The 60948-nt window shown below is 42.1% G+C and overlaps 1 protein-coding gene across 2 annotated transcripts; it reads right to left on the reverse strand.

Moving 5' to 3' along the window:
• Window positions 1-30294: 30294 nt before the first annotated feature.
• SPOCD1 (SPOC domain containing 1) lies at window positions 30295-60236 on the reverse strand. 2 transcript variants are annotated; one of them, XM_070764451.1, is made up of 15 exons: window positions 59528-60236; window positions 57958-58487; window positions 56256-56309; window positions 52475-52579; window positions 51036-51120; window positions 47794-47917; window positions 46170-46329; window positions 43931-44044; window positions 42506-42631; window positions 42048-42096; window positions 40080-40206; window positions 39619-39772; window positions 37545-37634; window positions 34834-35020; window positions 30295-32035 (listed from the first exon to the last, which is right to left on the reverse strand). In XM_070764451.1, exons 1-15 carry the CDS (start codon window positions 60108-60110, stop codon window positions 31083-31085), a joined length of 3441 nt encoding a protein of 1146 aa, XP_070620552.1. In that variant the 5' UTR covers window positions 60111-60236; the 3' UTR covers window positions 30295-31082. The 2 variants fall into 2 exon arrangements, with proteins under 2 accessions (XP_070620552.1, XP_070620551.1); XM_070764450.1 differs by lacking the exon at window positions 56256-56309.
• Window positions 60237-60948: the final 712 nt, after the last annotated feature.

Genomic DNA, 60948 nt, shown 5'->3' on the forward strand with positions numbered 1-60948 from the left:
TGTTCTTGGACAAAAATGGTAAGTGCTTGAAAATACAAGTGCAAGTTAGGTCAACTTCTGGTAATTGGATGAACATTTAAGAACATTTCAATTATCTCCTCAATTCTCCTCCATGTATTTTATCTCTTGTCAGCTCCTTTTTTCAACTTGTCTTAACTTTGTGAAGCATAGTTAGTTTTCCTACTCCATCATCTGCTCATATCAATGCCCAAAGTCTGTGAATATGCTTTCCGGTCATCACTTCAAGACATTATTAAGAGTATTCTTAGGGTTTCCATTACTCCTCCACTATTGGATCGAACAGTTCTCCAGCCATTCTTGAATTGGCAGAAAACTATACCACCATGTGTTCGTAATGCCAATACCTCTGCTTGATTGTCATTCCAGATCATTCCATTCTCCTGCTACTGGTAGTTAATGAATAGTAGGTTTTAAAAACCCTCAGAATTGTTTAGGAAGAAATGTATGGCGTGGATTTAATGGATGGTCTTTGACTGCTGTGTAAGGAGTTGTTTTGTTCCATATTTATTTTTATTTTTATTTTTATTTTGTCCAATACACAATGAGGGTTTTAGTGGGTATATATATATACATAATAAAATATATGATGAAGGTTATAGAGGAGATACTCATAGTAAAATATATCTAAGAAATAATAGAAAAGAAGATAAAGTAATAGAACATATCACTGAAAGAATAGAAGAAGAGATATAGGAATAGAAGAAAGGTATAGGAGATATAGGAGAGCAATAGGACAGGGGACGGAAGGCACTCTAGTGCACTTGTACTCGCCCCTTACTGACCTCTTAGGAATCTGGATAGGTCAACCATAGATAATCTAAGGGTAAAGTGTTGGGGGTTTGGGGATGACACTATGGAGTCCGGTAATGAGTTCCACACTTTGACTACTTGGATATTTTACAGTCATGTTTGGAGCGGTTAATATTAAGTTTAAATCTGTTGTGTGCTCTTGTGTTGTTGTGGTTGAAGCTGAAGTAGTCGCCGACAGGCAAGACATTGCAGCATATGATCTTGTGGGCAATACTTAGATCTTGTTTAAGGCGTCTTAGTTAGACTTGTAGGTGGTGAAGGAGGGAAGGAAGGAAGGAAAGAAAAAGCCTATAATTTTAGATGCCCTTGAACAAAGTTGGAATAAGGAGTGAAATATTATTTTAGCTATCTCACTCATGTTTTGGGGTCTAGATGGAGGCAATTTCATTGAGATTCATAGGAAAAAGATATTGTCACCGCATGTTTCTTTCATAGTTCATTGTTAGTGGAGAAATGAAGTTAATCATTATCTCTGGGTCCATCATTCAATGTGTCCATCTTCTCTCTAACATTCTTTCTCAATGTCCAACTTCCACAACCATCCCCTTCCACTGGGGAATGCATTAATATTAGTTGTCATAGAAATAGTCTTATCTTTTAGGCGTGTCTCATAAGTTTGTCACTGTCTTCCTCCATGGGATTAATCTTCTCTTTCTTTCTCCAGAACACTTATCATTTTTATCTATCCTTGAGCTCAGAACATGAAACTGTCAAACGTGTCACTTCTTCACTGTCAGCAGAGAGTTTGCCAAACACGATGATTAACTTTACCCTTGTCTTATTCACCTACGCATACATATGCACATACACAGTGTAGTAGTAGTGAAGGCACCAGGAAAAACCAGGAAACTGTGAGTTCTAGTCCTACTTTAGGCACAAACCCAGCAGGATGATCTTAGCCAGTCACTTGTTTTCAGCCCTAGGAATTAACCAATGGTGGGTCATTTCTGAAAAACCTTGACAAAAAAATTGCAGAGACTTGTCCGAATAGCCACGAAGAGTCAGACCAAATTTAGTGGTTGAACAACAAGAAGAACAAAAAGAACATTTTCCCCCCCAAATGCCATCACTCTGCTAAACAAATAATTCCCTCAACACTTTCAGACTTTTTACTAAATCTGCACATCTATTTCTACTAGTTTTTCCTCATCATTCCTCTCACCCATTTCCTCCCACTCAGGACTGTATGACTGTAGCTTGTTGCTTGTATGCTAAGATTTTTATTAATATTGATTGTTTCTTCATTGCTTATTTGACCCCTGTGACAATCATTAAGTGTTGTGCCACCTGATTCTTGACAAATTATCTTTTTCTTTTATGTACGCTGAGAGCATCTGCACCAAGACAAATTCCTTGTGTGTCCAATCACACTCGGCCAATAAGGAATTCTATTCTATTCTATTCTATTCTAGTCTATTCTAGTCTAGTCTAGTCTAGTCTAGTCTAGTCTAGTCCAGTCCAGTCCAGTCCAGTCCATTCTATTCTATTCTAAAAAACGGTGAACAAATAATGAAATCCAAATCACGGTATCAAGATACAAAACCCATGATCAGACATTCGGACTTAAGTTCATAAGGGCCAAATTTGCTTCATGGCTTTGCTGCACCTGGGTTTTGTGTTGAGGCCGTCCTGGACACCCAGGCCCCTCCCTCATCCTGGCCAGTCAAACACAGAAGCCAATCAAACATAGAATGACCAGACTGTTGAATGGTAGATGGAGGTCTCGTTAATGACAACCACACCATGTTGCCATCTTCCAAATTATTCTTGCTGCAAGACAGCGTATCCAGCCGGAGAAAACTGGCAGTCAGTTGGCTGGGGAGGGGGCATCAATCTCTCCTCCCCTCCCCATCATAGCCAGGTCTCCGTAAAACGTGCCAGGTTACCCCATCCATCCAGGATTAAAGGGAGAGAGGCCAGCTTTATTTAAATGTAACCCAGATATATTTTGCTTTGCATTTTCATTCTCCTAATGAGCTCTTCGACTTCAGTTTACCCACTCGTGTCATCTACAAAGCTCAAATTGTTTGTGTTTTGATTTCCCGTTTTCATTCCAGCTGTCATCTTTTTCAGTTCGGACATAATTATAATATATTTTCTGTATAAGTGAAACAGATTTGTGGATAATACGCCTGCTTTCTCTATTCAGACCAACACTGTTTCTCCGAATTCAGTTCCTTTAATCACTTCTTGTTCTTTGTAAAGATTCCATAGAATAATAATTAGGATGTTCTGGCGTATCTATTAGCCTTAATGTATTCCAAATCTCAGCCTGACATGCAATTAAAACATTGGTGTAGTCATCTAAGAATAAGCGACCCTCTTCCTTAAATCCTCATACTCTCCCCAACTCTCTTCCTGCACATCTCTGATCATATAAATGTCTGAGCTTTCTGGAAACTGCCTTCTTATTTGTCCTCCAGTCTCTCACCATGAATAGTTCTATTCAGTAATGGGCAGCCAAAATATTTATTGCCACACTGTGGGTGTGGCTTTTTTGTGGGTGTGGCTTAATGTCATTTGACTGGGTAGGAGTGGCTTGCGGCCATGACACTATGGAGTCCGGTACTGAGTTCCACGCTTCGACAACTCAATTACTAAAGTCGTATTTTTTACAGTCAAGTTTGGCGCAGTTAATATTTATTTGTTTGGTTTGATTTGATTTGATTTGATTTGATTTGATTTGATTTGATTTGATTTGATTTGATTTGATTTGATTTGATTTGATTTGATTTGATTTGATTTGATTTGATTTGATTTGATTTGATTTGATTTGAATGCCGCCCCTCTCCGCAGACTTGGGGCGGCTTACAATAATAACAAAAAACAATGTATCACAAATGTAATATTAAAAAGTCTCTAAAAACCCCTTATTTTAAAAAAAACACACACACACACAAACATACCATTCATAAATTATATAGGCCAGGGGAAGATGTCTCAGTTCCCCCATGCCTGACGGCAGAGGTGGGATTTAAGTCTTCGGAGAGGGGCGGCATACAAATCTAAATAATAAATAATAAAAAATAAATATAAGAACTTTGCGAAAGGCAAGGAGGGTGGGGGCAATCCTAATCTCTGGGGTGAGCTGGTTCCAGAGGGTCGGGGCTGCCACAGAGAAGGCTCTTCCCCTGGGTCCCGCCAGACAACATTGTTTAGTCAACGGGACCTGGAGAAGGCCAACTCTGTGGGACCTAACTGGTCACTGGGATTCGTGCGGCAGAATTAAGCTTGAATCTGTTGCGTGCTCTAGTGGTGTTGTGGTTGAAGCTGAAGTAGTCGTTGACAGGCAGGACGTTGCAGCATATGATCTTGTGGGCAATACTTAGATCATGTTTAAGGCATCGTAGTTCTAAGCTTTCTAGACCCAGGATTGTAAGTCTAGTTTCATAGAGTGGAGAAGGGCTTTTCTGGTGAAGTATCTTTGGACATTTTTGAGGGTGTTAATGTCCGAGATGCGGTATGGGTTCCAAACAGATGAGCTGTATTCGAGGATGGGTCTGGTGAAGGTTTCGTAAGCTCTGGTTGCACCTTTTCCAGTTCCATTATATCCTTCTTGAGGTGCGGTGACCAGAACTGTACACAGGACTCCAAGTGTGGTCTCACCATCGATTTGTACAGAGGCAATACCACACTTACTGACTTATTTTCAATTCCCTTCCTAATCATGCCTACGTATTCTGTTGGCCTTTCTTTTGCTACCAGTATATACAGTATAACCAACCATATATATTTTCAAATCTTTAGACCTAGAGTCTTTTTCCATGGTCTCTTGAGCTGCTGGCCTCCTGCCACCAAGACCGGTCTTCTTCTCCTGCGCCTTTAACAGGTCAGTGGACAGTTTATTGCTGTCTCTTTCCTCTTTGACAAGTCTCCTATCTCACTTATTAGTTTCCAAGTACATTCTCTTCCCATAAATGTTTCCACTCTTCTACTACAGTACTTTTTCTAAAAAGTTTTGGCATCTCATTTCCTTGCTACCTGATTTAGCCATCTGACATCTTTTCCATGATTACTCTGGTGTAATGCTACCTTAAGCAAAAAAAAACCCAAAATCCTGTGGTTTCTCTGATATTCTAAAGATTTATTTTTGTTCTTTGCCTCTGCCTTTTCATATCTTCGCCTGTCCTTCCTTGATTGACGTTGAAAATCTGTGCTCAGTCATTGTAGCATTTGTGGTTGGCTAGGGAGTTTGTTCTGGGTTTTTCTCTGAGTATTGTTGTGGTTCAGCCTGAGGCTGCTCAGGGACCGGCTGTGTCTCTGCTGGCTCCATGCCTGTAGGAGGATGACAGTGCAGAGGAGGGGGCTGAACAGTCGGACGGGGGAGAGGAAAATCAGAAATGGGATGAAGGAGAACAGCATGAGAGCCCCGGGGGGGTGCTCTCTCCAGCCAGTAGTTTGGAGTCATTAGGTGATGACGCTCAAGCCGTCATTGACATGCGACAGAGATGGTCAGATCAAAGAAAGGAGCAATTAAAGAAGTATTATCAGCACTGAATTAGGAACAGCTGGGCTTGGGTGTGGTCCTCCTTAGCAGGGTTTAAAAGGCAGGCAAGCCCTTGAAGCCATGTGGAGTGTTATCAGTTTGGAGTTGCGTTATCCTGTCTTGTTTCTCGGCGTCTCTGTTCCTGGCTTGTGGCCCAGCAGCTTTGGAAGACCCGTGGGAGGTGTAGGGCTGCTATCTACAGCCTCAGCTTGGCAGCAAGAATTCTGTATTGCTGCATGGACTTTTGCCTTCGTGGATATATCTGAAGATACAGCATTTTCCAGTTTGTAAGGACATTTTCTGTTACCTGTGTTTTTCTTGAATTTTATAAAACTGCCTTTGCCTTTTACCAGTGTGTCTGGCTTCTCTTTTTGGGTTGGTCTTGGCTTCTGGAGTGACCCAGACAGAACAGGTTGGCTAGGGAGTTTGTTCTGGGTTTTTCTCCGAGTATTGGGATTGTTTATTGTGAAAGACACTTGGATCGTTTCTATTTTGAAATTTAATCTTTTCCCCCCCCCTGTTTCGGTTCTCACAAAGGCTTTCCATAACTTCTCTTTCGCATATGGAATTGGCTTCTTATGCTGATCTTATTTACCAATCGTACGTCTTCTCAGTCAATTATTTCTGGCATACAATCTTTCTTTCATTTTGAAGTTTAACCCATATACTTGACATCAATAACTTGTGGACCGTTCCTTAATTTGCACCTGGAATATCTTAGTTGACTTGATCGCACTGTGCAGTCTTTGGTTCCCTCTGATATAGTCATTCTGATTCCAATACAGTCCATCTGTTAATGTCCAGGTGTAGATTCTGTATTAATGTAGCCGGTAGCAGGTGTTGCAGTAAACAAAGAATTCTCTTTGCAAAACTCTATTAACCTATCTTTTACATTGCTTCTATCCAATCTTCTTATCATTCCAGGTGCCTCCACTCCAACGGCATTTGCATTCCAGTCACTTATTAGTTGTACTAAATCCTTTTTAAATGCTGCATTTAGCAGTTCTTTCATTTTGCTATAGAATGCTTAAATGTCTCCCGCCATCACACGTAGAGAAGGGACACATACTTGTGTAACATTTGTGTTCATTGGGTAGTCGCTCATTCAAATAATTTTGGATCTGTCATTTGCTGGGTTAGAACTGAGCACGTTCTTGGCAATATCCTCAACCTTTTAACTAGAGAGCCTGAACAAGGAAGCCCAGCTTTTCTTTTAATGAGCTGCAATGACAAGATTTGGGGATTCAAGTACAGAATTCTGAGAACCCTCCAGATCTCTTTTATTGAAGAATTCATTAAGTATCTTTGAAATGTTTGGTTTTCTTCTTCCCAGAATCTTTGCGTGATGCACTCCGTGTGCAGCCATATCAGAAATGTTCTCAGGAAGAGTTGTGATTATAGCCCAATGATTCAATGATACTGATGCTTAAAGTTGTAAGTTGCGATAGCAATGGCACTTAGACTCTCTTTCTTCCTTCTTTTTTCTCTCTTTCTTTCTTTTCCTTTCTTTCTTACCCTTTCTCTCTCTTTCTTCTTTCTTTCTCTCACTCTCTTTCTTCTTTCTTCTTTCTCTCTCTCTCTTCTTTCTTTCTTTCTTGCTTTTTCTTTCTTTCTTTCTTACCCTTTCTCTCTCTCTCTCTCTGTCTCTTTCTTCTTTCTTTCTCTCTTTCTTTTTCTTTATTTCTTACCCTTTCTCTCTCTTTCTTCTTTCTTTCTTTCTCTCTCTCTCTTTCTTCTCTCTCTCTTTCTCTCTCTTCTTTCTTTCTTTCTTGCTTTTTCTTTCTTTCTTTCTTTCTTTCTTACCCTTTCTCTCTTTCTCTCTCTTTCTCCTTTCTTTCTTTCTCTCTCTTTCTTTTCCTTTATTTCTTACCCTTTCTCTCTCTTTCTTCTTTCTTTCTCTCTCTTTCTTCTCTCTCTCTCTCTCTCTTCTTTCTTTCTTTCTTGCTTTTTCTTTCTTTCTTTCTTACCCTTTCTCTCTTTCTTTCTCTCTCTTTCTTTTCCTTTCTTTCTTACCCATTCTCTCTCTCTCTCTGTCTCTTTCTTCTTTCTTTCTTTCTTTCTCTCTTTCTTTTTCTTTATTTCTTACCCTTTCTCTCTCTCTCTTTCTTCTTTCTTTCTCTCTCTCTTTCTTCTCTCTCTCTCTCTTCTTTCTTTCTTTCTTGCTTTTTCTTTCTTTCTTTCTTTCTTTCTTACACTTTCTCTCTTTCTCTCTCTTTCTCCTTTCTTTCTTTCTCTCTCTTTCTTCTTTCTTTCTCTCTCTTTCTTCTTTCTTCTTTCTTTCTCTCTCTTTCTTCTTTCTTCTTTCTTTCTCTCTCTCTCTTTCTTTCTTGCTTTTTCTTTCTTTCTTTCTTACCCTTTCTCTCTTTCTTTCTTTCTTTCTCTCTCTTTCTCCTTTCTTTCTTTCTTTCTTTCTTTCTCTCTCTTTCTTTTCCTTTCTTTCTTACCCTTTCTCTCACTTCTTTCTTCTTTCTTTCTTTCTCTCTCTCTTTCTTTCTTTTTTTCTTTCTTTCTCCATGCCCCGCCAAAACAAAACTGAGACAGAAATGTTCAGCCCCCAAATTTTCTCCCCCATCCAAAAAGGACGATTCAATTATCAATATTCAACTCCCGTTTGCCCGCAGAATTCTTCAGTAAACATCTGTGTGTGTCTTTTGGCATAATTAATCATAATTGCTGAAAGCAAGACACGTCACACTTGTAACTTTGGTCCTTTAATTAGGGTGGTGTAATTGAATACAGCACTCCCTGTAAGTCCAATTAGTCAAGATTAAAACAGCCAGAGCAGCCACGTTTTGACAACACGGGACAGGAGCTGGCAGCAGGCTGGACATAGAACACACTCAAGGCAAGGGCCACTCGTTAGGACCTGGACAGCAACATTCACCTGAATCCAGGTGTGAAAGGATTGTCTCCTTAAATCCCATTGGACAGAGTGAAGGAATCTTGGTTCAACCCCCACCCCCACTACGCTGAATATAATAATTATAATAATAATAATAATAATAATAATAATAATAATAATAATAATATATTAGATTTGTATGCCGCCCCTCTCCGAAGACATGGGGTGGCTCACAACAATAATAATAACAGTGTGACAATGTAAACAAATCTAATATTAAAAAACATCTAAAAAAACCCATCATTTAAAAACCATGCAACACATGCATGCCATACATAAAACTATAGAAGACTGGGGGAGATGTCTCAATTCCCCCATGCCTGGCGATACAGGTGGGTCTTAAGCAATTTGCAAAAGACAAGGAGGGTGGGGGCAGTTCTGATCTCTGGGGGGAGTTGATTCCATAGGATGGGGGCCGCCACAGAGAAGGCTCTTCCCCTGGGTCCCGCCAAATGACATTTTTTAGTCGACGGGACCTGGAGAAGGCCAACTCTGTGGGACCTTATCGGCCGCTGGGATTTGTGCGGCAGAAGATGGTTGCAGAGGTATATATATAACAGGCCCCAACAAGACAGTGTTGTAGTTGGCTCTGGTCCAGCTCCTGCCCCCAGCAGTGTGGGTGAATCCTCCCAGTGTCAAAGGCCAGTTTTACTGCCGACTGCTTCTGACAGTGAAGCGTCTGTAGCAGATATTGAAAGTGAAGTGGGATCCTCAGAGGAGGTAATTGCAGGCAGCCCATTCGATAGTCGCCCCGTGAGTGATTCATCATCGTTATCATCACTGGATTTGGAAGAGGAGACATTCATTGATGTGAGCAGATGCAGGGCATTGTCTAGGAAAGAGCAACTGCATAAATATTGCAGGAAATAAGGGAGATCACCTGTGGCGGGGGGTAATTAGGCTAATGGGGTTGTTGTTAAATTGACAGTGTTCTGGCCTCTGGGCGTGGAGGTTTATCCATTCGGTGAAGGAGAGACTTTGTGTACTTTGCATCAGAATTCTACAAGGACTCTTTGAACTGTTTCCAGGACTTTTGAACTCAATCATAGTTAAGTTTGTGGCTTGCTTTATGGATTGATTTGATTTGATTTGATTTGATTTGATTTGATTTGATTTGATTTGATTTGATTTGAATGCCGCCCCCTCTGGAGACTCGGGGCGGCTAACAGCGACAATAAAACAGTGTACAATACTAATCTGATATTAGAAATGATTTAAAATCCATTAATATAAAAACCAGACATACATACATACATACATACAAAGGCCTAGGGGGAAAGAGGATCTCAATTACCCCATGCCTGGCGGCCGAGGTGGGTTTTAAGTTGCTTACAAAAGGCAAGGAGGGTGGGGGCAGTTCTAATCTCTGGGGGGAGTTGGTTCCAGAGGGCCGGGGCCGCCATAGAGAAGGCTCTTCCTCTGGGTCCCGCCAGGCGACATTGCTCAGTTGACGGGACCCGGAGAAGGCCAACTCTGTGGGACCTAACTGGCCGCTGGGATTCGTGCTGCAGAAGGCGGTCCCTGAGGTAATCTGGTCCGGTGCCATGAAGGGCTTTATAGGTCATAACCAACACTTTGAATTGTGACCGGAAACTGATCGGCAACCAATGCAGACTGCGGAGTGTTGGAGTAACATGGGCATGCCTTGGGAAGCCCATGATTGCTCTCGCAGCTGCATTCTGCACGATCTGAAGTTTCCGAACATTTTTCAAAGGTCGCCCCATGTAGAGAGCGTTGCAGTAATCAAGCCTCAAGGTGATGAGGGCATGAGTGACCATGAGCAGTGACTCCCGGTCCAAGTAGGGTCGCAACTGGTGCACAATTATGTATTTATTTGCTAAACATCTGGTCCATATTTCATTCAGGAGTTCCTTCCATCTATTTTTCCCCAGACAAACAATGGGCGTGGCAAGTTAGGGCCTTGAGTTGCAGGTTGAATCAACAGCTGTGTTCGAGACAGTCGAATATTCCTTGCATCCCTCTTAAGGCTATAAAAATTAAACTGCAAGTGGCTGTGTTTTTTTCCTCCCTGTCCATTACTCCTTTTTTTTAAAATGCATTTACTTTTTTAAAAAAAAAATTCTGAAGATAAAAAGGCATAATTGCTCTAAATGAATGCCAGCCCATTTGGAGTGCATTATATGACAGTTTGGACTATAAAGTCCTTCTCTTTCTATAATTTGTTGGCCACACATCCAACAGCCCCGGGTGGGATGGAGGAAGAGTTTGCATTTATTTAATGCATCCTTAATGCACAACATCCGGAGGGTTTATTTTTCCTCGTTCTAAATTACTGTCCCCTAATTGAAAGAGTACCAGGAAAAAGAGGAACGGATGCCAACCTCTGTCAAGTGCCAACTTTTAAAGGAGCAGCAATTAAATATCTCCTCCAAGGCTTCTCATTTAGAAAACGTCTTATATCTTCCCAATCCTGAAAACCTGCAGAGTGAAAACTCCCACATTCAAGCTCTTTGGATATTAGCTAACGAAAGGACCTGCATCGCTCTTAGCATCGCTGCCATTCACTTCCATCCCAGCTTCATTTAAATTGCTCTGAAGCCATTATCTCTTCATTGAGACGCTTGAACTGCCAATCAGCTTGGCAGTTCAAGACAAGGCCAATTCCTACTACATCGGTTTCACCAGACTTTTGTGCTAGGTCAAGCCCAGTCAATTAGTGGTGCTCCTTCGCAAGCTGGGGGAGTTTCGCCAAAGGAACTGCAGGTAGCTCTGTCAAAATCAGTAACTGGTGCACCAGTTGTGGCCCTATCTGGACCGGGAGTCACTGCTCACAGTCACTCATGCCCTCATCACCTCCAGGCTCGACTACTGTAACGCTCTCTACATGGGGCTACCTTTGAAAAGTGTTCGGAAACTTCAGATCGTGCAGAATGTAGCTGCAAGAGCAATCATGGACTTCCCCAAATATGCCCATGTCACACCAACACACCGCAGTCTGCATTGGTTGCCGATCAGTTTCCGGTCACAATTCAAAATGTTGGTTATGACCTATAAAGCCCTTCATGGCACCAGGCCAGATTATCTCAGGGACCGCCTTCTGCCACACGAATCCCAGCGACCAGTTAGGTCCCACAGAGTGGGTCTTCTCCGGGTCCCGTCAACTAAAGAATGCTGCTTGGCAGGACCCAGGGGAAGAGCCTTCTCTGTGGTGGCCCCGGCCCTCTGGAACCAACTCCCCCCCAGAGATTAGAATTGCCCCCACCCTCCTTGCCTTTCGTAAGCTACTTAAAACCCACCTCTGCCGCCAGGCATGGGGGAATTGAGATTCCTTTTCCCCCCTAGGCCTTTACAATTTTATGCATGGTATGTTTGTATGTATGTCTCATTTTTTTATATTAAGGGGTTTTTAATTTGCTTTTAGCATTGGATTATTATTGTACACTGTTTATGATTGCTGTTAGCCGCCCCGAGTTTTCGGAGAGGGGTGGCATATAAATCCAATAAATAAATACATAAATAAATAAATAAATCTCAAAGGCAAAAGCCAAGTGTCAAGGCACAAAATGCATTGGTGGTGCGGTTTGAAGGGCTGTAGAAATCCCTCTTGTGAATGTGTCAAATTTGTGTTCGTTCCATTGGAGGCAGGGTAGCTATTTCTGCATATATTTTTTTTTAAAAAAAGGCAAATCAAACTGGATCTTAGTATGGCTATTATTGATGCCATCTTTGGCACAAGAGTCCAGGCTTTCTTGCAAAGTCTTGAGCTTTGCTTGCCAACTTCTTCTGCTGTCCTCAAAGCTCTCCAGCTGAGATTCACAATGTTAATTCTTGCATGGGAAAATATATACTATACACACACACACACACAAATGCATATGTGTGTGTAGTGTATGTATACATATCCGTAAAATATTGAATTCAGCAGCTATTCTAAAAGATGATTAGCTGATTGAGGCACAACTTTGTAAAGGAATATAGCAAAAGGAAATTAGGTCGATATATAATAAGATAATAATGACTCCCTGATGTGCTTGTTTTCTTGCAGAAGTTTCACTAATAAGTAGTGATGGGCGAACTGAACCCACACAATTCGGGTCCATACTGAATTTTGCGGTGTTCGGTATGCCGAACACAAACCCGAAATTTTTTGACACTTCGGGCAAAGTTTGGTTTCGCGTTCGGCGTTTGGAGCTTTGATGTCACTGGCAGGTTGCTAAGGACGCCCAGGTGATCACTTCCTGGATTCCATGTTTATGTTTACGTGAAAGGACCGCCCCTTGCTTGCAGCGCTGCTGCGGCATCCTTTTTTGTAAAAATAACAATGTTTGTTGAACATTGAAGGAGCTGGGGAATCCCTCCCACAAAGAGATTCCGGGGGCAGAGCTTTGACGTCACTGGCAGGTTGCTAAGGATGTCAAGATGAACACTTCCTGGATTCCATGGAATCCAGGAAGTGATCACCTTGGCGTCCTTAGCAACCTGCCGCTATACGTGATGTCAAAGCTCAGCCCCTGGAATCTCTTGGTGGGATTCCCCATTCAGGTACGGGTTCGGGTTCAGTTCGGGTTCAGCCGAATTTTGTGTAAAGTTCGTCCGAACTTGCTGAACCCGAACACCGTTGGGTTCGCCCATCACTACTAATAAGGATTGTTCTCCATTTTAATTCATTTGTGTTCCTTTGTGGACTGGTTGATTGTCTCTTTTGCATAGTCTATAGATGTTGTCAATATCTATGTGCCTATTTATGGCTGAATTGTCGGAGTACTAGACTTCTAGAAATTCGCTGGTGTTTGTGAACTTGACTTGGTTTAGGATGGTCACATTTTTCCAATTAGAAACTATGGTTAAATCTGTCTACATGTTGCAAAATTAGAGAATTTTCATCACGCCTTCTGGCGGCTGGTTGCTAATAAAATAATAAAGTTTAAAAAGTTTAAAGAGCAAGAAAGTAAGAATGAGCCATATGAAAAGAAGAAAAGTTGGAAACGTCAGAGGAAGCTAAAAATGACAAGTTGACTGCCGAAAACTAGATTAGATCCAAGGTCAATAAACAAGGAGGGGAGAAAAAAAAACTATTTTGAATTTCCCTTATCTGAAAGGTAAACAAACTTTGATGCTTGCTATAGAAAAACATATTTTCAGGAGCTGCCTCGCTTAGATCATGTAGATTTGATTGGTGCTTTTCATGCGCCCTCGGGGGATAACTCTTTCTCGGATTCCCAATCCAGAAAATTGTTGAATTTTGGAGAGGTCTGATTAGGATAAAATATTATAAGCCGCCAGAAATGAAACAGTACTGAAATATGAGGCAGGGAGGAAATATCTCCAGAGCTGAAATAACTTCATCTGGCAGAATTTATCTCATGAAATAATACAAACAAATACAAGAAAAGAAGAAGAGAGGGGAAAAACATAATATATCATTTGAGCAGTAAATAGTCACAACTCTCTATATAGTTATCTAATACAATTGTCCTTTTTTATCATGACTTTAAAAGCAGTAAATGAATAAATATTTCTGAGAAATCAGAACATGATCACGCAGTGAGAGAAGGAGAAATGGAGACAGACAGACAAAGGCTGGGAGAGAGCAAGGCTTTCACTCAGAACTTCTATGGGATGCCCTTCATGGCACCGGACCAGACTATCTCAGGGACCGCCTTCTGCTGCACGAATCCCAGCGACCAGTTAGGTCCCACAGAGTGGATCTTCTCCAGGTCCTGTCAACCAAACAATGTCGCTTGGCGAGACCCAGAGGAAGAGCCTTCTCTGTGGCAGCCCCGACCCTCTGGAACCAACTCCCCCCAGAGATTAGAATTGCCCCCACCCTCCTTGCCTTTCATAAACTGCTTAAAACCCACCTCTGCTGCCAGGCATCGGGGAACTAAGATACACTTTCCCCCTAGGCCTTTACAATTTTATGTATGGTATGTTTGTATGTATCATTGGTTTTTATATAATGGGTTTTTAACTGTTTTTTAGTATTGGATTTTGTTGTACTGTTTTACTGCTGTTGTTAGCTGCCCCGAGTCTGCGGAGAGGGGCGGCATACAAATCCAATAAATAAATAAATAAATGTAAAGAGCTGGTGCCTCAACAAAACCAGGATTGCATGTCGCTTATAACACACATGTCTAGTTGCCCCAAAGATGCTTTTTTCAAAGGCAACTAAACTTCTGCATGCGCGGAAGCAAAAAACCACACTAGAACATAGGCGCACCTCCGTCTTCATGCACGATTTTGCTACCTGCACTGACACAGAAACATAATAACTCCCACTCAGTAAAAGACCTCAGAATACTAATATCAAATGACTTAAGTGCCAAAGCCCACTGCAACAACATTGCCCAAAAGGCTTCAAGAGTTGTTAACCTAATCCTACGTAGCTTCTGCTCCGGCAATCTCACACTACTCACCAGAGCTTGCAAAACTTTCACCATATCCATCCTTGAACACAGCTCATCTGCTTGGAGCCCATATCGCATCTTGGACATCAACATCCTTGAAAAATGTCCAGAGATACTTCACCAGAAGAGCCCTTCACTCCTCCACGCGAAACAGAATACCCTACGAAACTAGACTTACAATCCTGGGTCTTGAAAGCTTGGAACTAAGACGCCTTAAACTTGATCTAAGTATTGCCCACAAGATCATATGCTGCAATGTCCTACCTGTCAACGACTACTCCAGCTTCAACCACAACAACACATGAGCACCCTACAGATTCAAACTTAATATTAACCGCTCAAAACTTGACTGTAAAAAATACGACTTTAGTAATCGAGTTGTCGAAGCGTGGAACTCATTACCGGACTCCGTAGTGTCATCCCCTAACCCCCAACATTTTACCCTTAGACTATCCACGGTTGACCTCTCCAGATTCCTAAGAGGTCAGTAAGGGGCGTGCATAAGTGCACCAGCGTGCCTTCCGTCCCCTGTTCAATTGTCTCTCCTATACTTCTTCATATATCTTTTATTCCTTTCCTATATCTTTTCTCCTATTCTTTCATTGATATATTTTACTACGAGTATATCCTCTGTAACCTTCATTGAGTTTTGAACAAAATAAATAAATAAAATAAAAATAATAAAATTCGGCTCGAGCTCACGGTACCACCAGAGCCGCGGAGGGGAGCCCAATTAGGTGTTCTGGTTAGCAGCCCACCACTGGTGGACAGTCACTTTCCTTCAGCCCTAGGAAAGAGGCAATGGCAAACCATTTCTGAACCACCTTGGCACGAAAACTGCCATGGCTTGTTCAGGCCTTCTGCGAGAATCAGTCATAGTTGAATGGAAGGGGGAGAAAAAATATTAGGAAGCACTATTGATTTAATAGCAGTTATTACCACTAGGAACTGATTTGATGTTTTCATTAAACAAAATTTTAATGCCGGCTCATTTGAGATTAGCTCACTGGAGGATGCAGGGCAGCAGGAGATCACTTTTCCGCTTTCTGGTTGAAGTGTGATTTATTGGGACTGGTTCAAAAGTGGTGCAGCTGACTGCTGGTGTGAGCCAAAAGCTAATATTTTATCTATTTAAAAATATAATAAACGGAATTGGTTTTACTTTGGTTCTGAAATGTCCGTATGTTCATCCAGCAACCTTCAAGTCTAAGGTGAAGGAAGAGGTCATTCGGAAGGAACAGAGAATATAAAAAAGGAGAGAAAAATAGAACCTAAGAAGAGCCCTGCTGAATCAGGCCAAAGCCCATCGAGTCCAGCATTCTGTGTCCCACAGTGGACCACCAATTGTCCATGGGGATCTTGAGCAGAAAGAGAAGGCAAGACCCTCCCTTTCCCCTGACCCCCAACAAATGGGACCCAAGGGAACCCTGCCTGCCTCAACCAACATAGAGGCGGCACTTGGACATCCGTTTCAATCACCACCTATGATACACTTGGCATCCATGAATCTGTCTAATCCTGCCTTGGAGCTATCCAGGCTGATAGCTGTCACGACCTCTTCTGGAAGTGAATTCCATCAACCAAGGACCCTCTGGGGGAAGAAATATTTCCCTTGATTTGTCATCACTTTCTTACCTATGAGCTTTAGGGAGGGGCCCCTTGTCCTAGTATTGTGTCCCATGCATGATTTTATGCACTTCGATCAATTCACCCCTTCAACGCCATCTTTCAAGGCTGAAGAGACCAAGGCGTTGCAACCTGGTTTCATAAGGGAGGGGCTCCATTTCCTGGATCATTCTTTTTGCCCCTTTTTTGCACCTTTTCCAGTTCCATTCTATCCTTCTTGAGGTTCGGTGACCAGAACTGTACACAGAATAGAAATATTCAGAAAAGATTAGCAATTGGTTGTCCTGAATGTGACCCCGATAAAAGTACAAGGAAAATCTTGGTGAGTTGCTTTAGAGACAGATTAAAGTGGTTTGTGATGGTCTTTTTCCAGGATTTTCTTTCTACATTTTTAAAACATCACACGCAAGTCTCCAAATTGGGTTTTCCTTGTGTCTCCCATGCAAATGATACAAGCATGAGCCTTCTCTGCTTTTTAAAAAAATAGAGACAGTCTCAATTTATGACCATAAGTGGAACCAAAATGTCCATTGCTAAGCTGTTAAGTGAGTTTTGCCCTATTTTACAACCTTTCTTATCAGAGTTGTTAAGTGAATCATTGCAGTTGGTTGTTTTTAAAAAAATATTTTCACATTAAAACATAATTTCACTAATACATCTTGGCATAATTTATCAAATCTGGGTTCATCCAGACCATCAATTTGAGCTGTGTGGGTGTGAGGAAAAAAAATATTGTCTTTTTGCAGAGTATAATTGTCTCCATCATCTCTTAAGTTCAATTCTTACACCATTTCATAAAATGTATTTGGTAGATTTCATCTTTCCTTCTTTTTCTTTTTAGTGCTTCTATGATCCTTTTTGTTATCTACCACTGTTTTAGAATCATCTTTCTTGGATGGTTTAGTGAATTCTGTTCTGGTACAAGCTCAACTTTTCCCAGTCAGATAACTCAGCACAAAGAGATATCACAGATCATTTTATTACAGGCATTCTCACAATAACTCACAGTTCTGATGCGATTCTTCTGCAGTATAATCTTTCCCATTGTGCAGGTAAAAAGAGGTTGAATTGACCCAGGTTTTAGGTGTGGCATCTACATGCTGGGTGCTTAGTGAGTGAAGACAAAGACCCTCTGGAATGTTCTCTCCAATTACCCCTCATCCCGAGTCAGAGCCAATAGGAATACACAAATGTGGTCACATCTAGAACTACATTACCCAGAGTGCAATTTCACTACATTTCCCCTAATGCAATATCTTAAAGAGACTTGCCTAAATACAGTCCAATTATCTCTGTCTCTGGGGACAGCACAAATCCTGCATTGAGCAGGGGGTTGGACCTAATGGCCCAGGAGGTCCCTTCCAACTCTATGATTCTATGATTCTATACGCTGCCTCATAAACACTGCATTTATTGGTTGGTTGGTTGGTTGGTTGGTTGGTTGGTTGGTTGGTTGGTTGGTGGGTGGGTGGGTGGGTGGGTGGGTGGGTGGGTGGGTGGGTTGGTTGGTTGGTTGGTTGGTTGGTTGATTTTCTATTCTTCGTTACTTTATAAGTAACAAGGACATAAAAAGACATAAATATACCTGATATTATTTCTGCATCCTATTTTCCCTACAACCACCTGTAAGCTGGGGGTTGGGCTGAATAGAGTGACTGGTTTAAGGCGACCCATCAGCTTTTATACCTAAGGAAGGATCCTAAGGACTTTGGACTCCTTTGGCCCAAAATCATGTAGTCTCCTGGTTCCTAGGCCAGCACCTTCATCTCTACACCAATTTCTCCCCAAAATCAATTATTGCAAAGCAAGTTTCCATTGTGAAATGGTAGAGCTGAACTCATGGTGCCTAAGGCTGGTCCAGGTAGCCTCCAAATCCATATACCTTGCCCCCTTTCAACTGACCCCCTAGTTACTCCTCCACCTGCCTCTCCTTCTGGGGTCTTACCTTAGCCTGCTATTCTTTCCCCACGAGATGTATGGAGTCAACAGAGCCTGTGTACCTTCCTGGCAAATTCAAAGCAAGTCTGATTAAAAATGAAATAAATTCTTATGCACCATTTCTATTTAATCAATATTAGGACATGTGACGTGAAAAACAACCCTCACAGATGCCTCCTTTGGGAGAAAGATCAGTCTCGCAAGATATAAATAGAACCAACCTTTATTTGAAAAGACAAGAAGTAAAAGAAAACAAGAGATAAACATTTCTTTTTAATGTTAAGTAGTCACATGCAAGACATTCATCAGGGGAGGAAGTAAAAATATAGACCTACTAAAATTATAGGCAGCAGCTTAAAAGAGAAAAATATAGATGAAAAGACCAGGATCTGATAGATCACAGGATGCTGTTGGCCGCTTCTGCTGAGAGGCGACTCTGATGTTCACATGTTCTGAGCTGCACAGACCACAAAAGCGGAACTGGGTTTATATAAACAATAATTATCCACGATGAGGGATTTAAAGACCCCAAGTCAAAAATATTTTATGGAATACAGTGGTCCCTCGATTTTCGCGGGTTCGAACTTCGCGAAACGGCTATACCACGGTTTTCCAAAAATATTAATTAAAAATACTTTGCTGTTTTTTTCCCTATACCACAGTTTTCCCCGCCCGATGACGTCATACGTCATCGCCAAACTTTCGTCCGCCTTTAATAAATATTTTTTAAAATAAATTTTAATAAATAAACATGGTGAGTAATAACCTAAATGGTTGCTGAGGGAATGAGAAATTGCAGTTTGGGGGTTTAAAGTGTTAAGGGAAGGCTTGTGATACTGTTCATAGCCAAAAATAGTGTACAGTGATCCCCCGTTTATTGCGTCCCCAACCATTGCGAACAGGGTACTTCGCTATTTTTCAACCCGGAAGTCAAAAATACCATCTACGCATGCGTGCCGGGCACGCATGCATAGATGGCAGCGGCTTCCCTGGGTCTTCCCCCTCTTGCTGGCGTCAGCGAGGAGTTTCCCCACCGCCCACGCAAACTCCTCGCTGCCGCCCGCCCTTCGCCCGCCCACGCCGTTCATTCTCGCCGCTTTTGAGCTGAGTCCGGGAGCGAATTCGCTCCCGGACTCAGCTCAAAAGCGCCGATAGCAAGCGGCAAGGAACGGCTTGTCTCGGCGCTTTCGAGCTGAGTCCGGTCAGCTCGAAAGCGCCGAGACAAGCCGTTCCTTGCCGCTTGCTATCGGCGGTTTTGAGCTGAGTCCGGAAGCGAATTCGCTCCCGGACTCAGCTCGAAAGCGCCGAGAGCCAGCGCCCCCCGGACCCCCAACCCGGGTTTGGGGGGCTGCTAGGAAGCCCTCCATGCCGGCGGCAAACAGCCGCCCACCCCCAATCTTCGGCTCCTCGCTAGCGCTGTGGGAGTAAAAACGCCATCTGCACATGCGCAGATGGTGTTTTTACTTCCGCAGCGCTACTTCGCGAAAACCCGCTCGTTGCGGGGGGTCCTGGAATGGAACCCTCGCAACGAGCGGGGGTCTACTGTATTTACTTCCGCATCTCTACTTTGCGGAAATTCGACTTTTGCGGGCGATCTCGGAACGCATCCCCCGCGAAAATTGAGGGAACACTGTATTTGTAACTAAATGTTTTCGCATCTATCTGTTTAAAGACAGCCATTGTTCCTGAAACATCCCATTCCCAAATCCCCAAGGATATGAATCGGATAATTTTGGAGATTGTCCTGTTTCTCTTCTCCGTCTCAGTTTTCCAACTCTTGCTTTTAAAATACAAAGCGTTTTCTCTCTCTATCAAAAAAAGGAAGAGCAAGATTTGAGATCTTGGATTCTACAGTCAAATATAGGCAGAGGTGGGCTGCTAAGGTGGAGCGGTGACGTGTGCTCGCCCCCGTGGCTCTGAGTGCTAGCAGAGTTCAGCGCAATTCTGCTATTGCACCTGGACAGGTGGTGAAACCATACATGTTTCTGCTGTTATGTAAGTGCAGGTAACTTGATCCTTCGTTCCCTGCTTATCTGCCAGTGCAGGGCAACAGCTGTTGTGCTCCAGTGGCTCATCCTTGCCAGTTTGTGCCTCCAGAAAATAGGTTTGCCCAACAAGTCTTTTTCACTCTGTTGACATCTCGCTTCCCGACTTGGTTCTCCTCTAATTATCCCATATTGATTGGAGTTCAGTGACAATAATGGGCTGCCATTGGATGCTGTCCAAGGTGCTGGCAGGAGGCCCAGCCATGGACCAGGAGCGGTGGAAGGCCTGGAAAGGAGGACCAAGGGAGCTTTGTCCACAGCTGGAAATCTAGTAACAAGCCTTTGGTGTGGCAACTGTTATACCTGGCAATTAAGAGTTGTTGAAGATACTAATAATAATAATAATAATAATAATAATAATAATAATAATAATAACAACAACAACAACAACAACAACAACAACAATACCATTTCCCAGTGGCAAAGAACTGGTGGGATCATAAGCCCGAAAAAGTGGTCAGAAATGAGCAAGCAAAATTACTGTAAGACTTCTGACTTCCGAGTGACCGAATTCTGAAGCATAACACACCAGACATCCTGATTGTGGAGAAAAAGAAAGTATGGATCATCGACATTGCAATCCCAGGAGACAGCAGAATTGAGGAGAAGCAGCTAGAGAAATTAGTGAAATACGAAGATCTAAAAATCGAGCTGCATCGACTCCGGCATAAGCCCGTGAAAGTGGTCCCAGTGGTCCTTGGCACGCTGGGCACAGGGCCAAAGGATCTCAGCGGACATTTGAAAACCATTGGAATTGACAAAATCTCCATCTGTCAATTGCAAAAGGCCGCTTTACTGGGATCGGCAAACATAATTCGCCGCTACATCACGCAGTCCTAGGTGCTTGGGAAACGCCCGACTGGGGATGAAATACGAAATCCAGCATAGTGATCTCGTTTGCTGTGTTGTACTGACATAATAATAATAATAATAATAATAATAATAATAATAATAATAATAATAATAATAATAATAATAATAATAATTTGCCAAACCCAAAGACTTTTTTGCATAACAATACAATGACACACAGTTGGAAAAAGTGACCTGCATTAATAGGGGAGGGTTAATTATGTAGGAATTAGCTAGATCTAGTTTTGCCCTCATAGTGCCGGAGTGATGTATATACCTCGTCTTACGAACTGAATTGGTTCCGGGACGAGGTTCGTAAGGTGAAAGGTTTGTAAGATGAAACAAGGTTTCCCATAGGAGTCAATGGAAAGAGATTAATGCGTGCAAGCCCATTAGGAAAATCCAAAACATTAAGGCTTTTTTTTTTCAAGTGGCGGGCAGACGAAGCTGAGGCGAACGGAGTGTGGGGAGGGACAGCGAGAGGTGGCGAGAGGTGGCAGTCCCAACGAAGCAAGCCGAAAAGAGCCTCTCTTGAGCTCCATGGGTCTTTCCCTCCCGTTTTTGTCCACCCACTGTGCTCATTTTCCCCATGCAGTTTGGAAGGGGGGGAGTTTGTCGCAGGGATTCAAAGCAGCGCTGGCAAAAAATAAAGGGAATCCCAGGGAAGGAGCCTCAGGGAAGTCCCAGCAATGCAAGAACGGGGCATTTTGACTGGCAACGGAAGTTTGGAGGCGGGGATTCCCAGGGAAATCCCAGCGCTTTGGGGCATCCCAGCAATTCGTAAGGTGAAAATGGTTCTGAAGAAGAGGCAAAAAAAATCTAAAACACCGGGTTCGTATCACAAAAAGTTCGCATGAAGAGGGGTTCATAAGACAAGGTATCACTGTATTCATTAAAATTTTGTTGTGGTTAGCTCTGGCCCAGCTCCTGCCCCAAGGACTGAGTATGTGGGGGAGACATCCACATGCTGCAGGCCTGTTTTGCCCCCGGTGGAATCTGCTGATGAAGGCTCCTCTGACCAAGAAGACATGAATGACAGGGAGGAGGACAGTGGGGCAGACAGCTCAGAAGGAGATCAATTCTCTAGCTCCTCCTTGGATTCAGAACAAGAGTTAATGATACAGCCATGCATGCAGAGAGCGATGCATAGGCAACAACAACTGAGAGATTATTATCAAAGAAAATGAGGCCACCTGTGGTTGGGTGGGGCTGGGGTCATTAGGGAGGCTGCTATAAATAGCAGCCTGTGGGTTTGGCCATTGTGGAGGATTATCTGATCGTTGTGTTTTGTGCCTGCCTTGCTGACTTCGACCTTTGTGTGCTGATTTTTCCCCGCTTTCAAACTAAACCAGAGCAAAGTGTGTTTCATTTTGTGAAAGAAGGACTGTGAATTGCCTCACAGCTGCAAACTAAGTATCACAGAACTGATAAGGGACTTGTACAAATTACCAGTTTGTTTGGAGACGAGGGCTCTTTGCTATACCAAAAGAGGGCTTGGTTTAAGTGACTTTTCATTATAAAGAATATTGTTTTGAATTTTCAAACGTGTGTGTCTGAAATTTGTAATTGTGAATTTGTGGGAGGAGTCCACCAGAGAGCCCGACAGAACAAAATTTTGCATTCAGAGATTGGATTGCTTGCTTTGGTTGGGTTCACCAGTCAAAACCTTGACAGCAGGAAATGAATCTTTTTGCTGCTGAAAAGCTGGTGTCCTGTCAATTTATTGTGGCCTTTTGTGGTTTCTCTGGCCTTCTCAAGTGGGAAGAGCTGTCGCTCAGGGCAGCTGTGTCAAGCCCATCATGGCAGGAAGGCTCCGGAGATTTAAGAGTGTGATGGACAGAGGAGGGGAGGTCATTGTGTACACCATAGTTTCCTACTCTCAAGAACTTTAAGCCACATGAACGTCAGCTCCCAGAATGCTGGTTGAGGAATTCTGGAATGAAAGTCACACACAGGTTGAAGTCAAGAAACACAGCTGTGGACTGTGGTGTGACCTCTGGCCTGAGATCAGGGACATCATTGTCACTAGCAGAGGATGATGTCATCCATTGTGCACTCTTGAATGTAGCTCCAACAGCTTCTGGTCATGGCTGGCTTAGCAGAAGGCAACGGGTTCTGCATACAGAAAGACCCAGCAGCGTTTCTGTCTTCAGATAACCGACCACGAAAGAAAAGTAGAAGACTTTTTAAATTCTATACCTGTAAGAGGAGGCAGAGTTAGTTTTTCAAGTTTAATAAATAATAATAATAATAATAATTGTTGTGGTTAGCTCTGGCCCAGCTCCTGCCCCAAGGACTGTGGATGTGGGGGAGACATCCACATGCCGCAGGTCTGTTTTGCTCCCAGTGGAATCTGCTGATGAAGGCTCCTCTGACCAAGAAGACATTAATGACAGGGAGGAGGAGAGTGAGGCAGACAGCTCAGAAGGAGATCAATTCTCTAGCTCCTCCTTGGATTCAGAACAAGAGTTCATGATACAGCCACACATGCAGAGAGCGATGCATAGGCAACAACAACTGAGAGATTATTATCAAAGAAAATGAGGCCACCTGTGGTTGGGTGGGGCTGTGGTCATTAGAGAGGCTGCTATAAATAGCAGTCTGTGGGTTTGCCCATTGTGGAGGATTATCTGATCGTTGTGTTTCGTGACTGCTTTACTGACTTTGACTTTTTGTGTGCTGATTTTTCCCCGCTTGGAAACTAAACCAGAGCAAAGTGTGTTTCACTTTGGGAAAGAAGAAGTACTGTGAATTGCCTCACAGCTGTAAGCTAAGTATCTCAGAACTGATAAGGGACTTGTACAAATTACCAGTTTGTTTGGAGACCAGTGCTCTTTGCTATACCAAAAGAGGGCTTAGGTTAAGTGAATTTTCATTATAAAGAACATTGTTTTGAATTTTCAAACGTGTGTGTGTCTGAAATTTGTACCTGTGAATTTTTGGGAGGAGTCTACCAGAGAGCCCGACAGAACAAATAATAATAATAATAATAATAATAATAATAATAATAATAATAATAATAATAATAATATTGCGCTGGACTCCGCTAGCACTCAGAGCTACGGGGGCCAGAACACGTCACCGTCCCACCTGAGCAGCCCCCCTCTGCTCCTCTGCCGCCCCCCCCCCAGCTGATATTCATCAGGATCACTGTTACAAAGCTCAAGGAAGTGATAAGGAACCTGGAAATTTATACTGCTTCCCACCCAATTCCAGAGCTGCTTCTCCAAAAACCTCAACTGCAAATTCTCCAAATGCTACTTTCTCTTCTGGACCAGGAAACCTGCTCCAATTGTGTTAAAGCAGTGTTTCACAACCTTGGCAACTTGAAGATATCTGGACTTCAACTCCCAGAATTCGCTGGCTGGGGAATTCTGGGAGTTGAAGTCCAAATATCTTCAAGTTGCCAAGATTGGGAAACACTGTGTTAAATAAAGTGCAGCAACCAGGCTGTTCGACAGGGCTTTGCTGCCCTCTGCTGGTTTAAACCAGAAGCAAGATTCGTTTTTCTGAGCCAAGCAACTACAGTATTAGAAATTCTTGTTTTTATCACTCCCAGAGTTTTTACAGCTGTTACTTGCGTTTGGCTAGATGATTTCTGGTTATTCCACCAGCAACGCTGGTGGGGAATTCTGGGAGTTGAAGTCCACCCATCTTCAAACTGCCAAGGTTGAGAAACATTGGTGCAGAGGATATCTGCAACCATAGCCTGCAAAATGATCATACTATCAGCAATTAGATTAGTTTATTAGAGTTGGAAGGGACCTTGTAGCTCATCTAGTCCAACCCTCCCTGCTCAAGCAGGAGAGCCTACACCATTTCAGACAAATGGCAGTCCAATCTCCCTTTGAAAGTCTCAAGTGTTGGAGCTCTCACAACCTCTGAGGGCAACTTCTGTTCCACTGGTCGGTCACTCTCACCATTAGAAAGTTCCTCCTTATTTCCAGGCTGAATCTCTCCCTGGTCAGTTTCCATCCATTGTTCCTTGTCTGGCCTTCTGGTGCTTTGGAAAACAGCCTGGCCCCCTCTGTAGCAACTCCTCAAGTATTGGAACACTGCTCTCATGGTCCTTCACCTTACAAATGGTTGTAAGTCAAGGGCTACCTGTATTAGAAGACTGATGGCAGAAAAAGACCTCATGATCCATCTAGTCTGCCCTTATACTATTTTCTGTATTTTATCATAGGATGGATATATGTTTATCCCAGGCATGTTTACATTCAGTTACTGTGGATTTACCTACCACGTCTGCTGGAAGTTTGTTCCAAGCATCTACTACTCTTTCAGTAAAATATTTTCTCATGTTGCTTTTGATCTTTCCCCCAACTAACTTCAGATTGTGTCCTATTTAAATATGTTAAAGGGTTAAATGAAGTTCAGGAGGGAAGTGTTTTTAATAGGAAAGGGAACCCAAGAACAAGGGGACACAATCTGAAGTTATAGTTGATGGGATGTAAGAATGACCCCTTGGTGTTTTCTTCTTGGGAAGAATCAATCGCATTTTCTGGAAAGGAATTCACAAAATCCACCATCTGTCTTTCTTTTCTTTTACTTGTCTGGGCTTCGAAGAATGGAGAAGGATGGAGAAACCATCTCAAAGTCTTGAGAAAGACTCTCTGAAGTGTTGGTGGCTTCTGTATGATCCAAATACAAGCGGGGTCCTTCAGACTGAGCCCCTGGTTAGGAAAATTGTCCCTCTCCGATAGATTTAATCAGCAGTATTTTTCACTTTATGGCAGCTGCCAGCTGTATTAACATAATTAATTATATTAGGGGGCCGGTAGATTAGCCAATTATGAAAGTGCCAATGTTCCGATTTTCCTTTAATTAATTTGTTTTGTTTACAATGCAGCAACATCTGTCAAGGCCCCAATGGACTTAGAGCCGGAATAAGACAGAACATAGATCTCTGGGATACAGAATTCCTCCAGAAAACGACACTGTCTTTTAAAGTCATATTTTATTTCTAGGATGTTGTTTAAATACAGATTTTCAACAACTGGTCGGACTTTGTTCTCCTAACCTAGAACATTTTTTTTTCCATAAACATTAGTCATGTGTTGACACAAAATGTTTTAAATCGCTACGGGTGAAATCCATTGACAGGCCTGAGTTTAAATGCTTTGGTGGCTTTTTTTTAATGACCTATTTCAAAATCATTCAACACTCTGCAGTCTGCATTGGTTGCCGTTCAATTTCCGGTCACAATTCAAAGTGTTGGTTATGACCTATAAAGCTGACCAGAATATCTTAGGGACCGCCTTCTGCTGCACGAATCCCAGCGACCAGTTAGGTCCCACAGAGTGGGCCTTCTCCGGGTCCCATCAACTAAACAATGTCGGTTGGCGGGCCCCAGAGGAAGAGCCTTCTCTGTGGTGGCCCCAGCTCTCTGGAACCAGCTCCCCCCAGAGATTAGAACTGCCCCTACCCTCCTTGCCTTTCGTAGACTCCTCAAAACCCACCTTTGTCGTCAGGCATGGGGGAATTGAGATATCTCCCCCGGGCCTATACAATTTATGTATAGTATGTTTGTAGGTATGTCTGCTTAAAAATGGGGTTTTTAAAATATTTTAAATTGTAAATTATTAGATTTGTTATGAACTGTTTTATTGTGTTGTGAGCCGCCCCAAGTCTACGGAGAGGGGCGGCATACAAATATTATTAATAATAATAATAATAATAATAATAATAATAATAATTTCACTCACTCAATCTGAAGATCTGATTCTCAACTTTTAAAAAAAAGAAAATTGAAGATAGTTTAAACAAAGATAGTTTTCTATAGCTGGTTAAACCAGTGTTGTGACTTTTGCTGTTGTTTCGACCCTTTGCCCACTCTTTCTAAAGAACCCAAGAAGAAATCTTGATGAAAAAAGAGTGAAATCTTTTTAAAATCACTTTGAATGTGGACTCCTCTGGCCGGCATTTTAATGATAGTCGTTAAAGCAATTAATGCTGGCAGAAGAGAAAGCTCTTTTGAAAATTAACTGCTGCTTTAGGTCAAGTCGATGGTTAGATTGATGAAATTAACGTTAAAATTTCTTTTATCAAAAATGAAGGTAGGTGTACCGAGTAGGTGTACTCTTAGTGATTCTCCTTCCAAAAACATTTCGCTCTCCAAGGATGTGTCAAAGAAAATAGGGAGATGTCCAGACAAAACTAATGGCTTTGAAGATATTTGCTGTCAGGCATGGGGGAACTGAAACATCTCCCCCTGGGCATGTTTAATTTATATATGGTATGCTTGTGTGTATGTCTGTTAGTATATGGGGTCTTTCTTAAATCTTTAAATATTTTAAATTGTCAGATTATTTATGATTTGTTTCCACGTGTTGTGAGCCGCCCCGAGTCTTCGGAGAGGGGCGGCATACAAATCTAAGTAATAAATAAATATTTGCATATGTTTGAAAATATTTGACTTAAAACCTGACCTTTATTGAGCATCAAGAAAGTCTGGATTCCTTCAGGAAAGCCATTATTGTCTGCAGCGATGCTACAGCACACACAAACAAAATATCAGAGCTTGCATTTATGGAAACGAACCTGTTTGTGGCTGTTCTGTCGAGCTCTCTGGCAGAATCCTCCCGAAAAGTCAGATACAAATTTCAGACACACAACGTTTGAAAATTCAAAACAATGTTCTTTATAATGAAAATTCACTTAAACTAAGCCCTCTTTTTATATAGCAAAGAGCACTCATCTCCAAACAAACTGGTAATTTGTACAAGTCCCTTATCAGTTCTGTGATACTTAGCTTGCAGCTGTGAGGCAATTCACAGTCCTTCTTCTTTCACAAAGTGAAACACACTTTGCTCTGCTTTAGTTTCAAAGCGGGGAAAAATCAGCACACAAAAGGTCAAAGTCAGTAAAGCAGGCACGAAACACAATGATCAGATAATCCTCCACAATGGCCAAACCCACAGGCTGCTGTTTATAGCAGCCTCACTAATGACCACAGCCCCACCCAACCACAGGTGGCCTCATTTTCTTTAATAATAATCTCTCAGTTGTTGTTGCCTATTCATAGCTCTCCGCATGCGTGGCTGTATCATTAACTCTTGTTCTGAATCCAAGGAGGAGCTAGAGAATTGATCTCCTTCTGAGCTGTCTGCCCCACTCTCCTCCTCCCTGTCACTCATGTCTTCTTGGTCAGAGGAGCCTTCCTCAGCAGATTCCACTGGGAGCAAAACAGGCCTGCGGCATGTGGATGTCTTCCCCGCACCCACAGTCCTTCGGGCAGGAGCTGGGCCAGAGCTAACCACAACAGTGGCCAAGCAGCAAAGCAGTCCAGCCAGCCCACCAACCCAACCAGCCAGCCACAGATCAATAGAAATGGAGTTGAAGTCTTCAAGGAAACACAGCAGTAGGAAGTTGTGGAATAATATATTTACTTCTTTATACTACTATTACTGTCTATACTATACATACAATAAACTAGTCTCTTACTAGTACCTTGCTACAACTATCTTAGTTCAATAACTCACAGGAACCAACTTTCACAGTGTTACAGCTTCTTCAAAGCATACTTCCACGAACAGCAACAGTACACAGCTAACAGCGAACAGACAGAGAGAGAGAGCAAAGAACTCTTCTCTAGTTAAATACTTTTCTCATAATTGCTAGGTTGCTGAAGGCTCAACTGCCTCTGAATGACTCAGCATTCACAATAAACTGCTGAAATGTAAGCCTAAAAACCTCAACTAATCTTAAACATGTTGATTAACTTTATTTTAATTGTTTAATAAAGTTCACCTTTATTAAAAATAAAAAATTAAGAGTTCAACATGCCCCATAGGGTGCACTTGTTCTACTGTAGGAAGTAGGAAGAGTCATGGTGACTCGAACTGGACACAGTTTTCCAAGTGAGATCTCATCAAGGGAATATCTCTCTCTCTCAAATATCTATCAAAAATATTTTGTTCAAGGTTTGTTGGAAGAGTTTGAGGCCAAAACACATTTCATTGTAGTGTTTCCAAATTTGGCCTTGAAATCCAGAAGGCAGTTCTGTACCCCAGTACTATCCCCTAATAAACTAAACTAAACAATGTCGTTTGGCGGGGCCCAGGGGAAGAGCCTTCTCTGTGGCGGCCCCAGCCCTCTGGAACCAACTCCCCCCAGAGATTAGAATTGCCCCCTCCCTCCTCACCTTTCGTAAGCTCCTTAAAACCCACCTCTGCCATCAGGCATGGGGGAACTGAGATACCCTTTCCCCCTAGGCCTTTACAATTTATGCATGGTATGTTTGTAGGTATGTTTGGTTTTATAATAAGGGTTTTTTAGTTGTTTTAGTATTGGATTGTTACATGCTGTTTTTATCATTGTTGTTAGCCGCCCCGAGTCCACGGAGAGGGGCGGCATACAAATCAGATAGATAGATAGATAGATAGATTAGATAGATAGATAGATAGATAGATAGATAGATAGATAGATAGATAGATAGATAGATAGATAGATAGATAGATAGATAGATAGATAGATAGAAAGATAGATAGATAGATAGATAGATAGATAGATAGATAGATAGATAGATAGATAGATAGATAGATAGATAGATAGATAGAGAGAGAGATAGATAGAGAGATAGATAGATAGATAGATTAGATAGATAGATAGATAGATAGATAGATAGATAGATAGATAGATAGATAGATAGATAGATAGATAGATAGATAGATTAGATAGATAGATAGATAGATAGATAGATAGATAGATAGATAGATAGATAGATAGATAGATAGATAGAGAGATAGATAGAGAGATAGAGAGATAGAGAGATAGAGAGATAGAGAGATAGAGAGAGAGATAGATAGATAGATAGATAGATAGATAGATTAGATAGATAGATAGATAGATAGATAGATAGATAGATAGATAGATAGATAGATAGATAGATAGAGAGATAGAGAGATAGAGAGATAGATAGAGAGGGATGGATGGATGGATGGATAGATAGATAGATAGATAGATAGATAGATAGATAGATAGATAGATAAAATAATAGTAATCTTAGTCTCTGCAGTGAGATCTAGCAGACCTACTTATAGTATATTTATCTTGGTACATAAATCTTACATGCCTTCTACAGTGTGTCAGATTCTAGAACGGATGTGCATTGCACTTTTTTCATGATAATGGCCTTTGAGTGGTGCACCTGAGACAGTTGTCCAAAACATAAAAGATGTCAGCAGTGGGGGGGGGGGGAATGCCTGAATTTAAAATCATGTCATTCACATACGACATAATTCAGTTGTGTCACTTTATTATTATTTTTATTTTTATAAAGCACTCGAATGGTTTCTTAACATAAAAATATAAACATTAGGAACAGTTGTCTTCTATTCAGACAATAACTTCAACCCTCAACGCAATTCTCATTTCCCGCATGGAATCTGCCTCTTGCCCAACATACATATTCAAAATTCTCAGCATACAACATAACCCCATAAAACTATCCACCTCTTTTTGCCCTGAAAAATTACCAAAGGCCAATTTCCATTAACTTCATGGAAAATGCTCGTTTTAAGCCCTGAGTTTACAATGGTTTCTACTACTACGCCAACTGGCGACCTATTTGTCACAGCCATAGTATAAGATGGACAGGTTAGGATTCGGGTAATTTACAGCAGTGTTTCCCAACCTTGGCAACTTGAAGATATTTGGACTTCAACTCCCAGAATTCCCCAGCCAGCGAATGCTGGGAGTTGAAGTCCAGATATCTTCAAGTTGCCAAGGTTGGGAAACACTGATTTACAGCATCCAATTCAATTTTCCAGTGTTTTTCAATCTTAGTAACTTTAAGGTGTTTGGAACTTCAACTCCCAGAATTCTCTGCTGCCTGGGGAAGTTACCAAGGCTGAAAGACACTGATCTAAGTCAACTTTTAAACCCCAATCAATGCACAATTGAGATGTACCCATCTTTCGATGTACCCATCTCTTAAAATTCTAAGGAATAAATATGCAAGCATCTTATTCTTCCCCTATTTCTCCAGTGTTTGCTCTGAAAGAGTTGTTGTCCTCCTCTATTTTGCAGCTTTAAGCTGTCCCATCACATTGGTCACCCTCCGAAGCATCACAGCTTGGTCCCATGTAGTATCCACCACCTTGCTGGACTGGAAATGCTGGGATCTGAGACAAGGCCGAGATCATTTCCTGCGTAAGGAGGCTAAATGGCTGAGCTTCCAGGCTTTGAATGCTGGACTGCATCTGTGCCACATATTGGTCGAGAGGTAAGGTTTCCTGCACAGGTGGGTCACCTTCTCCAATCGTGTTGGTGTAGGGAATCTGGGGTGGAAGGTGAGCCTGACATTGTTCAACAGGTGCCACAGCTTCAGCACAAAGGACACTGCGCAAAAGTGGGTTTTCGAAGGGGTTCATCTCTTGGGTTGCATATGGTAATGCCGTAGGAGTTCCATGTTGGTCTGGAAGTGAAACCCCAGAAGACAGAAGAGACCCAAGAAAGCTAAAGATATCAGATGGCTGGGGATTGACGCCAAACTGTATCTCTTGCCCACTCAGGCATGGCTGCGCTCCCAAAATTCCCAGGGTTAAATTGCTCAATTGTTCTCCAGTTAAAGCGGAATCTGCTGTTGAGTGGAAAGTATCCCCCAAAGGAGTTGGATGGACTTCATCTCTTGCATCTTGCTGGCAGGAAGAAGGAGGCACTGTACACAGTACGTCTCTTTTGATCTGTTCTATGAGGCCGAGAAGACTATCTATGGTCAACTCCTCTGGCTTTGGAAGGATGGACAGGCCTTCGTCAGAGGGAAGGCCCTCGGTGCACAGAGGCGGCGGGCTCTGGTCCTGACCAACATCCCCCGGGAAATGTGATGGGGCAGCGAAGGAGCAGTTTTCCGGGCTGACATTAAAAGTGACCCTCTTCTTCTTGGCTTTGGGTGGAAGGTCATGACTGGCCTCCAGAATGTCCAGACGAGGTCTTTTGGGCAGAATCAGCCCTAACAGCAAAGCAGGGTGGCACTGGTCAAGTCCTGTTGAAAGAAACAAAGCCATGGGATTAAAAGCGCAGGCCCAGGGACAACTCCCCAAGAGTCTCATCCATTTTTAAAAGAAGCACTTTCTCTTCGCTGGTTGCCAATACTGAAAGCAAAAGGAAGCTCGTGGGGCAGGAACTTGGGGTTTTTCTAGCCAGACAGAAATATAATACAGTGGTACCTCTACCTACGAACCCCTCTACTTAGGAACTTTTCTAAATAAGAACCAGGTGTTCAAGACTTTTTTGCCTCTTCTCAAGAACCATTTTCCACTTACAAACCTGAGCCTCTGAAACTGTAGCCGGAAAAGGCGGGGAGAAGCCTCCGTGGGGCCTCTCTAGGAATATCCTGGGAGGAAACAGGGCCAGAAAAGGTGGAGAGAAGCCTCCATGGGGCCTCTCTAGGAATCTCCTGGGAGGAACCTGGGCCAGAAAAGGCAGGGAGAAGCTTCTGTGGGGCTTCTCTAGGGATCTCCTGGGAGGAAAAAAGGGCCGGAAAAGGCGGGGAAAAGCCTCCATGGGGCCTCTCTAGGAATCTCCTGGGAGGAAACAGGGCCTCCACCCTCCCTGTGGTTTCCCCAATCGCACGCCTTATTTGCTTTTACATTGATTCCTATGGGAAAAATTGCTTCTTCTTACAAACTTTTCTATTTAAGAACCTGGTCACGGAACAAATTAAGGAAGGCTGTTCCACTGGTTGATCGCTCTCAATGTCAGAAAGTTCTTCCTTATTTCCAGGTTGAATCTCTCCTTGGTCAGTTTCCGTCCATTGCTCCTGGTCTGGCCCTCTGGGGCCCTGGAAAACAGTGTGACCCCCTCCTCTCTGTGGCAATCCCTCAAGTACCTATAGACTGCTATCATGTCCCCCCTGGCCCTCCTTTTACTAGACTATCCATGCCCAGTTCCAGCAACCTCTCTTCGTATGTCTTCATAAGTTTCCAGTCCCTTTATCATGTTAGTTGCTCTTTTCTGTCCTTTCTCTAGAGTTTAGATCTAAAATCTTGGGATTTTAAAACAAGTCTTTAAACATGATGAGCCGGGGTGGCACAGCAGGTAGAGTGCTGTACTGCAGGCCACTGAAGCTGACTTGTAGATCTGAAGGTCAGCGGTTCAAATCTCATCACCGGCTCAAGGTTGACTCAGCCTTCCATCCTTCCGAGGTGGGTCAAATGAGGACCCGGATTGTGGGGGCAATAGCCTAGCTCTGTTGAAAAAGTGCTATTGCTAACATGTTGTAAGCCGCCCTGAGTCTAAGGAGAAGGGCGGCATAAAAATCGAATGAATGAATAGATAGATAGATAGATAGATAGATAGATAGATAGATAGATAGATAGATAGATAGATAGATAGATAGATAGATAGATAGATAGATAGGCAGGCAGGCAGGCAGGCAGGCAGGCAGGCAGGCAGGCAGGCAGGCAGGCAGGCAGGCAGGCAGGCAGGCAGGCAGGCAGGCAGGCAGGCAGGCAGGCAGGCAGACAAATAAATAAACTAACTAACTAACTAAGTAACTAACTAACTAACTAAGTAAATAAGTAACTAACTAATTTAACTAACATTTATACAGGTGTTGCACAACGCTTCACCTTAGTGCCCTACAGATGTTCTAAAGTACAACTCGTAGAATATTTTCCTTAGATCCGAAACCAACCAACAACTGTGAAGGAGGCCAATCTGCTTTATTTAGAAAACGCCGGGATAAATTATTTTGACCAACTGATATGCGCCCCCCTGACTGTTTCTCTTCATCCCTCACCCCGGATCTAAGTAAATAGCACACGTGGTAGCTGCGCATATGATTCTCTGGCATTTCGCAATGCGCAACGAAAGGACGAGGCCAATTCCAAATGTCGATGGAGAAATTTTAATATCCTGTTCCAGTTGCCGCAGGACAATCAAATACCATGTTGTCTCCAAACAGGCGTGCAAAGGTCATCATAACAAATCCAGTGAAAATGACAGCATTGGGTGGGGGGTTGTCAGATGGGGGATGACAGCTGAAGAAAGCAGATGTCCTGAAAGGTCCAGTCATTAAAGATTCTGCAACAGTGCAGAATAGTCTCGGCTCATGTGGAGGTTGATTGCCATCCATCCCATGCGTTGGAGAGTCAATGAAGTTCAATAAAAGTTCCAACATCCCCATGTTTGCAAAAATATAGGACCAAGGGGCCTGGTGTGCATCACACCTAGCAAAAATCAACATTGAACGCATCGACATAACACAAAGTTGCGTCACCTTTTGGGGCTAAATCCATCTTTGCCTTTAGAACTTAATGTGATGGTTTTTATGTTATTTCTCCGCAAGAATTCTCTGTGGTTTCCCTCTGCGGTCACATAATAACAAATAACTGGCAACTTTTACCGTTGTTTTTATGATCTCAAACTAGAGGTTGGTCATCCTTGACGCAGATGATATCCTCCTTGGTGCACATACCAGAGCTAACAATTCTGAGTAGTGTCTCCTTTGCCAACTGTCATTCACTTAAATCAGGGGGTCCCCAAACTTGGCAACTTGAAGACTTGTGGACTTCAACTCCCAGAATTCTCCAACCAGCTGGGAGTTGAAGTCCACAAGTCTTAAAGTTGCCAAGTTTGAAGACCTCTGGCCTAAATGTTGTTGCTGTTGTTGTTGTTATTATTATTATTATTAATTAGATTTGTATGCAGCCCTTCTCTGAAGACTCGGAGAAGTTATGTTATGTTATGTTATATCTTACAAAGAATATTTGTCCTGCTTTTAAACTGTCCAGCTTCCTAAGAGTAAACAACATAAAAGAAACCTGGACTAGTTCCTACCTGGTCCACCTACTGGGTGGAATTGGGGAGGCACCAATTGGTAGGCAGGTAATGGCACCAAGAATACCTCCATCTGGCTGCTTTCCACAATGCCGTATCTCTGTCTGTTGTTCAGGTAGGTATACAATGTGTGGTAAGAGTTGAAATCTCTGGACAAACTGGGGCGGAATCGTATCACCCCCATTTCCTAAATGGAAAGGTAAGAGAAAGGCCATTAGCTAATTGGGAAAAAAATTGAAACGTTTTGTCTATATAATTTATGGGTTTTCTTGCAAGAATTAAAGCAGGGGCTGCCTATACCACCAGTATACTGCAGGAGTGTGTGTGTCTTTGTGTGTGTGTTCGGAGACTTGCTGTATTTCATGTTAAGAGTTCCATTGGCAAATTAAGCCTAACTCAAGAAATACTCCTATACCTTTCTTTTATTCCTATATCTCTTCTTCTATTCTTTTATTGATATGTTCTATTCCTATATCTTCTCTTCTATTATTTCATAGATATATTTTACTATGAGTATCTCCTCTATAACCTTCATCATGTATTTTACTATGTGTATATAGATATATACCCACTAAAACCCTCATTGTGTATTGGACAAAATAAATAAAACAAATAAATAAATAAATAAATAACTGAAGAAGTAGAAACTGCAAAAGCGTTGACCTTGTGACTGTAGAATTTACACCCATAGGGGTGTTCCAGGTTTCAACACAGCCCAGGTGACTTCATAAGCTAAACAGAGAAGATTTCAAGAATGGAAATCCTGAAGGGAAAAATCCTTCAGGAGGCTTGGGAGACTCTGAAAAACAACTTCATTAAAACACAAAGTGCCAGAGAGAAAGAAAAATGAGAGACAGCTGATGAGACCAGCATCATTTCAAAAAGTGCTGTGTTATAAATTGAGGAAAACAAAGGACAACTTTAAAACATAGAACAAAAGGTTGTATAATGAAATTAGAATACAGCCCAAAGATGGGGTGAAAAAGGCTAAAATTGAGAATGGATTGAGGCTAGTGATAGAAACATTAAAAAATTGAGGGCAGAAAAAGACCTCCTGGTCCATCTAGTCTGCCCTTATACTATTTCTTGTATTTTATCTTACAATGGATATATGTTTATCCCAGGCATGTTTAAATTCAGTTACTGTGGATTTATCTACCACGTCTGCTGGAAGTTTGTTCCAAGGATCTACTACTTTTTCAGTAAAATAATATTTTCTCATGTTGCCTTTGATCATTCCCCCAACTAACTTCAGATTGTGTCCCCTTGTTCTTGTGTTCACTTTCCTATTAAAAACACTTCCCTCCTGGACCTTATTTAACCCTTTGACATATTTAAATGTTTCGATCATGTCCCCTCTTTCCCTTCTGTCCTCCAGACTCTACAGATTGAGTTCATGAAGTCTTTCCTGATACGTTTTATGCTTAAGACCTTCCACCATTCTTGTAGCCCGTCTTTGGACCCGTTCAATTTTGTCAATATCTTTTTGTAGGTGAGGTCTCCAGAACTGGACACAGTATTATTCCAAATGTGGTCTCACAATCTCCGTCTTCCTGCTTGTTATACCTCTAGCTATGCAGCCAAGCATCCTACTTGCTTTTCCTACCGCCCGACCACACTGCTCACCCATTTTGAGACTGTCAGAAATCACTACCCCTAAATCCTTCTCTTCTGAAGTTTTTGCTAACACGGAACTGCCAAGCTTACAGCATGTGAGCTTCCTGGAGGACTTTGGGCCAGCCAGCCAACCAAATCAGGAAGCTCCAGCTATGGAGAGAAGGCTGGATTAGATGGCCTCCAATATCACTCACATCCTATATTTGGAAGCCGAAGTTGATTTGTTAGGATAGGAGTAACCATCCCCAGTAATGGGCAGCCAGAATTTTTACTTCCATGCTGTGGGTGTGGCTTATTTTGTGGGTGTGGCTTAATGGTCATGTGACTGGGTAGGAGTGGCTTGCTGGCCATGTGATTAGGCGGGAGTGGCTTCAATAATCATCTTAGAAACATAGAAACATAGAAGACTGACGGCAGAAAAAGACCTCATGGTCCATCTAGTCTGCCCTTATACTATTTTCTGTGTTTTATCTTAGGATGGTTCTATGTTTATCCCAGGCATGTTTAAATTCAGTTACTGTGGATTTATCTACCACGTCTGCTGGAAGTTTGTTCCAAGCATCTACTACTCTTTCAGTAAAATAATATTTTCTCATGTTGCTTTTGATCTTTCCCCCAACTAACTTCAGATTGTGTCCCCTTGTTCTTGTGTTCACTTTCCTATTAATCTTCGTTAAGTCCTTGACGTACAACCTTACCAGTGTCGCTCGCTGGGGTGACAATTTGCTTCGTGTTTCCCGCGCTCTCCTTCCTGGGTCGCACCCCGCCTTAAGCTGGGTAGCTAGGTGAATGGGTGCTGCCAGAAGCATAAATGCTGCCACCCTCGCCTTCTGCTTGCACCTCAGGTGGGAGGTGGCCACATGAGGCTGGAGGGAGCTGGGCAGGAGAGAGGGAAGCTCGTCCGAGACCCGGAAGGAGGAAAAAAGCAAAGAGCCCAGACACAGCAGCAGGGAGAAAAAGGAGAGACGAGACGAGACCATAATCCAGGAAGTGACAGGCGCCAATCAGCTGGAGCTGCGTCCCACCCCGTCCTGCCTGCTGCCCACCCCTGGCCATCCCTAAACAACGGGAGAACCTGGGAAGAATGAAAATACCTCTCTTTTTGTTGGCCATATGCTGTCTACATAAGCCCAGACATCCTTGGGGAGGATACATCCCTCTGATTGAAGAACTGTTGGCAAGGCCTGCAAGAAAATAAAAAGAGGCAAACTCTCAGTCTCGCAAAAAGAAAAAAAGGAGCGCTCCATATTTGGTAGTAAGGCTAATGCAAAGAATGTGCTTTTTGTCAGCATTCCTTATGGCGGGGTGAAGACAAAGAAGTCCCTGCAGATTTTATTCTGCTAAACCTTGCCATCAATAGAGGATGTTGCTCAGCAATTGCACAGTCCTTATACGGGCACAAGAGTGTTTGTACTAATATGGATGTCGAGACATCAGGAAATGGTCTTCTGCCATCACTGAATCCCAGTGAGAAATAGCACTAAAATATTTTGCCCCTTTTTGGTGGTGTTATGGAAATCAGGAGGTAATTCCCATTTCAACTTCAAAGATAGATGCCCAAAATCACATTGGCAAAACTGACCATTCTATGGCCAAATTTCAACAACAGGTCAGGCCTTGAGGTGCTGAGAGGCTGCAAATAGGGTGTTGGGTGTCCAGGTAGCCCATAGTTGTTTCATTTACTTAAAGCTACCACTACCAGTGGGGTCCAACAGAGCACTCTGAACTTGGTTTGTTTGTTTGTTTGAGTTGGAAGGGACCTTGTAGGTCATCTAGTCCAACCCCCTGCTTGAGCAGGAGAGCCTACAGCACCCCAGTCAGGTGACAGTCCAATCTCTTTTTGAAAGCGTAGAGTGCCAGGGCACAACACAAGAGCACACAACAGATTCAAACTTAATATTAACCGCTCCAAACTTGACTGTAATAAATATGACTTTAGCAATCGAATCATCAAAGTGTGGAACTTATTATCATACTCCGTAGTGTCTACACCTAACCCCCAACATTTTTCCCTTAGACTATACAAGATTGATTGACCTCTCCAGGTTCCTAAGAGGTCAGTAAGGGGCGAGCATAGGTGCATTAGTGTGCCTTCCGTCCCTTGTCCAATTGTCTCTCCTTTATTTCATATATCTTTTATTCCATTCCTATACCTTTTCCTCTATTCCTCATTGACCTATTTTATTCCTATATCTTTCCTTCTATCCTTTCTTTGATATATATTACTACATGTCTATTCCCTTTAACCTTTATTGTGTATTGGACTAACTAACTAACTAACTAACTGTTGTGGTTAGCTCTGGCCCAGCTCCTGCCCCAAGGACTGTGGATGTGGGGGAGACATCCACATGCTGCAGGCCTGTTTTGCCCCTGATGGAATCTGCTGATGAAGGCTCCTCTGACCAAGAAGACATGAGTGACAGGGAGGAGGAGAGTGGGGCAGACAGCTCAGAAGGAGATCAATTATCTAGCTCCTCCTTGGATTCGGAACAAGAGTTAATGATACAGCCACGCATGCGGAGAGCGATGCATAGGCAACAACACCTGAGAGATTATTATCAAAGAAAATGAGGCCACCTGTGGTTGGGTGGGGCTGTGGTTATTAGTGAGGCTGCTATAAAGAGCAGCCTGTGGGTTTGGCCATTGTGGAGGATTATCTGATCCTTGTGTTTCGTGACTGCTTTGCTGACTTTGACCTTTTGTGTGCTGATTTTTCCCCGCTTCGAAACTAAACCAGAGCAAAGTGTGTGTCACTTTGTGAAAGAAGAAGGACTGTGAATTGCCTCACAGCTGCAAGCTAAGCATCACAGAAATGTTAAGGGACTTATACAAATTACCAGTTTGTTTGGAGACAAGTGCTATTTGCTATACCAAAAGAGGGCTCTGTTTATTTGAAATTTCGGTATAAAGAACATTGTTTTGAATTTTCAAACGTCTGTGTGTCTGAAATTGTATCTGTGAATTTTTGGGAGGAGTCTACAAGAGAGCCTGACAGAAAAGGTAATATTTTCAGGGTAAGATTAGCACTGATGTCCTAACATTGATGATGTTATGTAGTTGGGTAATGAAACATCAGCAAGAAAACAACTAAGCTCAGAGACCACCAAGAACCACACAGTTCAACTCTGAGCTACTACTACTATTCTCTTCTATATGTGCTACCCCTACCTGACAGAGACGAGGACCAAAACCAGAAACAGGATAGGCTTTGGCTACAAACCGCTTCACACTGGGCACCTGGATAAGCCCATTCCAGATGACCGAGTAGCTGGACTTCTTTGCCAACGGACGGTTACGGTTTGCAGTGCTAGCCAACGCAGACCTAGAGAGAGAGAGAGAGAGACCTGCAGGTGATGGTCCTTTGCCTACCAGTTAATTGGATTCAGGACATTGTATACTGTGTTTTTTTTTAATATGTTGTGAGCCGCCCTGAGTCCTCGGAGAGGGGCAGCATAGAAATCCAATCAATCAATCAATCAATCAATCAATCAATCAATAATTCCTTAAGATTTCTGGAAGCTTTTATTGAAAAGATCAAGACACTCAGTAGTTTATGTTCACAGAAGGGGAAGACGTGATTTGAAATTCATAAATTCCACCTGATTTGAAAACCATAAATTGAAACCAACCTGCCCTCATCCTCGGGCCTCTTGTCAATCTCCGAGCCTGCGAGGTTTTGATGCAAAGTCTCCGAGGGATTTGCCTCCTGGCTAAAGGTAAATTTGTACGTGGCTGGTTCAAACAGGCGCGACTCTCCTGCATAGCCAGAAAGAAAAATACCTGTAAGTCTTGTTTTCAATTACAGGAAATTCTCGACTTACAACTACAACTGGGACCACAATTTCCATTGCTAAAGAAGTGAGTTGTGCCCAATTTTACAAAAAAAAAATTAAAAAAATTGCCATAGCCGCTAAGTAGATCACAGATTGAGAATACATTGTTAATAAATCACATTAAGTGATTTATGGTTAGTGACTGAATCCAGCTTTCTCCCATTGACTATAGTTTTATGTATGGTATGCCCCCACCCTCCTTGTCTTCCGTAAGAGTCTGAAGACTCATGTATGCTGCCAGGCCGAGGGCCATTAGATCTTTGCCCCCTGGCCAATGAATGTGTTGAGAGAATGTGGAGGGAATGCAATTTTTCCCATAAGAATCAATGTAAAAGCAAATAATGTGTGTGATTGGGGAAACCAAAGGGAGGATGGAGGCCCGGTTTCCTCCCAGGAGATTCCTAGAGAGGCCCCACGGAGGCTTCTCCCTGCCTTTTCCGGCCCTGTTTATTCCCAGGAGATTCCTAGAGAGGCCCCATGGAGGCTTCTCCCTGCCTTTTCTGGCCCCAGTTTATTCCCAGGAGATTTCTAGAGAGGCCCCATGGAGGCTTCTCCCTGCCTTTTCTGGCCCCAGTTTATTCCCAGGAGATTTCTAGAGAGGCCCCACAGAGGCTTCTCCCCACCTCTTCCGGCCCTGTTTCCTCCCAGGAGATTCCTAGAGAGGCTCCACGGACGCTTCTCCCTGCCTTTTCCGGTTACAGTTTTGGAGGCTCGGGTTTGCAAGTGCAAAATGGTTCTTGAGAAGAAGCAAAAAAAATCTCAAACACCCGGTTCTCATCTAGAAAGGTTCGTAAGTAGAGGCCTTCTTAGGTAGTGGCACCACTCTATGCCTGTTTGGTTAAAAGGGTTGGACTCTTGTATGGTTGGTTTTTCTCCTCAAATTGTCCCTCTGACAATACCATTCCCTAGTGAAAAGAACTAATTCTGAAATCAAGTGGTAACACAAGGTAGGCATGGTGGTCCCATACAAATCTAAATAAGTAAGTAAATAAGTAAGTAAGTAAGTAAGTAAGTAAGTAAATCAATCAATCAATCAATCAATCAATCAATCAATCAATCAATCAACTGAAGGTCTGTAGACTCCCCTGCAGGGATGGAAAAGAAACATTTGGTCCCATTCATTCATTTCAGAATGATGTTCACTGGAAAAAACAGCCTGTAGATTTTACACCAAGGCCCAAAGTGTTTCTTACAGAATCCAGATTGGCTTCAATGCAAAATTCAGAAGCACTAAAGCAGTTTGTGAGTCTCCTCTATTTTAAGTTGCAAATAGAAATAAATCCTTTAAAGCACATGAGTGCTTAGAATCACTTGGACACTCGACGTTGCTTCTATGGCTGTTTTAATGTGTTTAGTTTTATAGATTTAATACGGGGTGTGTGTGAAATGCTTCCGGTTCGCTCAAGCCTGTCGGTTGTCGGAGAGCCAGTCGTGAAGGCAGCGAGAGGCTCCGCCCACCTGTCCAGATGCCGCCACTTGGGTCCTTTTACCCTCTGCACATGTGCAAAGCGTTCTGTGCATGCGCAGAGGGTAAAAGAACCCAAATGGCGGCATCCGGGTAGGTGGGCAGAGGGTTGCGCAGCGCTGCCTTTGCAACCGGCTCTCCGGCAGCCGTTAGTCACGAGCGAACCAGGGGTGAATTCCACCCATGATTTAATATGATTTCAAATTATTTCGAATGGGAGGGCGAAAACGTGGTGAGAAGATGGGCAGCTCGATAAATGCTTTCAATCGATAAAACATTAATCAAATAAACTAACTTACTTATTTGGTTGCTTCCAGTTAGTGATGGCACCTCGAGCAGCGATGATCCCTAAAAATAATAGAAACATAGAAACTAATTGTACAGAAAACCCAAACTCAAGAATTTCACCATATATGACGTGAATGCAAACCTTTTCTTATGTGATTGATTCCACCAAAGCAGCATAAAAAGTTGTAAATACATCATAATAAATACTGAACCCACCCAAGAACTAAACTTCTGATGAAATCTCTATAAATTCACTGCTGCAGTTAACCCCCAAGTTACACAGGAATGCAGGAGAAGACCTCCAAGGCAGGAGGATGGGTCTTCGATCAGAACTTCACAAAGGTCTCTTCTTCGGATCTTAACAATCCAATTGGGGGTAACCTTTGATATTTCTTCCTTCAAACTCAAGGACATTTCCTACGGCAAGTTTCAGTTGGTCGCCCTGGCCTGAAAACTACCATCTACTCACAATGACTTCTTCAGATGCCACGTCTATATCTGCTTCTCTGTATATCTCAACAATTCCTTTGTGGGTGAACTTTTCAGAGCAACGCTTGGGCATTTCTCGCTCGTGTTTCTCAATCATCTCCAGTTCCTACAAGCAAGAAACATGGTGTCAGGGTTCCAAACAGCACCCGAAACGAGGAAAGGCCGGGCACCCTAACCCTAGACGTAAGCGACATCAAGTTGGCCACCTTTAAAGCAGTCACATGACCTTTTTAAAAAAAATCATGTTTTTATTATTTTTCTTCAAGACAAACAGTACATATAACATTTAACATTTAAGGAGCTACCATCGCTCCACTAATCATAGAAGTCTAAATAATACAAAAAAAAATGCTGACTATGTTCAGATCAGTACAGAAATAGTTTATAAAACTATGCTTTCTTATTAAATCTATTTCTATATTTCCATTTTATATTATAATTCATATAATTAAAATCAATTCTAATATCTATAGTTTTTGTCAGTACATTACTAAAATATCATTTTAATGATTATAATTATGCTACTTAAAATTTATTAATTAAGCTAATACAAAAAAAACAACTTACATTTAGGTTTCTTAAAATATTGTAATAATTCGATTTAAAATCTAAATAATTAATCAACTATTATTATTATAATAATTGTTAATATTTAGGTTTGTATGTGTTTTGTTTTGCATTGCATCTTTTTTTTAAAAAAAAATTCATTGTTATATTGTGTAAATGTGTATATGTATATATATTTTAAATTAATAAAAATTTATATTAAAATCTACTTCTTTGTATCAGTTTTAACAATATAATAAAATAGTTAAAATCACTTATCCAATCTGTAAAACCTTAACTTTTAAATTTCTTATCATACTACTATTTATATATTTAATTTAATAATTTCAAATGTTATAAAATTTATTCATATATTTATAAAACTGTTTCTTAAGATTCCACCAATTATACACATTGTTCCAAATTTTATAAAACTCCGTTTCGGTTTGGTTATTTAACCGTCTTGTCTTCGTATCTAGTTCTGCACACTCCGATAATCTTTTTGAATACTTCTTCATCTTTTGGTATTTCTTTTCCTTTCCATTTTTGCGCAAATGTAATTCTTGCCGCTACTAAGATATGAATTATTAAATAATATATTTCTTTTTTAAGCTACCCCGGTCACCTGATCGCCAAGGGTCACCCGCAAAATAAGCCGCGACCACCGTGTGGTAGTAGAAATTTTTGTAGCCCTTCACTGGATGGGAGGCATATTAATTTACCAAAACAAATAAACTTTTGCTGCCAATATTAACTTTTGAAGATGGGGGAAATAAGGCTGGATTTGTACCCGCAGCAAATTCTGACTTTTCCAAGGTGGGTCAACCAAGGTGAAAAGGGCAGAGGGACCTCAACTTACATGTTTATTCTCCTTGGCTCTCCACTCTGCTAGTTCCTTGGAGGCCATCTCCAGAGAGTTCATCTCAACGAGTCTCCTTGGGGTGATTTTTCCAAGTATCAACTTGTGGAAGAGCTGGGGAAAACACAAGCAAAAAAAATGTTTTGCACGAGAGCTGTAATTAAAACAATAATAGCTGGCCTAAAATAGCCTTATTTACCGTTCTGTATAAGAAACCAGCAATGCCTTCGAAACAAATAATCATCTAGATTGCAAACCATGATCTGTAGTACAATATTCCCAGCAAGCTGACCGGGTCAGCCAGTCTCTCTCTGCCTTCTCTAGCTTTCTCCAACTCAAAATGGATAAATTTCTTTCTTTCAAATCGGTGGATGGGTCTTTTCTGTCCTATGAATTGCCTTTATCTCACCCCCAGTCCACAAACTGCCTTAAATTGTGCTTAGCTGTAGAAATGTTAAGGTAATACAGTGATACCTCGTCTTACAAACTTAATTGGTTCCAGGACGAGGTTCTTAAGATAAAAAGTTTGTAAGACGAAACAATGTTTCCCATAGGAATCAATGGAAAAGCGATGAATACGTGCATGCCCAAAATTCACCCCTTTTGCCAGCCGAAGCGCCTGTTTTTGCGCTGCTGGGATTCCCGAGGCTCCCCTCCATGGGAAACCCCACCTCCAGACTTCTGTGTTTTTGTGATGCTGCAGGGGAATCCCAGCATTGCAAAAACGAGCGCTTCGCTGGCAACGGAAGTCCGGAGGTGGGGTTTCCCAGCGAGGGGAGCATCAGTGAAATCGCAGCATTGCATAAACATGGAAGTCCTCGAAACCCCAACTCCGGACCTCTGTGTTTTTGCGATGCTGTGATTTCGCTGAGGCTCCCCTCGCTGGGAAACCCCACCTCCGGACCTCCGTTGCCATTAACTCTTGTTCCGAATCCAAGGAGGAGCTAGAGAATTGATCTCCTTCTGAGCTGTCTGCCCCACTCTCCTCCTCCCTGTCACTCATGTCTTCTTGGTCAGAGGAGCCTTCATCATCAGATTCCACCGGGGGCAAAACAGGCCTGCAGCATGTGGATGTCTCCCCCACATCCACAGTCCTTGGGGCAGGAGCTGGGCCAGAGCTAACCACAACACTTTACTATAAGAGCCCTCCACTCCTCCACTCACAACTAAATACCCTACACAACTAGACTTACAATCCTAGGTTTAGAAAGCTTAGAACTACATTGCCTTAAACACGACCTAAGCATAACACTTAAAATCATCTGCTACAATGTCCTTCCTGTCAATGACTACTTCAGCTTCAACCACAACTATCTGTAGCCAAAAAAAAAAAAGGGATCATCAAACCAGGTGAATTATTTAATGATCACATAGCTTAGAGATTGAAATTTTGGTCCCAATTGTGGTCATAAGTTGTGGACTTCCTGTACAGGCAGTAGTGGGACCAACAATTCAAAATCAAATCAACATAAATAAAGAGTGACAGCAAATTTCACGCTAATGCAGCTTTCTGGCAACTCAAGGATGATTACATATTACTGGCAGGCCTTGTTTAGCAGCCACAGTTGGGACTGGCAACTTGGCCATTAAGCAAAATGGGTGTTAAGTAGAGTTATAAGAGAACCTACAGTTCTACTCCAGCTTTTCTTTGCTTTACAGACTTGCAAAAGTCATAAATGCAAGGATTTGCCATAAAATTACTTTTTCATCGCTGTCATCTATGAGCAGTCATTAAAGACAGAAGTTACTAAACGAAGTTGCTACCTGTACCATCACTCAATACAGAGTTAAACCCAAAAACTGCATGAAAAGCTCATTTTAAACCTTAAATTCCATATTATATGACCCAAAATCTAGCAGAATGTGGATGAGCCATAAGCCACTAAACTGAAGCCTCCTTATTCTTCCTTTTAAACTACTGTATATTGAATAAAAACCGGGCAAGAATAATTTATAACTTATCTTACAATTTAAATTTATATTATAATTTATCATTTACCTTAATTATTAATTATTCTTATAATTTATTAAGAATAATTTATCCTGCTGACTAGTTATTGGTTTAAAAGTACCCTTTCTGGTTAAATGTAATTTTAAATTGAACAGAGAAAATGAATGACAGCCTGGGATGGTAATAAAGCAAGCCATACTTTAAGTTCCTTGCTTCATAGTTAAGATTCTCTTTAATATTTTGAAATGAATTATGAGACAATTATTATTATTTTTTTGTATTTATGACCTGGTTGTCTGTTGATTTCAGATTGAAAAGCAGACTGCGATACTTGTTTTTATAAAGCCGATCCACCCGGCCAAAATGCTTGAATATCTCCATCTCCACTTCCTTTGCTATTTCCGATGCTATATTTTTTGGCACCCCCGGGTCAAGGGAATCATTCAACCTGAAAAACAGAGGCAGGAGATAAGTCGGTCTAACCCAGGGGTCACACTTTAAACACTCAGAGCCACAACAGTCCTAACCAGAATCCCCCCCGGTTCAATCCTAGCGCCACCCAGAAGTCCAGTTCTCCCACCATAGGGTCTCCGCCTAGTGCAGTGTCCTTTTTCCTCTACCAGTCCTAACTGAAAGCCTATCAATAGAATAGAATAAAATAGAATAGAATAGGAGAGGATAGAATAGAATAGAAAATATGGAATGGAATGGAGAATAAGAATAATATAGAATGGAATGGGATGGAATGGAATGGAATAGAATAGAATAGAAAATATGGAATGGAATGGAGAATAAGAATAGAATAGAATAGAATAGAATAGAATATAGAATAGAACAGAACAGAATTCTTTATTGGCCAATTGTGATTGTACATGCAAGGAATTTGTCTTGGTGCAGATGCTCTCAGTGTGCATAAAAGAAAAAAATTGTGGTGCTGACTGGTGACAGGGACCTGCAGCAGAGGAATGAAAGAGTCACATGCGGCTCCAGAGCTGCAGGTTGCTAACCCCTGGCCTAACCAATCAATCGCTCACACCAAATAATGTGTGTCCTTTTCATTTCCACCAAAAATGAGCAAACAGGCCATTTAGAATGCTGTTCTCTTAAGGCTTTTCAATTAAAGACATTATTTAAAGATGCTGGGAAAGACCAAGGAAGAATCTTTGCTTTGGAGTTTGTTTATTTATTTATTTATTTATTCATTTGTCCAATACACAAATACATAGGAAGAAAAATAGACATGTAGTAATATATATAAGGGTAAAAGTGAACTTAGAGGAGAGGATATATGAAAGGAAGAGAATATATATGATAGGTGAAAGAGAGGAAAGACAATTGGACAGGGGATGAAAGGCACACCAGTGCACTTATGTACGCCCAGAGGCACATTCAAGCTGCCCCTCTATTCTAAAGCACACTGGATGAACGTTGGCGCTCCTCATTTTCTTAACCTCTCTCAAAAAGTATCTTCATGAGGAAGGGATGCTATTTATACCATCACATATGCAAGCAAAAGAAATAGGACTTCCATTCACCACCATTGTTAAGGTGCTAGAAAAATAGCAAATAGCGAAATCGAAACATAGAAGGAAATTCAAGTATCCTTCAAGTGCCTGGTTCTCAGTGAGCTTTATCAAAATTTGTATCGCCAACTAATAATAGGCTTCTTTCTATTAAGACAATAATTATTTCTTGAAAGCAGTAACAGTATAATCTCCAGTGCACACTGTTAAATAAGTAAGTTCTTCAGTGAGTGTTGATTATTGGCTTTTGAGTTCTACATTTGATTCCACACATCAATTCATTCTTAATTGTCATTATTTATCAAATTTGAAATCCTGAACTGATAATGGCAATTCAAATTAAATTCATCAGGTTTGTCCTCCTGTGTACCAAGGGTGTCCATCCATACCTTTTCTGGAGGGTTTCTGTCAATACTTCCATCACTTTAATGCGACTTTGTTCTTCAGAGAGCCAAGATCTGGGTATTGGTTTGGGAGTCCTTTTTGGTCTTGTGTTTTCTTTTGTTCTACAGCCTTTTAAAATAATAGAAAAGCTTTGAGACAATACAACAGAGGAATTTGCAGAAGGAAATTTTAGGAAGGCCTATTATTTCCTTGCTAAAAGCTCCACTTTTGGGCAATTTGTAAGTATGCGTTGAGCAAATAGAGTTTAGAAAGCCGGCAAAAATAAACGCTTGCCAGTTTATTCCCGCGCAAAAGAAAAAGTATGAATAGGGCAACGGATTAGCCGTTGCCCTTGTTGGGAATTGATTGTTGGAGAGGGCTGTTTGTCCTATTATGCCTTATTCAATAAACCTGTTGAACCCGAAGAAGTCTCCGGTGCAGTGATTTAACACTGCCTGTGTTGCATTGGTCTCTACCACGCTCACAGGCATGTCTATTAATCAATTTTGGGGGGATTCCCTAGCCAAAAAAAGGGATTCTAGATTTGTCAAGAAGTATTTATGACAATTGAAATGTCAAAAAATGCCAGAACTGTGTGAGATTAATGGAGATTTGAAAAGTCAAGATGTACATGGCTTCAACCATTCAGCTATAACTTCCACCTTGGTCTCTTTTTTTTTACCTTCCCAAAAATGCCTTTAATTTATCCCCATAATCTGTAAAATAGTGTATATGAGGAAGACATTTTTTTAAAGATATTAATCCTTAGCCAATCACATAACAGTATCCTGACTTTGGACCAGCATCTAAAAACCTTCTCTCATCCAACAAGATTGCCCATCCCATAAATTATCCCATTACAGCATTGTGATGGATCAAACCAAGAGCTCTTATATATATTTATATTTATTCTTTATGACCAATAAATTTCACAATTCCCAGCTGATCGTCAGTGGGATAGAAGGGGCAGGCCCATAGCAAGCTGACATTTGTTCAAATTCTTACTCCATCATAAAGCTTATCATGCTCATCTCCAGGGAAGGGTTTAAAAACACCAATATGTCTACAGACAATTCCACTTGTGCCCTCCAGGCTCTGTGCACAACGGGATGTTTAATTAAAAAATAATTGTAAACAAAATTAAAGAAGAAATGGGGACGTTATAAAGGAAAGCACCAGATTCTAGCATCATCCGTATTTCAAAATATGCCTCTGGGGGCCATAACATTCCTATAAAATAAAAATAAATGGAGTGGTTTTGTTTGGAAATCTGCCTCTTTGCTGAGAACTACAGGAAAAATAAGCTGTGGAGCCAAGTGGTATATTCTGCAATATTGGTGGGAAGCATCCTTCGTTTTCGTCTTTTAATACTGGAAGTGAGCCATGTTAGCTGTGGGCAACACAGGCAAAATGCAATTTCAAAATTCCCAGTGTTGTCACCAGCCCTTGAACTGGGAGTCACTGATAATGGGCTACTCTATTAATTTGCTCCGGGACAGATAAAATGAACAAATCTTCAACTATCCAACAGTCTCCTTTCTACTACACCAGACCTGGGCAAGATGCGGCCCGAGAGCCTGATGCGGCCTGACCACTGCCTGTGACCGGCCCGCGGAGGTAGGTCCAACTTTTCTAGATAAGAACCAGGTGTTCAAGATATAATATATAATATATAGAAACATAGAAGACTGACGGCAGAAAAAGACCTCCTGGTCCATCTAGTCTGCCCTTATACTATTTCCTGTATTTTATCTTACAATGGATCTATGTTTATCCCAGGCATGTTTAAATTCAGTTACTGTGGATTGACCAACCACGTCTGCTGGAAGTTTGTTCCAAGGATCTACTACTCTTTCAGTGAAATAATATTTTCTCACGTTGCTTTTGATCTTTCCCCCAACTAACTTCAGATTGTGTCCCCTTGTTCTTGTGTTCACTTTCCTATTAAAAACACTTCCCTCCTGGACCTTATTTAACCCTTTAATATATTTAAATGTTTCGATCATGTCCCCCCTTTCCCTTCTGTCCTCCAGACTCTACAGATTGAGTTCATGAAGTCTTTCCCGATACGTTTTATGCTTAAGACCTTCCACCATTCTTGTAGCCCATCTTTGGACCCGTTCAATTTTGTCAATATCTTTTTGTAGGTGAGGTCTACAAATATATATAATATATCTATTATATAATATATAATATATGATATATGATATATGAACTGAGACATCTCCCCCTGCCTATGTAGTTCTAGTGCATGATATGACTGTATGTATGTTTTTTATATTGGGGTTCCTTGCTTTTAGATTTTTTAAATGTGTAATTGTTACCTTAGATTTTAATTACAGTAATACCTCATCTTACAAACGCCTCGTCATACAAACATTTTGAGATACAAACCCGGGGTTTAAGATTTTTCTGTCTCTTCTTACAAACTATTTTCACCTTACAAACCCAAGCCGACGCCACTGGGATGCCTCGCCTGCAGACTTCTGTTGCCAGCGAAGCGCCCATTATTACGCTGCTGGGATTCCCCTGAGGCTCCCCTCCATGGGAAACACCACCTCCAAACTTCCACGTTTTTGCAATGCTGCAGGGGAATCCCAGCAGTGCAAAAATGGGCGCTTCGCTGGCAATGGAAGTCCGGAGGTGGGGTTTCCCAGCGAGGGGAGCCTCAGCGAAATCGCAGCATCGCAAAAACACGGAAGTCCAGAGGTGGGATTTTTGCAATGCTGCAGTTTCACTGAAGCTCCCTTCGCTGGGAAACCCCACCTCCTGACTTCCGTTGCCAGCAAAGCGCTCGTTTTTGCAATGCTGGGATTCCCCTACTGGGATTCCCCTGCAGCATCACAAAAACACAGAAGTCTGGTGGTGGGGTTTCCCATGGAGGGGACCCTCAGGGGAATCCCAGCAGCACAAAAACGGGCACTTCGGTTGGCAAAAGGGGTGAATTTTGGGCTTGCGCACATTAATCGCTTTTCCATTGATTCCTATGGGAAACATTGCTTCGTCTTACAAACTTTTCACCTTAAGAACCTCATCCCGGAACCAATTAAGTTTGTAAGACAAGGTATCACTGTATTAGATTTGTCACTGTTGTGAGGCGCCCCGAGTCTGCGGAGAGGGGCGGCACACAAATCTAATAAATACAATACAATACAATAAGACATACAGTATTTCCTTTTTTTATAAGGTGCCCAGATCCCTTGACTGGTTATGAATAATATAAATAAATAAACTGGCAGCAGCATACCTATACACGTGGCTCTGCTTGCAAAACAGCGTCTACCTTCTTTTCTTCTCTTTGAAGAGAACCAGGTGTCACTGTCTTCACATTCCTTGTATTACAGGAATTAGGACAACCATGCAATGAAAACAACCAGAATTAAATTAATGGTCTCTTGCAGACTTGAATTCGAATTAAATTATCTATTGGCATATTGTCACTGTTAGCATGCATTGGAGAAAAAGGAAGTTTACCCAATGAGTGGGCTCAGGTAGCACATCAATCCACGGACTGTTTAACTATTGCCATAGCTAGAAACAGTACGAGATCACAAAGGGATCTACTTGAGACAATGGGTTGCTTGGCCTAAAAGGATTTTCCCTATTTCCTGCAAGGAGACAAATTGCTGGGGGGCAGAAGCCAAAGGGTGGGTGCGGGTGGGTCTACATTCGGTGTAGAAAAGCCTTCTCTATGGTGGCCCCGACCCTCTGGAACCAGCTCCCCCCCCGGGAGATTAGAATTGCCCCCACCCTCCTTGCCTTTCGTAAGCTCCTCAAAACCCACCTCTGTCATCAGGCACGGGGGAACTGAACTACCCTTTTCCCCCTAGGCCTATACAATTTATGCATGGTATGTTTGTGTGTATGTTTGGTTTTAGAAACATAGAAGACTGACGGCAGAAAAAGACCTCATGGTCCACCTAGTCTGCCCTTATACTATTTCCTGTATTTTATATTACAATGGATATATGTTTATCCCAGGCATGTTTAAATTCAGTGACTGTGGATTTACCAACCACGTCTGCTGGAAGTTTGTTCCATGCATCTACTACTCTTTCAGTAAAATAATATTTTCTCACCTTGCTTTTGATCTTTCCCCCAATTCACTTCAGATTGTGCCCCCTTGTTCTTGTGTTCACTTTCCTATTAAAAACACTTCCCTCCTGGACCTTATTTTAATAAGGGTTTTTAAATTATTTTAAACATTAGATTTGTTACATGCTGTTTATTACTGTTGTTAGCCGCCCCGAGTCTATGGAGAGGGGTGGCATACAAATCTAATAAATAAATAAATAAATAAGACACACCCAAGTTTTCAACCTCTCTTGGGGGGCTGTAAAAAGGTATGTCTTATATTCCAAAAAATATGATACTCTTTTGGCTGAATGCTCTGGTTTTGAACCTGAGAATCTACCCTAGACCACCAGAAAGACAGGGAAGAAAAAAAACGAACCAATAAATGATCAATACACTAGTTATTGCATTGCTGAGAGGCGCCTTTTTTTCCTGCAACATCAATTGTTCTTCTTCTTTGCACAAATTATTATTATTATTTTTTTGCCTGAGTGACGTGTGCCTTCTATTCCATCTTCTGTGATTCACAGCTGTTCTATTCTGTCATTTATTCAATTATCCCTTGAAGTTGCAAAGGAAGATGAAAAATAAAATGAAACTGGAATGATTCACCTCAACATCTGGAGAATCCTCCAGTTCTGCAAGTCTTTCCAAGCTGGACTTTTCATGAGTAACGGTGGGGCTTCCCAGAAGTTTCACTAGGGACCCAAACCGTTCCTGGAGGAAAAATCCCCACAATATTACACAGACATATAACAGTTTGTTTAGTGACAGTCCAAAGTTACAATGGCACTTCTGTTTTTCATACTCTCCCCCCTGCTATTCAATATCTACATGAAACCGCTGGGCGAGATCATCCAAGGGCATGGGGTGAGGTATCATCAATATGCAGATGATACCCAGTTGTACATCTCCACCCCATGTCCAGTCAGCGAAGCAGTGGACGTGATGTGCCGGTGCCTGGAGGCTGTTGGGGCCTGGATGGGTGTCAACAGACTCAAGCTCAACCCAGATAAGACGGAGTGGCTGTGGGTTTTGCCTCCCAAGGACAATCCCATCTGTCCGTCCATTACCCTGGGGGGAGAATCATTGACCCCCTCAGAGAGGGTCCGCAACTTGGGCGTCCTCCTCGATCCACAGCTCACATTAGAGAAACATCTTTCGGCTGTGGCGAGGGGGGTGTTTGCCCAGGTTCGCCTGGTGCACCAGTTGCGGCCCTATCTGGACCGGGACTCACTGCTCACAGTCACTCATGCCCTCATCACCTTGAGGTTCGACTACTGTAACGCTCTCTACACAGGGCGACCTTTGAAGAGTGTTCGGAAACTTCAGATCATGCAGAATGCAGCTGCGAGAGCAATCATGGGCTTCCCAAGGCATGCCCATATAACACCAACACTCCGCAGTCTGCATTGGTTGCCGATCAGTTTCCGGTCACAATTCAATGTGTTGGTCATGACCTTTAAAGCCCTTCATGGCACTGGACCAGATTATCTCCGGGACCGCCTTCTGCAGCACGAATTCCAGCGACCAGTTAGGCCCCACAGAGTGGGTCTTCTCCGGGTCCCGTCGACTAAACAATGCCGTCTGGCGGGACCCAGGGGAAGAGCCTTCTCTGTGGCGGCCCCAACCCTCTGGAACTAGCTCCCCCCAGAGATCAGAATTGCCCCCACCCTCCTTGCCTTTCGTAAGCTACTTAAAACCCACCTCTGTTGTCAGGCATGGGAGGACTGAGATATTCTTTCCCCCTAGGCCTTTACAATTTACGCATGGTATGTCTGTATGTATGATTGGTTTCTTAAATTGGGGTTTCTTTTTAAATTAACTTAAATATTAGATTTGTTTATATTGTTCTGTTACTGTTGTTAGCCGCCCCGAGTCTGTGGAGAGGGTCGGCATACAAATTTGATTAATAAATAAATAAATAAACTGGTACAGCATTCGACTCTTGCGGTGCCCCAAGGACATAGAATCGCCTTTTGCAAACTTCTGCAAACAAGCAACGTCAATGGGAGGTCAGATTCATTTAACAACCAGCAATACTCTCTGCATGGGGCTACCTTTGGAGACTCTTCGGAAACTTCAAATCGTGCAAAATGCAGCCACGCGAGCGGTCATGGGCCTCCCCAAGATTCCGCAGACTGCACTGGTTGGTTTCCGGATGCAATTCAAAGTGTTGGTCATTGACCTACAAAGCCCTACATGGGATCGAGCCAGATTACCTGCAGGATCGCAAGTTCTGCCGCATGAATCCTGGCGGTCGGTTAGGTCCCACAGAGTTGGCCTCCTCCAGGTCCTGTCAGCCAGACAACGTTGTTTGGCAGGGCCCAGGGGAAGAGCCTTCTCTGTGGGAGCCCCGGCCCTCTGGAATCAGCTCCCCCCCCCCCAGAGATTTGCACTGCCCCCACCCTCCTCGCTTTTTGCAAGAGTCTTAAAAGTCACTTATGTCGCCAGGCTCGGGGCACTTGGATCTAGACCCTTGGCCAATAAATGCGATATATGGCTGCGATTTGAATTTGTTTGATTGATTTTTAATATATTGGTTTTTTTAGCTTACATAGTTTTTAATTAATTAGATTTGTCTTTGTATTCACTGTTTTACATTGTATGCTGTGAGCCGCTCTGAGTCTTTGGAGAGGGGCGGCATACAAATCTAATTAATAATAATAATAATAATAATAATAATAATAATAATAATAATAAGAAGAAGAAGAAGAAGAAGAAGAAGAAGAAGAAGAAGAAGAATCTCTTAATTAAATCTCAACTTTCTTTAATTACTTCAGCTGATTATTAAAACATTCCCTTTCCTTAATTATATTCTTATTTTCTGGTCTTCTTTTTTCATAAATCACTTTCCACTAACTAATATATATATATATACGCATTTGAAACTAAATGTTACAAATTATAAACAGAACATAAGATATATACAGTAATGACAAGGATATCTTGTATGTATATAGTTTAAGAAATAGAATATTGAGATATAAACTTTTATGTATTACCATGTAACAATTCTACTATTTTCCTAAACCATTTGATTCTGTACCTCCCCCCCTATTTTGTTTATATTCCCCTCTTTTTTATTAACTTAATAAATAAATTATTTTTTAAAAAAAAGAAGAACAACAGCAAGAATAATAATAATAATAATAATATAATAATAATAATAATAATAATATAATAACAACAACAACAAAAACAACTTAACAATAGCAGTGTTTCGCTTAAAGGTTTTGGCAAGAAAGGTCAGAAAATGGGGCAAAATTCATTTAACAACTCTGTTAGCAACAGAAATTTTGGATTCAATTGTGGTTGCAAGTCGAGGATTATCTATGCCCATGATGATGAATCTATGATACTCGTGCCGGAAATGGCACGCAGAGGGAGCCATAACTCATTACAGGTTCCAATGCGCCAGCCAGATGGTTTTCATGCGCATGGGCACGCCAGAAACCAGAAGAGCGGCTGCCCATTGCACAAGCACACTCCAGGAAGATAATTGTTACAGGTAGCTTTGGATTTTTATCGATTTTATTGTAAATACTGTAGTTGTTTCCTGCATCTATGAACCTTAACAGACAAGGGTATCACGGCTCATCTGTTTCAACATTCTGGCTCAATTATAGTTATAAGCTGAGGACTACCTGCAAACACCTGGCTCTCTAAATTGTTTTGGAGCTTGACACCTCCCTCTAAATTGGAATCATAGTTGTCATTGTAACCCCAAGACCACTTAGAGTAAGTAAATTCAGAATTTGCACGCTAGATATAGCAGTTTGAACCTGGAAGGCATTGGACCAGAATACCTCCGGAACCGCCTGCTACCACACGAATCCCAGCGACCAGAAGGTCTCAGACAGTTGGCCTTCTCCGGGTCCCGTCGACTAAACAATGTCATCTGGCGGGCCCCAGGGGAAGAGCCTTCTCTGTGGCGGCCCCGGCCCTCTGGAATCAACTCCCCCCGGAGATTAGAACTGCTCCCACCCTCCTTGTCTTTCGTAAACTACTCAAGACCCACTTATACCGCCAGGTAGGGGGGATTTGAGACATCTTTCCCCCAGGCTCCTTATAATTTATGTTTGGTATGTATGTGTTGTTTGGTTTTAATATGATAGGGTTTTAGTTATTTCTTTTAATATTAGATTTGTGCCAGTATAATATTGTTTTTATCATTGTTGTGGGCCGCCCTGAGTCTTCGGAGAGGGGCAGCATACAAATCTAATATATTATTATTATTATTATTATTATTATTATTATTATTATTATTATTATTATTACTACTATCTGTGCTGCACATTTAGCAATTTCTCCCAGTGGAGAAGCTTAATCAAAGGATTAATCTATTATTATCTATTATCTATTACGCTGCAAAAAAAGAAAAGGAACTTACATAAAAGACTATTTTTATGCTGCTAGACTTACACAGTGGTAGGCTTTCTTCTTCCTTAGAAAGAACATACAAATCTTAAAATTATCTTTCAAGATTACTTTTATCTTTTTTTTAGTGACCAGCTTCCTGATTTTTTCCCCTCAAATCCATCATCAAAATCAATCACAAACCCACTTCCGACTATTCTATCCAGCACTAGGTCCAAATAAGTATGTTTCCTAGACTGCTCTCGGTTTTAAATTTCCCTTCTCTGGAAGCTGGGACTGAAATTTGCATCTAAGAAATGGTCCACTGAATTCTCCTTTGGAGACCCTCTTTTACCAATTCAATGTAGGCTCAACCTGAGAAACAGGTGCTAGAGTGTTTAAATTGATGAGTAAGATTAACATATATTGTTGGGTGTGTTTTGTGACAAAGACCCAGCTTTTATTATTTATGCTGACTTTTGAGATTTAGGATCTTCAGCCACTCCGGACCAATTCAGGCAAACTGGTTGCTAAAATCCTGCCCAGTTTGGTGAACTGGCTAATCCCACCACGGTTGGACCTGCCCCCACCCAACCTTGGCAACTTGGAGGTATCTGGACTTCAACTCCCAGAATTCCCCAGTCAGCATTCATCCCCAAACCCCAACACTTTACCCTTAGATTATCCACGGTTGACCTATCCAGATTCCTGAGAGGTCAGCAAGGGGCGAGTACAAGTGCACTAGAGTGCCTTCCGTCCCGTGTCCTATTGCTCTCTTATATCTCCTATACCTTTCTTCTATTCCTATATCTCTTCTTCTATTCTTTCATTGATATGTTCTATTCCTATATTTTCCCTTCTATTCTTTCTTAGATATATTTTACTATGAGTATCTCCTCTATAACCTTCATCATGTATTTTACTATGAGTATATCCTCTATAACAGTGTTTCCCAACCTTGGCCACTTGAAGATATCTGGACTTCAACTCCCAGAATTCCCCAGCCAGCATTCATCCCCAAACCCCAACACTTTACCATTAGATTATCCACGGTTGACCTCTCCAGATTCCTGAGAGGTCAGCAAGGGGCGAGTACAAGTGCCCTAGAGTGCCTTCCATCCCCTGTCCTATTGCTCTCCTTTATCTCCTATTCCTTTCTTCTATTCCTATATCTCTTCTTCTATTCTTTCATTGATATGTTCTATTCCTATATCTTCCCTTCTATTCTTTCTTAGATATATTTTACTATGAGTATCTCCTCTATAACCTTCATCGTGTATTTTACTATGAGTATATCCTCTATAACAGTGTTTCCCAACCTTGGCCACTTGAAGATATCTGGACTTCAACTCCCAGAATTCCCCAGCCAGCATTCATCCCCAAACCCCCAACACTTTACCCTTAGAATATCCACGGTTGACCTCTCCAGATTCCTAAGAGGTCAGTAAGGGGCGAGTACAAGTGCCCTAGAGTGCCTTCCGTCCCGTGTCCTATTGCTCTCCTATATCTCCTATACCTTTCTTCTATTCCTATATCTCTTCTTCTATTCTTTCATTGATATGTTCTATTACTATATCTTCTCTTCTATTCTTTCTTAGATATATTTTACTATGAGTATCTCCTCTATAACCTTCATCGTGTATTTTACTATGTGTATATAGATATATACCCACTAAAACCCTCATTGTGTATTGGACAAAATAAATAAATAAAAAAAGACCATCGTCTCCAGGTACCAAATCTCCAGCCAGATGTTCATCGTATCGAACGTCACTGTCTTTTAGCAGGAAGCAGAATCGCTCTACATTTTCGCTGCTCTCCCTGGCGTTACTTTCCTCCTCTTCAAGGGTCATTTGGTCTTCCCGGATCTTTTCAGTTAATGGGTTCAGACTCAGACCCCTCATTTCCTTCACTGGCAGCTTAATTTCACTCTGGTTGGAAGTTGGAGTCTGTGGATCTAACGTATGATTGATGTCTGAAAACGATGCAAGTGCTTCGGAGGTCTGGCATCTGTTTCCTTCGTGAGACTTTTTATCAATCAAGACAATTCTTCTTCTAACTGATGTTTTGGGGAAGGGAGGGGGGTTGTAGGATTGGATTACATCACTAATAGCTCTTCCACTTGGACCTCTGGAGAACATTATTTCCACATCTTGATCATCTTCTGCTTCACAATAGGCCCCTTCCTTCTCTGTTTCTTTAACCACGTGGCTCCCAGTTTCCATATATTTTTCAATTGGTCCAAGACATTTAGTATTCAATTTTTCTGCATCAGAAATCAGAACAGAAAGATTAGATTAGATTTATTGGATTTATATGCCGCCCCTCTCCGCAAACTCGGGGCGGCTCACAACAAGGTAAAAACAATACATAATAACAAATCCAATACCCACCAATCTAATTACAATTTAAGCTAAAAATTCATAAAAAACAACCCCAGAATATAAAAAAAAACAAGCACACAATCAATCTAACACCAGAACAACATGGGCAAGGGGGAGATGTTTCAGTTCCCCCATGCCTGACGGCAGAGGTGGGTTTTAAGGAGTTTGCGAAAGGAAAGGAGGGTGGGGGCAATCCTAATCTCAAGGGGGAGCTGGTTCCAGAGGGTCGGAGCCGCCACCAAGAAGGCTCTTCCCCTGGGTCCCGCCAGACGGCATTGTTTAGCCGACGGGACCCGGAGAAGTCCGACTCTGTGGGACTGAACCGGTCGCTGGGATTCGTGCGGCAGAAGGCGGTCCTGGAGATATTTTGGTCCGGTGCCATGAGGGGCTTTATAGGTCATAACCCACACTTTGAATTGTGACCGGAAACTGATGGGCAACCAATGCAGACTGCGGAGTGTTGGTGTAACATGGGCATATTTGGGAAAGCCCATGATTGCTCTCACAGCTGCATCCTGCACGATCTGAAGTTTCCGAACACTTTTCAAAGGTAGCCCCAAGTAGAGAGCATTACAGTAGTCGAGCCTCGAGGTGATGAGGGCATGAGTGACTGTGAGCAATGACTCCCGGTCCAAATAGGGCCGCAACTGGCGCACCAGGCGAACCTGAGCAAACGCCCCCCTCGCCACAGCTGAAAGGTGTTTCTCTAATGTGAGCTGTGGGTCGAGGAGGGTCAATAATTCCCCCCCAGGGTAATGGATGGACAGATAGAATTGTCCTTGGGAGGCAAGACCCACAGCCACTCCGTCTTGTCTGGGTTGAGTTTGAGTTTGTTGACACCCATCCAGGCCCCAACAGCCTCCAGGCACCGGCACATCACTTCCATAAGAAGCCTTATGAAAGCTCTTTTTCCTTGCTTCACCTGTTTGGACGTGATAAGGGTCCATTTCTGGCTCCTCTCCATGGTTTGGTTCAATAAAAGGTAACGTTGCACACACGCTCTGATCGCTCAAGGCCAAGAATTTTGAAGATCTGTCTCCATTTCCAGATTTTCTGATGTCACAATCTGAATTTGTCTGCCCAGGGTCCAATTCTCCAGAAAAAAACCCTGCTTCCACAGAATTATCTGTCTCCGTTGTGTCATTTTTCCCCTTTTCTAGCAACTCTCCAACATTTGAAATTTGGAAGGACGTCTTTAGCGTGGGAATATAATTTTTATCCAATATGTCAAACAGGGCAACTTGCAGCTTTCTGAAAGCTGCAAACTTCTTGTGCTGTGTTTGCTTTCCACGCGAAGCTGTTAAACAATAATCATGCTTCGCTTTTCTTCCACGGCTGATGTTTTTCAACGGTACAAAAGGTGCCTTTATTGTGGTATTCTGCTTTAGAGATTTATTTCGGCTTCTGCAAGATGTTGATAATGTTTCTGAGGTCAAGCCCATCTCTTTTCTACTGTCTTCTTTCTTTCTGGCGGCTTTTTTGGAATGATATGTTGTAGATTCCATTTGCAATTTCACCAACCGATGCTTTTCATAGTGCAAAAGAAAAGGTCCCTCCGTGTATTCTTCCCTTGCAAGGCGGTTGCTATGTTGTGTTCTTTTCTCTGCGCAATCCTTCAAAGACTAGGGATTCTGTATGGCGAAAACAAGGGAAAAAATCAAATACAGCGCATTTTTTCTCCCTTATTCCTTCTATCTATTTTACCCCTTCCCCATCATCTTTACCAGCTCCCAGGTTAAAAATCAGAGCCAAGTCTTTAATGAGAGTTTAAATGAGGGTGTATCAAAAGCACATTCTTTCTCTTGGTTTTCTTAAGATTTAAAAGAAAAACTTCCCTACTTGCTCCCTCCCTTCTGCAGACTGTAACTGCAGTAACTCCACTCAGTGCACTACAGTGATACCTCGTCATACAAACATTTTGAGATACAAACCCAGGGTTTAAGATTTTTTTGCCTCTTCTTATAAACTATTTTCACCTTACAAACCCTCCCCGCCTCTGGACTTCTGTTGCCAGCCGAAGCGCCCGTTTTTGTGCTGCTGGGATTCCCCTGAGGCTCCCCTCCATGGGAAACCCCACCTCTGGACTTCCGTGTTTTTGTGAAGCTGTAGGGGAATCCCACCAGTGCAAAAACTGGCGCTTTGCTGGCAACGGAAGTCCGGAGGTGGGGTTTCCCAGTGAGGGGAGCCTCAGTGAAATCGCAGCATCGCAAAAACACAGAGGCCCAGAGGTGTTTTTGCGATGCTACGATTTCACTGATGCTCCCTTCGCTGGGAAACCCCACCTCTAGACTTCCGTTGCCAGCAAAGCACTCGTTTTTGCGATGCTGGGATTCCCCTACTGGG

This window comes from Erythrolamprus reginae, chromosome 11 (genome assembly GCF_031021105.1).
Source record: "Erythrolamprus reginae isolate rEryReg1 chromosome 11, rEryReg1.hap1, whole genome shotgun sequence".
In the NCBI taxonomy this organism is placed as follows: Eukaryota; Metazoa; Chordata; class Lepidosauria; order Squamata; family Dipsadidae; genus Erythrolamprus; species Erythrolamprus reginae.

Excerpts from the sequence above, each read along its gene's own strand:
- SPOCD1 (XM_070764451.1), bottom strand. The coding sequence starts at position 60,110 with ATGGAATCTACAACATATCATTCCAAAAAAGCCGCCAGAAAGAAAGAA. Across the intron at positions 42,632-43,930 it reads GAGCCAAGGAGAATAAACAT|GAACTGGAGATGATTGAGAA; the intron begins GTAAGTTGAGGT and ends TCTTGCTTGTAG. Across the intron at positions 40,207-42,047 it reads AACTGGAAGCAACCAAATAA|GAGAGTCGCGCCTGTTTGAA; the intron begins GTAAGTTAGTTT and ends CTGGCTATGCAG.